Source organism: Trachemys scripta, chromosome 1 (genome assembly GCF_013100865.1).
Source record: "Trachemys scripta elegans isolate TJP31775 chromosome 1, CAS_Tse_1.0, whole genome shotgun sequence".
NCBI classification, from domain to species: Eukaryota; Metazoa; Chordata; order Testudines; family Emydidae; genus Trachemys; species Trachemys scripta.
This window is the reverse complement of record NC_048298.1, coordinates 29,499,879-29,571,967: the sequence shown is the minus strand read 5'-3', so window position 1 is coordinate 29,571,967 and position 72,089 is coordinate 29,499,879. Positions and strand designations below refer to the sequence as shown.

Genomic DNA, 72,089 nt, shown 5'->3' with positions numbered 1-72,089 from the left:
GCTGGCTCGGGCAGCTTGGCTCTTAAACAGAGCCAAAGTCTGAGAGGGGAGGACTCGCAGAGCAGCCGCGGGAGGGGAAGTGCCCGGACAGTATTTTTCCCGGACATGTTCGGCTTTTTGGCAATTCCCCCCGGTCGGGGGTTTGATTGCCGAAAAGCCGGACGTGTCTGGGAAAAACCGGACGTATGGTAACCCTAGCTTTAGGTGTTGATGCGCCCCTGTGCTCATAGCTGGAGACTTAAGGTAGCAGTGCCTGGTTGGGCCGCACATGCGCAGACCCCGTCTCGCGCTGCCTCAGGCGGTTAACTGATGCTTTGCAGCCAACCCTCCCCCCCCACTTCCTTCTCTATCGCCTTTGGCTCGAGTCAGAGCATTCAGCAGCACCTCACAGTTACTATTAAGTCCCTCTTCTGTTCCCTTTTTACCTGTAGTTAGTAGTCCTCATTGAAATACTATCTCCCTTTTCTCTTTCCCTCTCTCAAAAAAAAATGTATTTTCCTCATAGGACCCTAAGTTTCATTTACCCAGCGACTGCAGCAGCTCTACAGCAGTAACTCTCTCCATACAACTGAGAGACTACGCTCCTTCTGGGGCATGCCTGCCCCCTCAGGGTTTAAACGCTGTGCTACCTGCCGGCTGTCAATACCCCTCTCAGTTGGCCACTCACGGTGTGAATGGTGTCTCAGTGAGGGACTCATACAACAAAACTGCCCGCACTGCCACAACCTCAAAGCACACAAAAGAAAGGCAAGAGATTTACAGCTGAAGCTTCCCTCATGGAGAAATTTCTTCGCCCAGCATCTGAGCCGGAGCTACAAACCCCTCTTGGCCAGAAACCACCTCCGGCCACGTTGAACAAAGGCCCCTCTTCAAGGGCAAAGTGGCCCAACCAAACTGCCAAGAAGGCAGCAAAGAGACGGGAGACCATATCCCCAACCTCGGAGACATCTAAGAAAAGGAGCTCTGACAGCAACCAAGCACTCCCAGTACTGGCAGCATCGGCTATATCCGCGGACGACACACCAGGGCCCTCCGGTACCGACGATGCCAAAAAGCAGAGAGCTCCTAAACACTCAAGCTCTTCCACAAGCACTAAGGGGAAAGTTAAACCCCACGTCTTGGCACCTACAACAACCAGTAAACCCTCAGTACCGAGCATTTCAGCGCTCATGCTGCCACCTACTGTTGGCACTATGAATTTTAGCCAGACACCTGTGAATACAATGCAGCATACTGTCCCGTGTTCCCCTATCACACCGGTACTGACCCTGGCCTCATTCTGGCAAGTCCTGCACCACAGAGACTTATCTGTCTCGTTGGTACCTCAGTCCCCCCTCCTCAGTACTGATGGCACCTTGATACACAGGGCTCTTTCCCAGCCCAGCTCTCCACAGTCGAACACACTGCTATAGTGGGGAGGACGAGGGAGAAAAGGATGTGATAGGCTCACCTCAACATTCCTCTCATAGAATCATAGAATCATAGAATATCAGAGTTGGAAGGGACCTCAAGAGGTCATCTAGTCCAACCCCCTGCTCAAAGCAGGACCAATTCCCAGCTAAATCATCCCAGCCAGGGCTTTGTCAAGCCGGGCCTTAAAAACCTCCAAGGAAGGAGACTCCACCACCTCCCTAGGTAACGCATTCCAGTGTTTCACCACCCTCCTAGTGAAATAGTTTTTCCTGATATCCAACCTGGACCTCCCCCACTGCAACTTGAGACCATTGCTCCTTGTTCTGTCATCTGCCACCACTGAGAACAGCCGAGCTCCATCCTCTTTGGAACCCCCCTTCAGGTAGTTGAAGGCTGCTATCAAATCCCCCCTCATTCTTCTCTTCTGGAGACTAAACAATCCCAGTTCTCTCAGCCTCTCCTCATAAGTCATGTGCTCCAGACCCCTAATCATTTTTGTTGCCCTCCGCTGGACTCTTTCCAATTTTTCCACATCCTTCTTGTAGTGTGGGGCCCAAAACTGGACACAGTATTCCAGATGAGGCCTCACCAATGTCGAATAAAGGGGAACGATCACGTTCCTCGATCTGCTGGCAATGCCCCTACTTATACAGCCCAAAATGCCGTTAGCCTTCTTGGCAACAAGAGCACACTGTTGACTCATATCCAGCTTCTCGTCCACTGTGACCCCTAGGTCCTTTTCAGCAGAACTGCTACCTAGCCATTCGGTCCCTAGTCTGTAGCAGTGCATGGGATTCTTCCGTCCTAAGTGCAGGACTCTGCACTTGTCCTTGTTGAACCTCATCAGGTTTTTTTTGGCCCAATCCTCTAATTTGTCTAGGTCCCTCTGTATCCGATCCCTACCCTCTAGTGTATCTACCATGCCTCCTAGTTTAGTGTCATCTGCAAACTTGCTGAGAGTGCAGTCCACACCATCCTCCAGATCATTAATAAAGATATTAAACAAAACCGGCCCCAGGACCGACCCTTGGGGCACTCCACTTGAAACCGGCTGCCAACTAGACATGGAGCCATTGATCACTACCCGTTGAGCCCGACGATCTAGCCAGCTTTCTATCCACCTTACAGTCCATTCATCCAGCCCATACTTCTTTAACTTGGTGGCAAGAATACTGTGGGAGACCGTATCAAAAGCTTTGCTAAAGTCAAGGAATAACACATCCACTGCTTTCCCCTCATCCACAGAGCCAGTTATCTCATCATAGAAGGCAATTAGGTTAGTCAGGCACGACTTCCCCTTCGTGAATCCATGCTGACTGTTCCTGATCACTTTCCTCTCCTCTAAATGTTTCATAATTGATTCCTTGAGGACCTGCTCCATGATTTTTCCAGGGACTGAGGTGAGGCTCTCCTGTCATTAGTCCTGCCACACAGGCACCACCAGCCACTGGCTTCTCTGCAAACTTTGCAAAGTAACCCTTGTTCGGCCAGCCTTGGATGCCTCCTATGCCATTCCAACTACAATGGCCATTCTGGCAACCGTGGGCACCAAACTCACAACAGCAACAACAGGGAATACCCAACACTCTGCCCGCAACTGGCGCACACCAACCACCTGTGCTGCCCTTCCACACACCACCTAATGTCCCAAACAGGGGGCTGAAGAACAGGAGGAATTTTCAGACCCAGATGACATAGCTGACACTCATTTTTCCCCCCCCCCCCCCCCCCCCCCCGTGTGACACAATTATGCCTCCACCTCCCACCACAAGGGAGGATTTCAGGCAGCTTCAAGATCTCTACAAGAGTGGCAGCTTCTCTTGAGATCTCTCTGGAAGAGATCCAGGAATCACACCATAAGTTAGTGGACATACTATATACTACATATGTCCACTTCATCCAAAATGGCCCTCCCTGTCAAATTACTCTGGCAAACCCCAGCAATGATTCCACCTACCTGTAAAAGATCTGATAAGAAATATTACGTACCAGCCAAAGGCACTGAATTTCTCTTCTCACATCCAACGCCAAATTCGCTGGTTATCGACGCAGTAAATGAAAGGGGCAAGCAACCACACTATAGGAATACGATAAAGGCTGGAAATGACTTGATCTGTTCAGGCGCAAAGCATACTCGGCTGTGACATTACAATTGAGAATTGCCAATTATGAGGCCCTACTGGCAAAATACGATCACAATAACTACGCCAACCTTTCTGAATTTACAAACTTTATTCCTGAAGGCAAAAGAGAGCAGTACAAAGCCATCATTACAGAGGGTCACCTCATCACTAGAACAGTGCTTCAAGCCACCCTTGCCTCTGCTGGTTCCTCAGCGAGATCCATAGTCACAGCGGTCGTTATGAGGAGAGCTTCCTGGCTTCACCTGTCTGGCTTTCCAAAGCCAGTCCAGTCCAAAGGACTTATCGTTCGAAGGTGCCAAGCTCTTCACAGACAAGACCTCCACTCCCTCGAAGCAACTGCTTCCCTTCCAATAAAATGCTTTCAGTCTCTAGCCACCTTAGTCTCAACAGCACGGAACAGCCCACAGGTTTTTACCATGATGTGCCTACAGCTTCTAGGCCAAATGACCACTACGACCTGTGTCATCCAACACACAAGGTTACACATGCGCTATCTTCAAGCCTGGCTACAGATACAGTACATTCCTCACAGGCCCAGCATGCACAAGCTCCTCACCATGCCCAACGCTGTCAAGGATTCCCTGTTATGGTGGATCAACCGAGACAGCGTCTTCACCCGAGTGCCCTTCATACAGAATCCACCTACCCTTACCATTACTACGGATGCGTCCCTCCTAGGCTGGGGGCATACCTTCAGATGCATTCTGTACAGGCCTGCTGATCTACAGTGGAGTCCCAACTTCATATCAATCTGCTGGAACGTCACACGGTTCGTAATACCAGCTCACACTTCCTACCATTGATCCAAAACAAAACGATACAGATTCTCACAGACAATGTCACCAGTATGTTCTACATAAACAGACAAGGGGGAGCACAATCACATTCCCTATGCATGGAAACCATGCACCTCTGGCAATGGTGCAACAAACACAATGTCCATGTGATAGCATCGTACTTACCTGGCTGCCAAAACAACATGGCAGATGCTCTGAGCAGGAAGTTTTATCAAGACCATGAATGGGAGCTGAACACGCGGGTCATCCAAGATATCTTCCAATTTGGGAGCTCCCAATGATAGACCTCTTTGCAACCTCACAAAACTCCAAATGCCCCCGATTCTGCTCCCGGGCAGGACTCGGCCGTCACTTTCTGGGTGATGCCTTCCTCATCAAGTGGAACACCCCGCACCCCATGTCTTCCTCCCCCATACCCCTCATACCCCGAGTACTCTACAAGATAAAACAGGATGGGACCAGAGTGATCCTAGTAGCCCCTACATGAACAAGACAAATGTATCCATACCTTCTCCACATGGCAGTCTGTCCACCATGCAAGCTCCACCCTCTGCCTCGACTCCTATCACAGGACCCAGGACGCATCATCCATCCGGATCCCCACAAACTTCAACTCAAAGCCTGGTTACTCCATGGCTCTTGGGATCTGAAATGGCATGTTCCACAGAAGTACAGAGCATATTGTTAAACAGACGTAGGAAAACTACCCGGCACACATACACACGTAAGTGGAAACATTTCGAATCATGGTGCCAATGTAAACAGACCATACCTGTGTTGGCCTCTTTACCCCTTATTCTACTGGAACTCAAACTAACTGGACTTTCTACACCCTCAATCCGCAGCCACCTGTCAGCCATTACAGCTTTTCATCATAAAAATTAACGGATTCTCTATTTTTACACATCCCATCACCAAATGCTTCTTAAAGGGCCTCTTGAACTCCTATCTAGACGTGAGAAAACCTGCCCCATCATGGGACCTCAGTCTGGTCCTCCACACCCTCACCGGATCCCCTTTCAAGCCCTTAGCTACAAGCTCCTTATTACATCTTTCTATGAAGGTTGCGTTTCTAGTGGCCATTACATCGGCCAGATGGGTGGGAGAACTAGCGGCTCTCATGGTTGACCTACCCTATACCATCTTTTTTAAAGATAAAGTGTGTCTCAGACCACATCCTAAATTTTTCCCTAAAGTGGTATCATCCTTTCACCTCAACCAAACGATATACTTACCCACATTCTTCCCAAAGCCACATACAGACAGTAGGCAAGCCAGACTACACACTTTGGACATCCGCAGGGCTCTCGCCATTTTTATCAACAGAACAAAATCATTTCACAAGTCTCCAAAATTATTTCTTTCCATCACTGATCGATCCAAAGGACAGGGCATTTCTAAACAATGCCTGTTCAGACTGTATCAAACTTTGTTATCTCCAGTCCGAGCGACAACCCCTTACGGGGATCTGCACACATTCTATTAGGAGTCTCTCAACATCAATAGCATGCTTTTTACAGATCCAGACTAACACGGCTACCCCTCTAATACTCAACATCAATAGCCTTTCTCAACAACAGCCCTATTGCGGAAATCTGCAGAACCACAACCTGGACTTCACCGCACACTTTTACACAACACTATGCGTTGCTACAACACGCATCTTCTGATACCCTATTTGCTCACACGGTGCTATCATCCACTACGACTTCAACTCCAAAGCCCCCCTCCTTCCTCCGGAGGGCATTGCTCTGAAGTCACCTACAGTGGAGCATCCACAGGGACATCACTCAAAGAAGAAGAGGAAGTTACTCACCTTGTGCAGTAACAGAGGTTCTTCAAGATGTGTCCCTGTGGGTGCTCCACTACCCTCCCTCCTCCCCTCTGCTTTGGAGTTCTAGCCTATACGGACTCTGCAGAAGAGAAGGAAGTGGGGTGGGGCTTAGCCCCACAGCATCAGTTAATCACCTGAGGCAGCACCAGACGGGGTCTGCACATGTGTGGCCCAACTAGGCACTGCTATTTAAATCTCCGGCTACGAGCACAGGGGTATATCAACTCCTAAAGTGGAGCACCCACAGGGACACACATCTCAAAGAACCTCTGTAACTGCACAAAGTGAGTAACTTCCTCGTCTCCGGCTTCACCACCCTCATCACAGCACAATCTGGGCAGAGTTGCCTCAGCTCCCGCTACCCCACCCCTGGAAGGAAGGGAAGTAGGGAGGACTGGAGAGGCCATGGCCCATGGCAAGCGGCTCCCTTCCCTATCTCTGTAAGGGGAATGACAACTGAAGGGCTACTCGGCAGAGCACACCTAAGTTCCTCAGACCTGCACTGACAGCCCTGCCTCTCACTGACAACTCAGCTGCCTCCTCCCCTCCCCTCAGGTTGCACAGCATGGACATTGGAGCAGGGGTCAGCAACATGTCCGTACGTGGACACAAGTTTCCGTGGTAAAAATGTTGAGGTCTGTGGTAATATTTTAAAAAATTGAATGACTGAATGACATCACCACCACTACCCCCATCCCCAAATGTCCATCACTAAATAAGGTAATTTTGTCAAGTGTCTGTCGTACAACATGGTAGTGCTGACCCCTGCATTGGAAAGTGTGATAAGAAGCCTCCAAGCCCAGATCCCTCCCCTTGCTCCACTCCTGTAGCAGGCCTTCCAGGTGTTCCCTACCATTAGCCCAAGTTTAGGGAAAATGCAGGCCCATCTGACCCATGGGGACCCATGCAATAGAGAAGTAGGGCCACGAGACCCACCATCCTGGGTAAGCTGATCCAAGGCCATCCATCTTCTTGGGGAGCCATTCCCAAGACCCATCCCTCTCCTCAAGAGATCATGAAGTGGGTCCCAGAGGAGGAGGAGAGCAAAAAGCTCAGCTTCTTTCAGGGCAGAGAGAGAGCTCGGATCACCCAAAATATCTTGGAGTGATCCCTGAGCCCAATTTCAGCCCCTCCCTTTGAACCAGGAGCACAGGACCAAAGAGCAAAGAAATTGAAGGGGATATGGGGAAAGAAGTTTTACCTCTGGACAGGAAGGCCAGCTGCCCCAGTCAGAGTTGGCAGCAACTCTTCCAGTAAGAGTACTGTGAAACTGAGGCTGCCTAAAGCTATAGCTGTTCTCCCTCCTTAAGCTCCCTGGGAAGATATCACACAAGAGGCATGGCAATTTCCAGCCATTTGTAAAAGACTAGGAAAGTACTGGGCAACTCACCCCAGCTGCCTCTGTGGGGCACCGTGGCCATCCATCCAGGCAAACATCCCCAGCTGCTGCTGCAGGTCACCATGCCCAGCACTCTCTCATTCTCCCAAAGTCAGCGGTGAGAGAAGAACAGCCCAGATGTGAAAGAATAAGCAGGTAATAAGGGGCCTCTTGGCCCACCATCTACTTCTTTCCAGCCCCACTCCCTGATGTTGAGATTGAAAAAGGGGATAAAGCTGCACCTGTGATTCACAGACACAGCGCCATAAAATGCCCCCTCTGGACACAGCCTGGAAACCCTACTTTAACAAAAGATGTGAATAGCCCTTTCCTCCCAAGCTGAAAAAGCCCCGCATTCCTGACTACATTTTGTGCTAATAGTCACAAAAGGCAAGGAAAGGCCAAAGAAAGAGGCCACAGCTCAACATTGACACACATCCAGCCACTGCCAGCACCCTATCCAATTGGCATAGAGAAGTGAGTGGTAGCAGTAGGATGGTTGCATAGCAGCCCCACACCCAACCGTGGGGGAGGGAGAGTGTGTGAATCTCACATACACACACGGGCTGCCAAGTAGTTAAGAATTTGGCAAATAAGTCTCTTCTCGAGTGAGAAAGCTTCTCCATAGAAAAGCACATCCTAGATTCTCAAATCCATCTGTTCAGTGATAGTTTCCATTCCCCCATTATAATTATTCAGGCAACTCATACCAAATGTTATAAAATGTCATAAAAGCCAATGAGATGTTGAATTATTCCCTTTGTTCAAAAAAGGCAGATAACACAAATCACTGATCCACTATTTCAAAACAATATACTGCAATTCAGTCCCCAAACCCACCATTCACACTCCACATGTGAGACCTTTTCTATGGAGTTACAGCTCCTCACCACTAAACTGAAAGTAAATAGAGTTTCTATGGAGATTGTAGGTGCTAAATAGAAGTTGGAAAGGAGTTATAAGGCATGATACAGGAACAGGTTTCTGCTCACATGGCTGAGCACAGGCAGCCAGAATTTATCTAGCCCTTAAATCTTAAATTCATTTTCCCAAGCTTTACTGTGTGAACCTTCTTTCGAGTACAAGCATTGAGGAGCAGGGAATATACTCTGGATACAATCCCTGTGTCATCTGTAGGGTTATGAAAACCTCTGTTTCAGAGAATAGCCTAATAGCATCATCTCTGCTTTGTGAAAGTTGTTATTTCTAATCCCGTTTGTGGAAAGCATTTATACCAGTGATACTTAGATCTCAATGGTGCAAGAGCCAAATTAGTGATCAACATTACCCAAAAGAACCACAATAGTGTGAATTCATTGTTTCATTTATTATAGTACTAGTCATATTTAAACAGTATGATTGGAAAAATATATATTCTCACAGAAAATAAGTTGATGCAAGTTGATAACTTCATTGTTTAATAACATAGTGAAAGCATCTGGATTGGTTAATAATTAAAATCACACAGTGTTTTAATATCGTGCTGCAAAGAGCCACAGGAGACACTTAAAGAGCCACTTGCCATTCGCAAGCCACAGGGTACGTCTTCACTTACCGGAGGGTCCGGCGGCAAGCAATCGATGTTCTGGGATCGATCCCGGAAGTGCTCGCCGTCAACGCCAGTACTCCAGCTCGCCGAGAGGAGTACACGGCATCAACGGGGGAGCCTTCCTGCCGCATCTGGACCCGCGGTAAGTTTGGACTAAGGTACTTCGAATTCAACTACGTTATTAACGTAGCTGAATTTGCGTACCTTAGTCCGAAGTGGGGGCTTAGTGGGGACCAGGCGCCTCAGTATCACTGATTTATATGCTTGTTTTGAAAGTGCCTTAATTGTACTGAACAAGGTTTAAGGCCTGTTTTGATTTGTTAGCAAGACTGACGTAGCAAAAATTTGGAAGAGGATTTTAGAGTCAAGAAAAAAACCTGGAGATTTGAAAAGGAATGAAATCCTGCAACTTAAATAGCATTGATTTTGGGGGTAAAAAAACTGACAGATGGATGTTGTGTTTAACAAAGTCACTTCTGTTTACTCTTTAAAAAAATAAAGATAACAAAAAGCCAGCTATTAGACCATGTGCAAGTGCTGTAAGGTCCATGGATGTAGTGACTAAAGATACAGGCCCATATCCTACAGTCTTTGACAGGAAAAATACTCATTTAGGGCCCAGTCTTCTGCAACCCTTACTGATGAGGAGTAATACTGCCTTATCCAAGTAGTCCTATTTAAATTGATAAAATCAACAGAGTGGACCCGTGGTCAGCATAGTACTTGTGGAAGTACTGGTCAGTGTGAGGAAGGGTTGCAAAATCAGGCCCTTACGCTCTAAGGGCAAATCCCCAGCTACTTAGGCCCTGGAGAGTTACACACTTTCTGAAAAATCTTATTAGGCAGCTAGTTATATCGTTAGGCCCCTAAATACTTTTAAAAATCTGGCCCTTACTCTATTTTTTTTCTTGATTTTCACTTCCACTGATTTCAGTGGGAATTGACTGCTTAAGTCGGGAGTGGGGAACCTTTTTTCTATCAGGGACCATTGATCCACAGAAAAATTCAGTCGGGAGCCCACACACATCCCCGCTGGGGGGAGACGGAGGCTCAGGGCTTCCCCTCGCAGTGGGGCGAGCAGGCGCTTGTGGCTCCAGCCCCTCAGGGGCGTGTGGAGGCTCAGGGCTTCCCCTAGGCTCTGTGGTGAGGCCAGAAATGAAGGGCTTGGGAGGTTGGAGGGGGCTTTGGGCAGGGGGTTGGAGTGAGGGCTCTGGCTGAAGGTGCAGGCTCTGGGGTGGGGCTTGGGGTGCAGGAGGGGGCTACGGGCTGGGGCCAAGGGGTTTGAAGTGCAGGAGCAGGCTCAGGGCTGTGGCAGGGGGTTGGGGTGCAGGAGGGGATGCGGGCTCTGGCAGGGAGTTAGGGTGCGGGAGCGGGTTCTGACCTGGTACTGGGGGCTGGGGGGGGCAGGATGCGGTTCGGGGGGGAGAGGTGGGCTCTGGCCAAGCGACACTTATCTCAGGCGGCTCCCCGTTGGTGGCATAGCGGGGATAAGGCAGCCTCATGGAAGCGGCCAGCTTGTCTGGCTCCTAGGCAGAGGGACCAGGTGGCTCTGCATGGTGTGCGCTGCCCATGCCCACAGGCATTGCCCCAGCAAATGGGAGCTGCAGAGCCAGTGCTGAGGGCGGGGGCAGCACACACCTGTGGCTGCAGGGACATGCCGGTGAGCTGGCGCTCGCAACTCCAGCCTGGCGAGAGGGCACCGATGCTCAGGGCTTGCAGCCTGCGGTGCAGAGACTTGCCGCAGGCTGGATGAATGAACCAGTGGGCCGGATCCAGCCCACGGGCCGGAGGTTGCCCACCCCTGGATTAAGGGCTGACTCAAACCAAAATAAGGGCCTGAGGATTTGGTTACCAGTGAATGATTTTCAGCACGAGTGACCTGCACTGTTCTTTCTTAAGTTAAAAAGGCATATTCCCGACACTGTAAATAAATGATGAAATTGTATCTACCAACAACCTTCTTGTCCTGGGCTGCTTCTGAGCAAACTTCCAGTCCAGCCAAACTGTACCATATTTTGTAGCCATTTATATTTAAGGGGGAAAGATCTGTTTCCAAAATACCTAAGTGTAGCAAACTTAACGTGGCTGGCATTAGTGAACCGATGGGTGAGAGGGAGGGTTATTATAATAAATATTACTTTCCATTCCTTAGACGTAAATAAAATTAAGATGGGAAATTTTTTAGTACACTGGTGCACGTATTTTGGTTCATGTATTTTATGCGGCACAGCACTGACATGTGAGAATGTGCCAGCATTTTTTAATTGAATTACTTCTAAATACCTGGCCAGTTTTTCAATAAATTAATCTGAAACTCATGAAATAAACTGGCAGGGTGTGGGGTCGGTGAAAGAAACAATATTTATTATAATGACTCAGGATTGAAATTAAGGGGCTGTTGCAAGTTTTAAAACCTAAGGCTGCCAAAAATCAGCACTAAACAAACCAAAAGGCTTGAGCCCAGAGGAACACCTTATTCATTTTTTAAAAATTTATTGTATTGTTTATTTTTAAGTGGAAAGTAACATTTTGGGGGTGAGTCTTGTTTATAATGCTAGACTACAAATGAGAATCGGGCCCTTCAAACTTTGGTCTAAGCAAATTTTCTGCTTTCATGTGTTATTTACAGAAGCCAGACAGCAGACAAACCTCCCCGCTGTGTTTGCTTGAGCTAACAGATTTAGCTGTTTAGATCAAGTTTGGCCATGGATGAGCAAAAAAAATACCCAAACCCAAACAGTTCTTCAACTAGGATAATAGTAAAGATTTCAGGGGAGGAGGGGCTCTGAAACATTACAAATTCTGAGCACCAATTCATTTATTTGAATTGATACCAAAATAAAATCTGTGCAACCGCATTTTGCAAAGGCAGCACAAGGAGCTGTTTAACCCCTTGCCTTTAAACTGGCACGTGCATGTCAAACAATGAACTTAAAGACAAGTTACATAAGAATGGCCATACTGGGTAAGACCAAAGGTCCAGCTAGCCCAGTATCCTGTCTTCCAACAATGGCCAATGCCAGGTGCCCCAGAGGGAATGAACAGAACAGGTAATCACCAAATGATCCATCCCGTCACCCATTCCCAGCTTCTGGCAAACAGAGGCTAGGTACATCCCTGCCCATCCTGGTTAACAGTCATTGATGGACCTGCCCTACAGTAATTTATCTAGTTCCTTTTTGAACCTTGATATAGGCTTGGCCTTCACAACCTCCTCTGGCAAAGAGTTCTACAGGTTGACTGTGAACTTTGTGAAGAAATACTTTTGTTTGTTTTAAACCTACTGCCTATTAATTGCATTTTGTGACCCCTAGTCCTTGTGTTATGAGAAGGAGTAAATAACACTTCATCATTTACTTTCTCCACACCAGCCCTAGTTATAGACCTCTATCATATTCCCCCTTAGTTATCTCGTTTCCAAGCTGAAACATCCCAATGTTATTAATCTCTCCTCACATGGAAACTGTTCCATATCCCTAATCATTTCACTTGCCCTTTTCTGAACCTTTTCCAATTCCAATACAGTCAGTTGCTGACTATTTTATCCGTTGAACAGAAATCAGTTTGGGCAAATGCTTGAGAGGTTGACGTTCTCACTGCACCAGCCTTAGTGATTCACTCTGCAATATCCAGCCAGAGCTATGAGTTTAATTGTTTTTAAAAGTGTTTAATAAAAACTGTATATCAAATCCTGAAAGAGGCTGGTCATGCTGAAAAGTGTTCCATGGCAGTTTTTGATTCTTCATGCAAGTCAATGCATGCTTAGTACCGCTGAGGATTTGGCCTGTTACTATGACATTTGGCCATGCATACTGGGGACTACAATCCATCTTTAGACTATATTCCCCCATGTACAAAATCTACAACAAGCCAAAGGCTTGTACCCAGATCAGTGGTGGCTGGATATGCCTGTTAGTCTGTTTGTTGACAATCAAGTCAACTAATCACATGAAGAAAGAACACTAAGTTAAGCAGAACTAATTTCTAGATGCTGGCACTCTCTTTAACTGTACAGTTGTAAAATATTAGATGAGTAACTAATACAGGTAGTGTTTTTCCTACAAATGTAACAGACTGAAGGATATGATCATTTTCAGCTAACATTTACCAAAACATGTTGCTTTTTGTCATTCCAGAGTGCCTCTTCATAGGTCTTTGTTTAACGATCTTGTTAGTATTTCAATGTTGTTGTATTTTGGAAATAAAGACACTGAAATGTTTTTTACCATTATATTTGTGAGCTTGTTTATGCACTGGCAGAACCAGTGATAGCATGAAGAGCTGTGCGTTTACGACAACAATTTAAGCAGTGTAGTAGTTTTGTATTTTTAATGTTAACAGTTATTAATGATGTGAACACCTCCAGTATGATTCAGTCCTGCATAAACCAGGGGGAAAAACATGGTTCCTGCTCCAAGGAGCTATGAGTAGTTGCCTGTCAAACCACTGACTAGCTCTGAACATTGTTTATTTTACCGATGGCTGTTTATTTCTTGTGTATGGGTCAGGGTGTAATATACTATAACATCATCAGCTGATCAAGAAGAACACTTAGAAAAGTGCATCGCTGAATATTGAGAATAGGAGTAGGCTCAGATTTCTTTATAGCTGATGGGGGGAAATATGGCTTTTTGTTCAAGCCGGGACAGCTTAGGTCACTGGTGCTGAAATGCACTCATGCGGGTCATTCGTGAATAAAACAGAAGTGGCCAATAGTCCTATTGTTCACAGTGGCAGCCACATAAAGGCAGCACAGAACATTTAAAAAAAAAAAAAAAAAAGTGCCATGAAAGCATTTTAGCAACCCAAGTATACCCAGGAGGACTGCCAGCTGGATAAGAAACTGAATACTGTCCTCTTCTTAGGAAAAATTGAAGTAAATGTTGGAATCATAGCTGAGTACATTAACAAAAGCCTTCAGTTCGTGAGCAGGAACAAAGACAATGGTATATTATATATAGTACTTTCTATATTAATAAACATTTAATATAAAATCTAAAAACATTTAAAATGTGGTACAAAAGGGAAATGACACACATATCTCATTCAAATGTCTTTAGAGTCTTCAGTTTCACACGTCCACCCAAAGTCATGAATCTCCTTTCCTCCAGTTAGTCAAACAAAATTCAAAATAGAAGAAAATTAAAATCAAATTGGCATGGTGAATAAAAATGTAAAACTGAGCAATATTTAATGCATGTAGCTGCCTCTCCAAGTTGTACTTACAGCAGCGTGTGTATAAGTTTTATCTTCCTCTGAAGTGGAGGGAGTGGCTACCTCTCTATCTGGGCCAAGGGTCCATTGTTCACTGCAACTGTGCACTCCCTGAGAAAAGTCTATTTTGAAAGAAAAAGTCTGAATATATTTCATGTTTGAAATCAAGATGGCCAGTAGTTACGGGCAAGTTTTGCCACTCTTAAGTTTGATAAGTACCGTCTTCACTGAATAGCATATACTAGCAATTGGAGTTTGTTGCTGCCGTGTAAATGAAGGTGACCTTGCTACATTTTAGCATTGAGTTCTCACTGTCAGGCACTGAGGTAGATAAATCCCCAGTATAAAACTTTAAAAAGTTTCTCTAAAGTTAGAAGAATACTAAACAAGTTGAATTTTCAAAAGTGCCTGATTGATTTAGGAGCACAAAGGCCACTGACTTTCACAAGTTTCAATAAGCTTCTTTCACAGACTAGACTGCTTCCTAGTCTGGGCCCAATCCTTTCCCCGGTACAGACCTTGTTAGTTCCAGCAGCCATCTTAGGTGAAAAGCAGGGGATTCCACATGACTGGGACCCTCTTTGTTCTGTTCCACCCTCTTTTATATCTTTGGCACAAGGTGGGAATCCTTTGTCTCTCTCTGGGTTCCCACCCCTCCTTCTAAATGGAAAAGCACCAGGTTAAAGATGGATTCCAGTATCATGTGACATGTTCACATGTCCTGTGAGACTCCCTTCATTCTTCCAGGACTGGCCCACAAAGAGGCTTGCAGATAAACAGAGCCATCTACAGTCAATTGTCCTAGTCAATGGGAGCCATCAAGATTCCAAGCCACCATTAATGGCCCACATGCATAATTACAATAGGACTTCAGCGTAATACTTCATATTTCTAATTTTAGATACAAAAATACATACATACAAATAGGATGAACACACACAGTAGATTATAAGCTTTGTAATGATACCTTACAAGAGACCTTTCACATAAAGCATATTCCAGTTAACTATATTCACACTCATAAGCATTTTTCCATAAACATATGGAGTGCAACATCACAAGGGTAAAATCTTAAAATATAACTACTTATCGTTTAAGATTCAAACAAGTGTAAGTATAACTACTTTGTAAAATAAAAACTGTTGCTCACAGTTCCTGCATAACACAGAACCTGAATGAGACATAACACATCCTTCTCCCAGAACCATATGCACTAGACACCAATTTAACAGGAATCATGTATACATTTAATCTATAGATAGATATTGTGTTTTAAAATAAATAGTTTCAGTTGTGCATAAAACAGAGGTTTAGAATTTCAGGCATGATTTTTTAAAAATAATTAAAAATAATATTATATGTTGCTGCTACTACAGAATAGGTTTAGGAAATTAACAGTCTTATTACATAATGCAAATTCACTAACAATGTTTTCTCTGCCATGGGACAGGTAGTCACAGCACAAGGATGGAAAGCAACTTATTCACGTTGTGCACACTTACATATCTAGAACAGAGTAGTACATAAAAAGATTATTTATAATAGAAAGACTCATTAAATACTTTGTTTACAATAAACACCACTTTCAAAACATGAAAGTGCTGAGTTTGAAACGGTCATGATTTCGAATATCCAAACATGCCAACCTTTTTGAATACTATCATTTTTGATGCTTGTTTGATGTTTCTTATTAGCATAAATCACCATTTTGTTTAATGAAACCCTGTCAAAACTGTTTGTTGTTAAAAACCCTCTTAGGTACCATCAGTCAAATCCTGTGACTTGGATATCTTAAAAGTTACAGATCATCAGAGAAAATGTGTGTGCATGCTCTCATTATTATGAGGCTCCAATTTCCCAAATATCTTTCAATCAATCAAGAAAAATGCATCAGTCTCGATCTTCTCTTCTAACACATCCCTTGAATCCTTCACTCTGCTTTTGCCCTGTTTTTAGGTGTACACTGATGGGCCCTGCCTCATGACTTTTTCCACTGCCAAGGCACTCATCATCCTTGTAGAACACAGCAAGTAAGAAGACAAATACAGTGACAATCTTTAACACACCCACAAAGTGCAGACTGGGAAGCTGATGCTGATGAGATGGGACATCTCTCTGAGTATTGAGGGTAACAGAGGTATGCGCTTGTGTTTGCTCTGACCACATTACATAAAATTGGAGAGTGAAAAGAGAGAACAAATGGATAGATTTTGGCTTGTGTGTTTAACTAAAGATAAAATGTAATGGAAATGCCATCATGAACATTTACAACATTACATGAGAAATGTAAGCCAATTATTTTAATTATTTTTCTTGATGACAAAAATCTCTCCTTAGTTACTAAGGTAACTCCTTAAAAAAAAAGGCAGCTTTCCAATAAGGGGCTGATACATCCCCTTTCTATGTGAATAATGTTTTCACAGGAGCTTCCTCAAAAGACTAGTTTTGCAGTCTACAGTGTGGTACTGAACTCTTAATATTTGTGGGTGGGAAAGGCACCATACCAATATTTAATCCTTGTTTTCACCACTATGTTAGGAGGTGGAAATCAGAAGCACTCAATCATCTGGACACACACAGGTCAATATTTCCTCAGGCAAACATTAAATATGAAAAAGTCATAGTGTCACAATGTTTCTAAACAGTGAATTATCAAACTCCTGTATTTGTCATTCTAAAGACACACTCATTTTCTTCATATAGGGCCTGATCCAAAGACTCCATGGAGTTTTTTCATACATTTAAATGGGTGCGAGATCAGACCCAAATCCAGTTTCAAGCACTTTAGTTGTGAAGGAGACCTTCTATAGTGTGTGCTGATTTTGATGGCCTGCAATAACTTTGTGACATTGTGTGGGATTAACAATCTATTAACATTTCTCATTCTTAAGTTCTTTTAGCTGATGTTATACAGTTAATAAAACACAGTATAGTTGTAAAGAGAAATTAGAGGAGAAGCAATTCCAGATGTTCAAAAAGCTTTGTATAAGCCAAACCTCTTCACACTAAAGTTAAATCTATTTAAACTGCGTGGTCCCATTTTTGAAGTATCGAATTACATTTATCTAGCTCATCCTTATATTCACAAAAAATTATCTACTTTCTTATTGGCATAAACAAGTTTAATGAGTCAAGATGGCTCCAAAAATAACTACCTTTTAAGTCTACAAATATGGGAAAACATCGCTATCACAAACATTTTTCTCCAACTTATGAGGAGAAACTGAATAGATTTAAAAGATCAAAGTTTGATCACTTATTGCCATCTGGTGCTGAAACCTGAAATTACATGCAATCATTTTGCACCTCATTATGCTTACAGTACATTATTTCTGTGTAATACAGTGCTTCATGCCAGACTATTACATAACCTTTTTTGAACTAAAGCATAGACATACAGAAAAAAATACCAAGGCATATGAAAATATATTCAGATATAATAGTAAAGCAAGTAGACTTATACTTGAATCGGCTTGTATCTAATAAAAAATATGCCATAGCAAGTTTGGATTTCTATTTGTGATCCCTCCACCCCACAATTAAGCTCATTTGTTTGCTTTTCCCACAATCATCTTTGTGTTGCCCATATGCACGTATTGACCGCTTAGCCTGGTCCACCTAGTCCCTCATTCAAATTCCTCTGTAAGGTTCACTTCTTCCATAAGACTCATTAAAAATAAGTCAATATTTTTTATAAAAATGAGTGCTGTCGATTAATCACAGTTAGCTCATGCAATTAATTCAAAAAAATTAATCACAGTTTTAATCGCACTGTTAAACAATAGAATACCAATTTAAATTTATTAAATATTTTTGGATTTTTTCTACATTTTCAAATATATTGATTAAATTACAACACAGAATACAAAATGTACAGTGCTCACTTTATATTATTTTTATTACAAATATTTGCACTGTAAAAATGATCCTATTTTTCAGTTCACCTCATACAAGTACTGTAGTGCAATCTCTATCATGAAAGTGCAATGACCAAATGTAGGTTTTTTTGTGTTACATGTCTGAACTCAAAAACCAAAACAATGTAAAACTTTAGAGCCTACAAATCCACTCAGTCCCTCCTTCTTATTCAGCCAATCGCCCAAACAAGTTGTTTACATTTACGGGAAATAATGCTGTCCGCTTCTTATGTCACCTGAAAGTGAGAACAGGTGTCCCCATGGCACTTTTGTAGTTGGCCTTGCAAGGTGTTTATGTGCCAGATAGGCCAAAGCATGATGCCACTATCCCCTATTTTACATCCTCAGTCCATGTGCCTGGAAGACACTAGCCCTGGCATGTCTCGTGGGCCTTGCTGAATCACAGGGTTGAGCAATCCCCATGGTGTGGGCTTGTGCAACTGAGTCACAGAGTTGAGCAGTCCCCATTGTGTGGTGCTTGCGCAACTGTCACTGAATTGTAAATCCCTTGCTTACTATTCCCCTGCTGGTCAATGGCTGGTGATGATCATTCAATGCCCACCTGAGTGTTGGTCATCTCCTTTGTCGTCACTGGAGAACTAGCACTGGGTGACTTCCAAACTCACAACATATTTCACTAACAACCATACAGGAAAACCTTGTAACGTAATAAACACTAATGATATACATATTTTGACAGAATAATGGGTTTCAGCAGATCATGACCTTTCATACAATATCCTACATGGCATGTTTTGTATAAACTATATTATAATTCTATGACGGGGTGAATATGGAAGTTCCAGAGTGCTGTTTTGAGGTACAGGGTGCCACATATAGCTTCAGGAGAAGGCCACATACAGGACAAGTGCCCAGCAGGTAAGGTAGAACTCCAGCAGCCAATGCCAAGGCTGCCATGCCTACCAAGTGATGTATCCACTCACAGAGTGCATTTGGGCTGCATGCACCAGTCTTGGGTTAAAAGTAGGCGGTATCTTCACAGCTCCTGCACAAGAGTGGGCCTAGGACTGATAAACTCAGGACCCCCATAGCTGAATGGAGTTTCTTCTGCTGTTCTTGCACCTCTACCGGGCAGGGCCCAGCTCAGTACTTTCCTGCTGGGGGTGGCATTTGGAGGTCTATCAAGGGACTCTCTACCTCTTGCTACCCACCCCCATCAGAGCTCCATTCTGAATCAAGATAGTTCCTAATTTGCACAGTCTCTACAATTTGAAGTCATTAGTCTCTGAACTGTTTTTTTACGTCAATGCCACTCCCCTATATTTGCCCATGGTGAGTAAATGTGCCTTTACAGATGCCTGCATAGAACCATACAGTATTATCTTCAGACTTCAAAAGAGGGTTCAGGTTTGTACACTGGAATTGACTCTCAATACAAATGTACAATTAAAAATATACTCAAGAGGGTTTCCTGTAATGTGTCCTTTGAAGCGGAGAAGTGGTCTATAAATGATTTATTTTCTTTTGTGGAATTCAGTTGCAAAACTTGCCACTCGAAACCAAAATATGGTATTGAAAAATATACTTACCATATATACTCATAAGCCGAATATTTTTGGTAAAAATGTGATGCATTAAAGAGCGGGAGGGGCTTATGAACAGGTCTACACCAAAAACTTGATGATTTTAAACTCTATGGAATCATTGAATTGACTGTCTAATACACTGTCATTTTGTTTACCTGGAGCGTCTGCAGGCATGGAGCCCCTCAGCTCCCTGAAGCCGCGGTTCGCTGTTCCCAGCCAATGGGAGCTGTGGGAAGTGGTGCAAAGGCTTTGTTTAGTGGACTAGATTGGCTTGAAATAGACCTCATAAGTCTCGAGCCAATATGAAAATATAATGTGCAGAATCAATGGAATCTCTAATAAAATTGAAATAGCCTGTTATCCCTACAGACATGCCAATCTACAGGGCTGCTTTGAAATAAACAAAGAACAATAATAATTTGACAGTGATAAAGCAGGTGACATTCCTATATAAAGTCCTACAAAATCTATAACTATAATAATAATAATCTATTTTTATACTAGTATTTAAAATGAACAGTGAAATCAAAAGAAAAAGGTCTTATCATGCAGCGTTCAAACAAAGTTGTTGAATATGCAGAAGCAAACAATAATTGCACCGCTGCTCGTGAATTCTGTACCAATTAGAAGCAAGTAAGAGAATGGCAAAAAAATAAAACAACAACACTAAAAGACATGCCAAGAAGCACGAAAAAATGTCCAACGAGGTGTGCTTCATTTCCTGAGGTAGAGAAAGATCTCAATAATTGGGTTGTTGAATGTCAACAAAATTGGTACATTGTCACTAGAACTGGAATTCGTCTGCGTGCTCTGCAAATGTTGAAAGATGATACAAGTCAGTAAAGCTGTCAATGTTTGTTGCATCAGCGGGTTGGTGTACTCGCTTCATGAACCATCATGGTCTCTGTCTTTGTCAGCAAACAAAGATAGCACAAAAGCTGCCTAGAGATCTGGAAGAAAAAAAATCGAATCTTTCCAAAGGTTTATTATATAATATCAAAAGGAATATGCATTTGAACTGTCACAAATAGGAAATATGGACGAAACACCAATGACATTCGATCTCCCGAGCAACAGAACGGTAACCGGTGTTGGTGAAAAAACAGTTTTAATTAAAACCACTGGCCATGAAAAAATCCATTTTACGGTGGTTTTATCATGTTTGGCAAATGGATCAAAGCTCCCTCCTGTTATTTTTAAAAGAAAAACTTTGCCTAAAAACATGACATTTCCTGCTGGTGTCATCGTACGTGCACACGAAAAGGGATGGATGGATGAAAGTGGGACTATTGAATGGCTGGAAAAAGTGTGGAATAAGAGACCAGAAGCACTTTTCAAGAAGCCTGCTATGCTCATTTGGGACATGTTCAGGGCACACAAGACGGATGAGGTGAAAAATGTGGCCAAAAATATGAAAATTACTTTGGCTGTAATACCTGGAGGCTTATCTTCAGATCTACAACAGCTTGATGTCTGCCTGAACAAACCCTTTAAAGACAGGCTACGCAAAATGTGGTCTGAATGGATGTGCTCAAGCATGGCGAAGTTGACAAAAGGCAGAAATCTTATGAAGCCCGAAATCAATCTGGTCGCCCAGTGGATCAAAGACGCGTGGGTGTCCATTCCCTTGGAAATGGTAGAAAAATAATTTAGGAAATGCTGTATCAGCAATGCACTCGATGGGTCAGAAGATGATACCATATTTGATGATGACACAACAGAGGCTGATGATGAGAGGGAATCTGACTCTGAAGACGATGCTGCCGACATCTACAATGACAATGCAGGTACAGCTATGATTGAAGCCAAGTTTAATGAACTGTTTTGTGAATCAGAGACTGATTCAGACTTTGAAGGATTTTAAGACTTTTTAATGAATGATGGTGGAATGGGCCTTTGGATGTTTAAAAGCTCACTGGCATAGTCTGCTTACTAAGTTAGACCTCAGTGAAAAGCAATATCCTCATTGTTGTTACTTTATGCTGTGTGCTCCATAATATCTGTGAAACAAAGGGAGAAAAGTTTCTGGCAGGGTGGGGGTGGGGGCAGATTGTCTGGCAGCCAATTTTGAGCAGCCAGACCCCAGGGCAATAAGAGGTACGCTGCATCTCCTTAAGGCTCTGAAAACTAGTTTAATCAATGACCCACAGTAATGTGACGTGTGTTATTCCTTACCTAGCTGTCCCCTTCATTGCACATACTCCGCTGTGAACTACACCCCTGCTAACCGCTGTGTGCTGAATGAATAAAGAGCCTTTTCTCCCCAAACCATTAATTTTTTATTATGCTCGGTGATGAGTGCTTTGTACTGATCCTTTCTGTTGTCTGGAATAAAATTTATAAATTCTGAGAGACTCATGTAATTATTGTGATCATACTTGGCCAGTTGGGCCTCACAGTTGACAATTCTCAATTGTAAGGTCGCTGCCAAGTATGCTTTACGGCTGAATAGGTTGGGTCATTTCCAGTCTTTATCATACAGGGTGTTCCTATAGTATTGTTGCTTACCCAGTTCGTTCACTGTGTCGATAACCAGTGAACGTGGTGGTGTGTGTGAGAAAAGGAATTCAGTGCCTTTGGCTGGCATGTAATATTTCTTATCTGACCTTTTACATGTGGGTGCAATCCCTGCTGGGGTTTGCCAAAGCAACTTCAGAGAGTCCATAATTGTCTCATTCATGGGGAGGGGGATTTTGGATGAAGCGGACGTGTATAGTATGTCCACCAGTTTGTGGTGAGATTCCTGGACCTCTTCCAGAGAGATGTCTAGGGAAGTGGCCACTCTCTTGTAAAGTTCCTGAAACTGCTTGAAATCGTCTGCAGTGGTGGGAGGTTGAGGCATAATCAATTGAATGTCAGGTGGTTCGTCTAGGTCCAAGAATTGCTCCTGTTCTTCAGCTCCATGTTGAGAGACAGCAGAAGGTGCCTTGGATGGCAATATGGGTGGCTGAGGTGTCCCACTTAGGGGGAAGAGTGGTGGGTACTGCCTGTTTCTGTGGTGGATATGGAGCCCATGGCTGCCAGAATGGCCATTGCGTTTGGAAGGGCATTGTGGACATCCAGGGTTGGCTGTACCAGGTTTAATTTGTAAATTTTACAGGGAAACCCATGCTTGGTGGGGCCTGTGTAGTGGGTGTAGCCACAGGAGAGGAAAGCTGGAGCAAGTACCCTATATTCTCCTCCCCACTAGAAAATTGTGTGAAGACTGTAGAGAACTGGGTTGGCTAAGTACCGAGTGTACCGTGGTACTGTTGGTACCAGGGAGAGGAGACTGTGGTACTGATGAGATAGATAAGTCTGTATGAGAGAGGAACTGCTGTGACGTGCCCAGTCCTGGTGGAATGAGGGAACTCAGTACTGTGTGTTGGTGTGAGCTTATGGGCACAGGTGTGTGGCTGGAATGCATAGTGCCAGCAGTAGGTGGCGATATTAGAACAGGGATGCTTGGTACCGATGTTTGTTTGTTGTTGTGGGTGCCGCAGCATGGGGTTTCACTTTCCCTTTGCTGCCTGTGTCAGGGCTCGACTACTTAGGAACTCTGGGTTTCTTGTTACCGTCGGTACCGGAGGGACCTGGTCTGTGGGTTGTTGGTACGGCCAGTGCAGTTGGTACCAGGAGTCTTTTGCCGCTATCGGAGCGCCTTTTCTTGGCCAACTCCAGAGTTGCGGATATGGAGCCCCCTTTCCTTGCCTTCTTGGTAAGTTGTTCAGGCTCTTTGCCTCTGAAAAAAGAGGTTTTATCTGAGGTGGCAGGTGGCGATTTCTGGCAGAGAGGAGTTCGTACCTCAGGCTCAGATGCCGGGCAAAGACTTCTCCATGAGGAGAAGCTTTATCTGTAAATCCCTGCCTTTTCTAGTGCGGGCTTTCAAGTTGTGGCAGTGTGAGCACTTTTGTGGTATGTGTCCCTCACGAGGTAAAGGACACACAGAGTGTCCGTCTGAGAGAGGTATTGAAAGCCGGTAAGTCGGGCTTTAAACACTGCACTAAGAACCGTATCTGGAGGGAGCGTATCTCTCAGTGATGTGGAGAGATAGATGCCACTGTGATTGGGGATAATGGAAACAAGGTCCCGTGAGTAAAAAAAAATATATTTTTTATATATTATATATATATATATATATATTTTTTTTTTTTTTTGAAGGGATGGGGATAAAGTAGGAAGGAAAAAGGCTATAATATTTGAACTAAGAACTGAGAACTACTGCTAAAGTAAAAAGGGCTTATTTCTAGCTGTGAGGCACTGCTGAGTACTCCAACTCAAACCAACGGCAGTAGAGAAGGAAGTTGGGTGTGTGGGGGTCACACAGCATTAGTTAACTGCCTGAAGCAGCGTGAGATGGGAACTGCACATGTGCGACCCAACCGGGCACTGCTACCTTAAATCTCCAGTTATGAGAGTAGGGGAGCAATGATACAAAGTGGATCACCCACAGGGACACTACTCAACAAAGAAAGTGTGGGTTGTGTAACCCAGAATTCACAAAAACGGGGGCAGATTACTTATCTAATTGCTTGCGATTTAAGGGCTAGCATTTAAAACTTCCCCCCATTTCTCCTAGGTGACCATATGCGATATCACTCTCCTGAGGGTAACAGAGGCAGAAAGAGAGCAGATGCTGCAAGCATCTGGGTACAGACCTGGTCCTTATGCTGCGTGCTGCAACGATGCCAGAAGAGTGAATACTGGAATGGCGTGGGAAAGTGTCCTATCGTGGTGGACGAAATAAGGCAGCCCTTCCCAGAAGCCTTCTGCAAAGGATTGCAGAGTCCCTCCATGAAAGTTTCCTAGAGATCTCAAGGGAGGATTCCCAGGCCATTCCCGGGCACATAAACGGTCTTTTTTGGAGAGCACCCTCTGTGTAGCTGGAGTGGTTGCTAATAATTTCTAAATTCAGATTCAACATTAAAAACCAACAACAAAGAGTCCTGTGGCACCTTAAAGACTAACAGATGTATTGCAGCATTAGCTTTCATGGGTGAATGCCCACTTCGTCAGACGCATACCACAAAAGCTTATGCTGCAATACATCTCTTAGTCTTTAAGGTGCCACAGGACTCTTTGTTGCTTTTTACAGATCCAGACTAACACAACTACCCCTCTAATATTAAAAATAATATTATAGGACCCCTACAGTTTGATTGAAAAGCTTTACTCACCATAGGTGCCTTCCCCAGCATCACGCTCCACCAACAATTGGTCTTGTGAGGGGATGGCCTCCAGAGTTAAAAAAAGTTCTTGGCTGTCAGAGATAATGGATCTTCTGCTTGCTTGCCACGCATTCACCTCCTCCTTCTCTTCAACAATGTCCTCCTCGTTGTTGCCCGGGGTTCCTGGGAGGTATCCATGGAGTGTTTTGAGGTAGTGGTGGGGTTGCCACCTAGAATCACATTCAGCTCCTCGTAGAAGGGGCATGTCTGTGGCTCAGAACCAGAGCAACTGTTCACCTCCCTGGTCTTCTTGTACGCTTGCTGAAGCTCCTTTATTTTCACGCAGCACTGCTGTCTCTCCCTGGTGTAGCCCTTCTCCCCCAGACCTTGTGCAGTTTTGGCATAGATGTTAACCTTTCTTCTGCTGGATCAGAGCTCTGCCTGCACAGACTCTTCTTTCCATACAACAATAAGATCCACTACATCCTGTGTGCTCCATGCTGGAGCGCGTTTGCAGCCTTGAGCATCCATTGTCAGCTGTAGACGAGCTTTCCACGCTGATCAAACAAGAAATGAAAATTCAAAAGCTCCCGGGGCTGTAACATCGGGGCAGCTGTCCCCTGTGTACCTGGCTGAAGTGCAGTGGAGTTGAAAGTGCTCTCCAGAGCAGTTACTGCAGAGCACTGTGGAACATTGCCTGTAGGCCAATTCATTAGAATTACACAGCACAGTGTTTACACTATCCCCATGTTGATACATGGATGTCGACTGAAGCGCAACGCCTCTTGTGGAGGTGAAGTACAGAAGTCGACTTTACAAGCCCTTTAGGTCAGCAGAAGGGACTCAGTAGTGTAGACATGTACATTATTAACTCGACCTAGTGTGGCATGTCGACCTAACTTTGTAATGTAGACCTCCCTTGTTCTCCTGTGAGGAAATAGGTTAGGAATTGACTTTTATTGGAGAAAGGAGCAAAGACACAGTTGGCATACAGTTCTCACTCTTTAAAAGTTCAGTATCAGGGGTGGGGGTGTTAAAAAGGAGCTTCCCTGGACAGAAACATTCTGGTGTTTAAAAACAGCACAACAGAAATTCAGTAATATTGTTCTCTCTTTCAAGGAGCCCAATTCCTCACAACTGGTCTTCTTTATTCCATTTATGTCCCTTAAAGCAACATGAATGGCTGGGAATTAATTTTTTTATACTTGATTAGTAGAAAGTATTTGTCCTCTTCAGGTTAAGTGGAAAGAATTCAGACTGAAGGGGAACGTTCGTTTCCATTTAAAAAATTACATTTATTTAAAAATAACTATTCTTTAGTCCAGATGAAAGGCAGACAAGGGTAATTACATTCAAGGGGGGGGACAAAAAGTGACTGTGGCACATTAGATGGATATAGTTTCCTAAAGAACTGATGCAAGACATACTTTGACAACTTTATGATATAAGTAACATCTAATTAAACCATGTTTGGCAGAATTGTTTCACTGTCATTGACACTATTACTTGTAAAAACTAAGGGTTGGGTCCAGAAAGATACTTAGGTGCCTAAACCTCACACTTGGGCACCTAAGTCCCAGTTTTAGCTCCACTATGTCCACAAAACTCCTGCTGAATCCTGTAGGTGTCTAAATTCATCCAGTGCCTAAGTTTTTAGAGTAAGAAGTTCCCACCATGCCTACATTCCTGCCTATGAGCAGGCACACTGCTGCCTCAGTCTAGGCATCCAGGTGCCTATATTCCGCCTAAGCCCCAGAGCAATTCATGAACCAGGGAGAGACAGATGTTTGGCTATCTAAGTCACATGCAGGGCTCAATCTGATAGGCATGCTCAGAGGCTGCCTACTGGATCTGTCCCACTCAAAATCTGGCCAGAGGAAGAGGTGGTACTGTCACTACCCATCTGATAAATTTTAGGTCAGTGTTTAAAGCACGCATCAGCGATGTGGAAGACCCAGGTTCAATTCACCCCTCTCTGCCTCAGGGCCAGGAACGATTTCAATAGGGGTCTCTCAGGTGTAGGCTCTCATCACACCCCCTTTGTCCCCAATGGGACAACTGATATTTCTGACAAGTGGTGGGTGCAGATTTCTTACAGGAAGGGCAGTTTGTTTGCTTCACACAGTTCACCTGAGTACAAGTGTCCTCAGCAAATCCACAGACTGGCAAGTAGCAGTTAGCAAGGAGAGTTTTCTGTTCATTTATCTCCCCTCTTTGGAGAAAAAGACAGAACTTTATTTTCCTTTGTTACTCTGAGCAGAGAACAGCAGCTCTTAAGCTGGCAATCAGGATATAGAAAGGGAAGTGTGTGTGGGAGGGGGGAAACAACCTGGTTACATATAATTTACTTTTACATTTGATGAAATAATCTATTTGTGATACAGCTTTCTAGATTTTCTCCTTAACTGGATAAAGAAAGAATTCTATACCCATCAGACTTCTACAGCCATTTGAAAAGTCTTACTTCGGTGCAGCTGTGTGTTAATGATAGTTAATTTATATGGTAATGTTAACTACAGGACTTGGCTTTTGTTAAGACTCACAATAAAGGAGCTATATAGCCATCTGAGGAGGTCTTCAGGATACAGTGGCTTGCTCCAATTCACTGTATCAAAAGTCTTGGGAGTTTTTGTTTTAAATAATAAACACATTTCATAATACCCTCCCATATAGTATGGCACCACGTTGATTTAGTATCTGGTCTATTTCCATGAATGCCAGCCCTCCCTCCCCAAAAGTTACTTGTATAACAAGATTTAATATAACAATCAAGTAAACATGAATTTGGTTTTAGTTACACACTGACAATGTACTCTCAGTGCTCCAAGGACACAGAATCCACAGTCCTTGCCTTGATTAGTTTATAAAATTATTTAAACTACAGTAAAATGGCATACCATTACTCAGTTTTATAAGAGATTGTTAGATGTATCAACACATTTACTTTCAAATCACTAGATTTCAAAACCTGAATTATGGTAAAAACTTAAACCATAACAACTAGCAGCATAAGATTCAAACAAGTGTAAAATACATATTGTAAAATTTATTGCAAGTGAAAAATAAATACCTATTGCTCACAGTTCATGCAAACTGCTGAACTTGAATGTAAGAGACAACACATCCTTCTCCGAAAGTCCACATGCACACAAACAAATTTAACATAAATCATGTATGCATTTTAACTATAGACAGCTAAAGTATTTTTAAAAATACTTTCAGTTGTACCTAAAAGAGAGGTTTAGGGTTTTGGGCATTTTTTAAATTAAAATAATTTTATATGCTGCTGCTACAGAGCAATTTTAGGAAATTAACGGTTTTATTACATATTGAAAATTCATTAATAAGGAGTTCTCTACCACAAGGCTGATATCACAGCATAAGAAACAGAGGGGAAAGCAGCTTTTTCAAGCTGTAGAAACTTTCATAAATTTCTAGAACAGAGTAGTACATAAACAGTGTATTTATATTAGAATGACTCTAACATTAAATACTTGGTTTACAGTTAACCCCATTCTGAAAACATGAAAATGCTGATCTTGAAACTGCCAGGATGTCTCTCATCCAGTCATGCCCATCTTTTTGTATACTATGTTTCTGTTACTTATTTGAAGTATCTGACTGACCTCTTTTAATGAAACCATATCAAAACTGTTTTTTGTCCAAAAACCCTCTCAGGTATCATCAGTCAAATACTATGACAGGACTGTCATAATTCAACCTTTAAAAGTTATAGTTTGTCAGAGAAAATGTGTTTGTGCATGTGTTGTTGTTCTCCTTATTTTAAGGCTCCAGTTTCCCAAAAGTCTATCAATCAAGAAAAATGCATGAATTACGTTGCTGGTTCTAACTTCTTGATCTCCTCTGCTAACAAATGCCTTGAATCCTGCTCTCTGCTTTTGCCCTGTTGTAAGGTGTACACTGATGGGCCCAGCCTCATGATTTTTCCACTGCCAAGGCACTCGTCACCCTTGTAGAACACAGCAAACTAGAAGACAAACACAGCAACAGTCTTTAGAGCACTGGCAAGGTGGCATGCTGAGAGACTGACCAATAAGAAGGGAGATCTCCCTGAATAGTCACGATCATATTAAATTTATTCCCTTGTATTTGCTCTGACCACATTACATAAAATGGGAGTATAAAGAGAATGAACAAATGGATAGAATTGTTGACTCACAGGAGTATAAATATAAAAGTTGATGGAAATTCCATCATGAAATTTTACAATATTACATGAAAAATCAATGGTAAGATAGTTATTTTAATTCTTTTTCTTGATGATGGAATCTCTTTTTAGTTATTATGTAATACTTTTTGTTTGAAAAGCTTTTCAATAAGGGGCTGTAGTCACATAAGTAGAGTATATCATTTTCACAGGAGCCTCTTCAAAAGGCCGTGTTATACAGTCTATAGTGTGGTACTGAACTCTTAACTCTTTGTGTGATGTGAAAGGCTGTTATGTTACCTACCAATGTTTAATTTTTCTTTTCACTTTTATGCTGGGACATATGAATCTGTCAGAAGCAGATAACCTCTGGACATACAAAAATCAATAGTACTCCCCCAATCAAACATTAAATATGAAAGTCAGTATCACAAAGTTTCTAATGAGCAAATTACTAACCAAACTCCTGATTCAATTTGTGTATGTATTTAGACCCATAACAGATTCAGTTTCTGCTTACAGGGTCTGATCCAAAGTCCACTAACATCCAAGGGAATATTTACATGTATTGCAATGGGCTTTAGAGAGGCCAAAAGTTTCTAAATCAAGTTTCTTGCATTTTAGTTTTTGGAGAAAACTTTCTGAATGTTAATAAAATAACTGAGTGATGATTTAGATAGCCTGAAACAACAGTTCTGCAAAACTGGGTGGATGAACATTCTGAAATTCTTCTAACTGATGTTATGCAGTTAATAAAACACAGGATACTAGTAAATAGAAATTAAAAGAGAACCAATTCTGGCAACACTTACTTGCCCTGGTGTAAGAGCTCTTATTGGCTTGACGAGTGTCACCCACACTGTCCCATCTTGGTTTAGAGTTAACATGGAAGGCACTAAAAAGAGAAAGTTGTTAAACAGCCAGCTAGCTCACCCTTATATTCACAAATAAATAACTAGTTTTTCACTGGCTTAAACAAGTCTAATGAGTGAAGATGTCTCCAAAAATAATGCTTTTTAAGTCTTTAAAAAATGGAAAAGTATCATTAGCACAAACATTTTTATCTACTTGTGAGAAATTATATTAGACCCTATTTCAATCTATCACCCAAATCAGAATTTGAATAGATTTAAATGTACAAAGTTTAATCACCTAGTGCCATCTGATGCTGAAACCTGAAAGTACACTCCATCATTTTGTCCCTAATTAGCTCAGCAGGAGGTTCCTCTGCAATCCAGTGCACACGGTTTGTCCGCAGTAGGTCTCTATACAGTGCAGGGTGATCTGTAGATGGTGCCTTAAAGTACAACATTTTTGTTTAATACCAATGTTTATGCCAGATATTACATAACTGTTGTGAATGAAAGCATAGATTTCAGAAAAACATCAAGGCATATCACAATAAAATCTAATCCACTAGTAAAGCAAGTAGATGTTAGATTCTAACCAGCTTCCTTAAATCTTTCATGAAAAAAATATGCCATAGCAAATCTGAATTACTATTCAGCGTCATGCTCCCTTCACCCCCCAGTCATGTCAGCTCATTTGTGCACTTCTCCCACACAATCCTCACCAGCCCTTTCTCCATGCTGACCCTTATGCAGTATTATCCTCGTTATCTTTTCTTCATCCAAATCCCTTTCTAAGATTCACTTCTTCCTTGATATCCATTAAAAAACAAATTGATATTAAAAAAAAAAAAAAAAAAGAAATTGAGAAATCAAGATGTGCACATGCTTATAATGAGGAAATGTGATTTGTTGTTGTGCCCTTGTCCTTATTCACCCATTCCCCACTCTACTGATTTACCCTCACTTGTCACATCATATTTAACAGACTGTAAGCCTTCTAGGGGTGTGGACCACGTCTTATTTACCATTTGTTCTAAAAAAGTGACCCTCATATTTTTGAGTGCTGTAATGTAACAAGCTCCCAACTATCACAACCATCATTACCAATCATAAGACACCAAAGATGTTCAGACTTTAAATCTATGCTATTCTATTGATTAATTAGCATTGGGTGATAGAAGACAAATGCCAATTCATATGACACACTACCTCTGGAAGGAATTTTTGAGAAGTAGGTAAAGCATAATGAGTTAAAAAAAACATGTCACTGGAGGTGCTCCTCAAGCTATTATTTTGTCCTTCTGCCAGTGACATAAGGGAGAACACCACAAATCTGAGTAGTCAGGAATCCAAGCTGCAACCAAGAGGAGGTTCTTACATCAGTGTCTCTAAGGCATGAAATAATTCTCTTATGCTCATTTCTCTCCTTCTCATCCCCTTTTTAGTTTACAGTGCTGTCTTAAGAAAGCACATCTGCTATAATGAAACACTCCAGAGAAAGAAAAACAACATCACTAGCCAATTAGAGAACCAAACATTGCACAAAACATTAGTGATGTTAGGGTGCTTCAGAATGCTGGAGAATACTACATGTTGACTGGTCAGTAAGGCAGAAATTATTTATGGAGCTATATCTTGTCTGTTTTTACAGAGAGGTGAAACTGTACTACCGTTTAATACTTCATTTTCTAGCAACTTGCTATGCCAATATAATAAATTAAATGTTTTAGATAAAGTATTATGTATTGTGCCACAGTGGCTGTATGAAAAACCACCAGCATTTTGGAGTAGTACATTGGAGGATGATTGCCAATAGTTTGGAACATACTTCAAGCTAAAATCTCTAACAACTTTCTACTAATCAGAAGCCAAATTTTTGGACAGGATGTATAAAACCTGTTAATGCTATATCAGTTGGTAGCTTTTGTTTCTCTTTTAAATGGGAAAGAGAAGACTTCTACATAGATTAGAATCAGGGCTGGCCTTACCATGAGGTGAACTGAGGCGGACGCCTTAGGTGCCAGTCTGTGGGGGCAGCACCACTAGGACCCAGAATGTAGCAAATTGTGTTTGCTGCTGGTGCATACGTATTCTCTCTGCTCTAGATGCACAGAGATGGTGGAGTGCTGTGCTTGAGGAAGGAGGGCACAAGAGACGTAACAGTCAGGCAGGAGAAAAGGTGAGAGGGAATAACAGAAAGCAGCAGGAGCTGCAGAGAGAAAGAGGAGGAGGAGCCTCTTATGTACTTCTCTAGAACCCCCAGGAGCCTGGACTGATTAACACCAGCTTCTCAGGGAGCTTCCTGTTTCCTGCAGTTTCCCTGAACCCACTTGAGGAGAAAAGGCAGTCAATTGAAGTAGTAGGAGCCAGTTAGGCCCTTAAGACACCGATATCTTCCCTCACTCAGGCCTTGCTACCAGCCTGCTTATTTGTCCCCTTCAACTGAGTGTTGAAAGCCACTATAGCTGGCACAGAACAGCAGTCATGACTGAAAGAAGAAAATGCCCCTCTGGGGCAGCATTCAGAAAAAGAAAGCAAGCAAAGGAAGCTTTTCTATCTAAGCAGGAAGGAGCTCTCCTGAGATACATTGACACAAATGTTCACGGTGAGCCTTCCGGCCCCAGTGAGGATGTGAGTGGTGAGGAGATGCCTGATCTTCCAGTTAGTCAGAGTGCAGGTGACCTGGTAGCTACTGCAGCATCCATACCTCCATCTCAATGTGGATGAAACCATGCACATTCCTGAAGAGAAGTGTAAATCAGACAAGAGTGTGGTGGAGGCGCAAGAAATAGCTGCTGCCTTAAGTCTAGATGACCCAGGACTGTGGACCCATTTGAGCAGTAGCCTGAGGGACTTCCTTGGGCCACAGCACGTGAAAAACTTCATGTTCCCAAAAACAATGAAAATAGAAGTTTCCATCCAACATATTACTGGTGTAAAATCCCCAATGGTGACAAAGTGGAGAGGCCATGGCTTATGTACTCAAAAACCCAGAATGCTGCATACTGTTTTTGCTGCAAATTCTTCCAGTCTAACGTTCCAGCCACATTGGGTTCTACAGGAACACAGGACTGGAAAAATCTGGCATGCCATGAGAAGGCAGCAAATCACCAGAGAGCATTCCATAGGTGGAAAGAACTTGAGCTGAGACTAAGGTTAAAGGCCACCATAGATGATCAGCATCAAGAGAAGATTGCATCAGTCTCTCTTTACTGGCAAAATGTTCTGAAAAGGCTCATTGCCATTGTGAGAATGCTTGCTACCCAAAACCTAGCACTGCGTGGCACTTCAGATCAGCTGTATGTGCCAAACAATGAACACTCCCTTAAAATTGTGGAGCTGATGGCGGAGTTTGATGCTGTACTACAGGAGCATCCAAGAAGAGTCACCACCCAAGAAATGTACACACACCACTACCTTGGAAAAACAATTCAAAATGAGATCATACAGTTACTGGCAACAAAAGTCAAATAGAAGATTGTGGCAGATCTGAAGTCAGCAAGATATGACTCTGTTATTCCAGACTGCACACCTGACACCAGCCATATGGAACAAATGACTTTAATGGTGTGTTTTGTAACAACAACAGAACCTAGTGAAAATGTCCCAGCAATGGTGACTGTCAGAGAGCATTTTCTAGAATTTACTCACATTGATGATACTACAGGAGCTGGTATGACAATGTGCTTCTTAAAAGCTGGAAGATACAGGTAATTGTGATAGCTGACATGAGAGGTCAGGTCTACGATAATGGTGCCAACATGAGAGGAAAGAACAGAGGAGTGCAGACACTGATCCGAGAGTTAAACTCTTGAGCTTTTTTTGTCCCATGCAGTTCTCATTCACTGAACATGATGGTCAGTGATGCAGCAGCAGCAGCTTCTAGTGAGGCTGCTGAATTTTTTAATGTAATTCAAAGCATCTATGTATTTTTCTCTGCATCAGCTCATCAATGGCAAATTTTGAAGCAACATCTGGGAACATCCTCTCTGACACTGAAACCACTGAGTGCCACACAACGGGAAAGTCGAGTGGAGGCGATAAAGCCTATCAAACACCAAATTGGGAAGATAGATGATGCCATAGTTGCCATTACGGAGGATAATGCTATGACAGGAACTGTTCGTGGGAGAACAGTGGAAGAGGGAAATGGAATCACCAGAAACATACATAACTTCAAATTTCTGTGTGGCTTAGTGCTGTGGAATGACATACTGTTTGAAATAAATGTTGTAAGCAAGAGACTCCAAGGTGTCAACCTTGATATATCTGGAGCAATGGAACAACTGGACAAAGCAAAGTCAGAACTACAGTCTTACCGGTCAGATGAGGGATTTCAGAATGTTCTTAAGAGCACGCAGAAGTTGGTAGAGGAACTTCACACTGAAGCTATTTTCCCACCCATTCAACACTACAAGAGTCACCGAAGAAGACGACATTTTGATTACGAGTCATGGGATAATCCCATAAGAGACTCCAAACAACAATTCAAAGTTGAATTCTTTAACCAGGTGCTAGATTGTGCAATACAGTCAGTTGAAGAACATTTCATGCGGCTCAAGGAACACAGCAGTATATTTGGGATGTTGTATGATATTCCAAAACTCCTCAGGATACCTGAAGGCCTACACCAGCAATGCAGGGCACTAGAGACAGTGTTGACACATGATGACATGTGCGATATTGATGCGAGTGATTTAGGTGATGAACTGAAAGCCCTTTCCAAATGCTTTTGTTGCTCTGTGCATACTTCTAAAACGTCCTGTCACAGATGCCAGTGGAGAATGCAGCTTCTCCAAGCTGAAGTTAATAAAAACACATCTACACTCCACAATGACACAGGAGAGGCTGGTCGGTCTTGCAACCATCTCAATAGAGCATGAGCTGGCCCTGACTGTGGACCTTCAGGAAGCAGTTCAAATCTTTGCAACCAAGACGACACAGAAAGCACCACTTTGATTATTCAAACAGATAAAAATGCCAGTATTTACTATACAGACAAGTATCAGAGGGGTAGCCATGTTAGTCTGAATCTGTAAAAAGCAACAGAGGTCCTGTGGCACCAGAAGTATTGGGAGCATAAGCTTTCGTGGGAAAGAACCTCACTTCTTCAGATGCAAGAAGTGAGGTTCTTAGAAATATTGGGAGCATAAGCTTTCGTGGGTAAGACCCTCACTTCTTGCATCTGAAGAAGTGAGGTTCTTTCCCACGAAAGCTTATGCTCCCAATACTTCTGTTAGTCTTAAAGATGCCACAGGACCCTCTGTTGCTTTATACAGACAAGAAAAGTTAACTTTCAAATGCCTGAACAGCAAATGTAAGTGTTACTTAAAATTTTTGAACAAGGCATTTTGAGTTGCTAGTTCTCCTTTATTGGGGTAGGCAGCAGAGCAGTACCATGAGAGGAGTAGAACAGGAAGAAGGCAGAATTGAGACCTTTCAAATTTTTGGCTCAAGTGAGGGGGCATGGGAGTGTCATTTGAGCTCCTCGCCTCAGGTGCCAAAATGTTGTGGGCCGGCTCTGATTAGAATCATATTCTTTTCAGTAGGAATCATGCAATGCCTGCATTAATCTCACACAGTATCAGTGTAAATAAAACTTACCACAAAGATATTTCCTGAGGTTACATCTTTGTCAACAACAAACCACGCTTTACTGAGGCCACTTTGCTTGGCCCTCTGGCCTATTGTATACAGGAAACAACCTAAAGAAATATGAAAATTTAACACTGGTAACACCCCCCTAACTCTTTAGTTTCATCAATCAAAATATTTCAAATGCATAAATCCTTCTCTTCAAAAGTTTAAGTATACCACTGAGCAAAAAGTGTCTAATTTTCTTATATTTTGAAAGTTAAAGAGACTCCATAAACTTGAAAAAGTTTTTATCTTAAAAGTCTATATCTGCTGTTGTGACCAATACCCCAAAGACCACTATAATTGAAATAAATTAAGAGAAAAACCATCAGTATTTCAGCTTGTTTAGTTTGTGAATTTGATAAATGTGTCTTGTCAGTTTCATGGTTTTAATGAGTCGGTTTCACTTCCTATTACATTCACTAACTTGACATCAGATTTTCATGCACTGGCTTGTGGGATCTTAGGTGTAGGCTCTTTTGCAGGCCTTGGAAGAGTGTTTACCAGTAACAGAATCTGAAACTGAAGAGGCAACAAGCAGATGTTCACAGAGAGGAAGGGAGGGGAAAAGGAGAGGTGAATTTGGGCATATTTGGTGCTGGTGTTCTGTAACTGCCCAAAAAAACCTTTTGTGCATCACAACCTGCATTAATTTATTTTTAAAAGAATTTAAATTTTCTGGATGTTTAAAAGGGTGCTCTATCAGAAAATGGAATTGAAACTCAGTGATTTAAAAAAAATCAAGTTGACAGTATTCCTTTAGCATAAAATTAATGAGGACCTAGTGACAACAAAGTAATCCAAAGTATCAGTGGTGCTAGGCAATAATTATGTTTTTTCTTTTTATTGCAATATAAAACTAATATAAAAACTAGAGACAGGCCAAAGCCCGTTACAGGGTTAATGGATCTTCTATGATTCATTAGGCATACCAAAACAGAACAGGATTATAGACCTTTAGAATTTTACAGAACTAGTCTTTCCAAATAAAATAGCATTGTTATATATTACACAAATGGTTTATTTATAATATATGGAGATATACTATCTCATAGAACTGGAAGGAACCCTGAAAGGTCATCGAGTCCAGCCCCCTGCCTTCACTAGCAGGACCAAGTACTGATTTTGCCCAGATCCCTAAGTTGCCCCCTGGGTTTAGCAGGCCTATGCTGAAACCACTGAGCTACCCCTTCCCCCTAAAATCAATTAGCTAGGAAAGGCAGCTGCTTACCTTTGTGTGTTCCTATCACCTTGTTATCTTCAATGGAAATAAAGTTACCTGGACGAGGTTCTAAATACTACAAGAAAGAAAAATATCTGTGTAAAAGATCTTTCCCCAGGCCACATTACAAATTACTAGGGAAATCAGAACAGAAGTTTATGAATTCCCCAGATCTAATGTTACTTGCCTCAAGAATGAAGTTTTCAAAATTTCTTTCACCAATGAAACAGATTCCCATACTCTAAAAAATAAAATGAATGCACACTATAAAAAAGCAGAATGAATCATTTGAAAATCCTAATGTCAGAACATTCATTATCAGTACAGCAAGGATTTACCCTCCCATGCACCTAGAAACATGCTAGGTGCCTCACAGAATGATTACAAAAATTGCTGCCCCAAAGAGCGCACAAACTAAATTCCATATAAGTGAAAATCATAAGTGCAGGAAAGAGGAGAAAGACACGGGTGACAATAAGCTCACGTGGTTACTCAGTAAGACATGAACACATCTTGATGACTGTGTTGCATGCATATTTAAAAAAAGTGACCTGTCCTTTACCTTATGATACAATACTAAACATAGACTCATAGACTCATAGACTCATAGACTTTAAGGTCAGAAGGGACCATTATGATCATCTGGTCTGACCCCCTGCATGTTGCAGGCCATAAAACCGTCCCTACCCCTTCCCTGGACTCTGATGTTGAAGTCCCCAATCCTGTTTTAGGTGACTTCAATTGGCAGAAACCCTCCTGCTAGAGATCCCTGCCCCATGCTGCGGAGGAAGGCGAAAAACCTCCAGAGGCTCAGCCAATCTGCCCTGGAGGAAAATTCCTTCCCGACCCCAAATATGGCGATCAGTAAGACCCCGAGCATATAGGCAAGAGTCTCCAGCCTGACCCCTGTCAGCCATTATACAATTTACCTACCATTTCTTGGTTTTCCTTGACTACTATGTTTTACCATTAAACCATTCCCTCCATAAATTTATCTAACTTAATCTTAAAACCAGACAGGTCCGTCGCCCCCACCGTTTCCCTCGGAAGGCCGTTCCAATATTTCACCCCTCTGACGGTCAGAAACCTGCGTCTAATTTCAAGCCTGAACCTCCCCACGGCCAGTTTATATCCATTCGTTCTCGTATCCACATTAGTACTAAGCTGGAATAATTCTTCTCCCTCCCTCGTATTAATCCCTCTAATATAGTTAAAGATAGCAATCATATCCCCCCTCAGCCTTCGCTTTGTCAGACTAAACAACCCAAGCTCCTCTAGTCTCTTTTCATACGACAGGTTTTCCATTCCTCTGATCATCCTAGTGGCCCTTCTCTGCACCCGTTCCAGTTTAAGTTCATCTTTTTTAAACATGGGAGACCAGAACTGCACACAGTACTCCAAATGAGGTCTCACCAGCGCCTTGTACAACGGAAGCAGGACCTCCTTATCCCTACTAGATATACCTCGCCTAATGCATCCCAAGACAGCATTGGCTTTTTTCACCGCCACGTCGCATTGTCGACTCATAGTCATCCTGCAGTCTACAAGGACCCCTAGGTCCTTCTCCTCTTCCGTTACTTCTAACCAATGCGTCCCCATCTTGTAACTAAAATTTTTATTAGTCATCCCCAAATGCATCACCTTACACTTTTTACTATTAAATTTCATCCTATTCCTGATACTCCAATTCACAAGCTCATTCAAGTCTCCCTGCAGGATATCCCTATCCTCCTCCGAATTTACAACGCCTCCCACCTTCGTATCATCCGCAAACTTTATCAGCCCACTCCTGCAATCGGTCCCGAGGTCAGTTATAAATAAATTAAATAAAATGGGTCCCAAAACCGAACCTTGAGGCACTCCACTAGTAACCTCCCTCCAACCCGACAGTTCACCCTTTAATACGACCCGCTGCATTCTCCCCATTAACCAATTCCTTATCCACCTCTGGATTTTCATATCGATCCCCATGTTTTTCAGTTTAACCAATAATTCCTCATGGGGTACAGTATCAAACGCTTTACTGAAATCCAGTCACTGAAGCCTAGATACACAATGGTTCTTAAAAAGAACAGGAGTACTTGTCCACGAAAGCTTATGCTCTAATAAATTTGTTAGTCTCTAAGGTGCCACAAGTACTCCTGTTCTTTTTGCGGATACAGACTAACACGGCTGCTACTCTGAAACCTGTCAAATGGTTCTTAAGCACCTGAACCTCAGATTTAGGTACTTAAGTACCATATTTAGACTCAACTCTGATCCACAAAACTCTTGCTCAGCTGCTGTCTAATCCTGTAATCCAGGAGAAGCCCTAGCTGTTTTGTTGGCCAGGGTGGAAAATTACTTCCGCACTTTTCACTGCAATGCTTAAGCATCTCTGCAGATTTGTTCTTCTTTCTTTCTAAAACGACATCACCTAAAAATCCTATATTACAATCCTCAGACAACTGCATAGTAAAAAACTGCTTGCTATGAAGATAAGTACAAGTACTAAAAACAAGAAGGAACATAATCAGGAACATACCAGCTGCTTACATTCATACTCCAAAAGATCACACCATAAAATATTAGTTCCTTAGCTATGGAAACAGAACTACCCTTGTGAAAAAAGTGACCTAGGGAAAAAAAAAATCTGACACCAATCTATACCAATGCATCCTGCAACACAACTATAATAAATTGGAGATACAGAGAACCATGGTGAAATAAATCATTAGCTATCTCTGTGACTTGTGCTGGTTGGAAACAGGCCACATCCATCTCCTCAGTCCTCAGAGCTACAATGGTAGAGGAGCTTTTTAAAACCAACCAACAAAAAAAAAAAAAAAATTAAAATATCCAGGCTAAGTACATTGGGACAGCTAGACAACTGCGTAAACAATGCAAAACTCAATTTACAGCCCAAATATTTTTGTTTGTTTGTTTTTAATTAATGGAGATATCCTATCTCCTAGAACTGGAAGAGACCTTGAAGGTCATCGAGTCCAGCCCCCTGCCTTCACTAGCAGGACCAATATATTCTATTATGTTACTCAAATAATTTGACTGAATTTGATGCAATGTAATTAAAAAGAAACTATGACTATATTTAAAGTTTACCTAATAAGTATTAATGTTTATAACATATAAATCAGAAAAAGAATGGTTTAGAGATAAATATAAATCAAAAGTTTAATAAGTGTTACCATGCCTCTTTTCTCTTTAGCACATGATGAAATTCGTGTTCTGCTGCTATCTTCTTTACAAAATCTTTTGTCAATCCTCCTAAAGGAAAAATGGTTCTCCTCAAAGCATCTTGTGAAATCTGACTGAGGAAGAAGGTCTGGTCTTTCAAGTGGTCAGCTCCTTTAAGAAGTTTTACAGCTGCAAGGTACCAAATACACAAGATATTTCAATGTTACATAGCTTAACTCCTACTATTTACATAGAAGTTTAGTTAAAATTCGGCCTAAAACAAGAACTTCTACTATAAACACATCTTAGCAAGTTTTCTCATTGCACTCAACAGAAAACATCTGGAGCACTTTTTACAATCTAGATATTGCTCCATTTCCCAATATTGCATCTCTTCTTCAATTTTACAAGAAGAAATGGGGATTAAAACTGATTACTCAAACTAACAGGAACACCTGTCCAAAACCTCATAATGTTTGACTTATGACACCCAACATTCCAAATATTTGGTTTTGCCTGTTTATTATGGTCTTAAACATTTTAATAAAATGATAAAATTTTCCAAGAATTTTCAACAATTTAGAATATTTTTATAATATTTTTCTTGAAAACTACTTCCTACCAAAAAGAGCTACACAGATTTTGATTTTGTATTTTGCTGAACCTCTGTTTCTTTTACATCACGGTGAATTTTCCTGGTAAGAAAAGCAATAATATAAATTAATATTTGGAAAAAAATCACTGTTTGTAAATGTAGAAAGAAGTAATATTAGCTAACAGTGTTGTATCTTGTTTTTCAAAAAAAATGTTAGGCCAAATTTGCTCAAAGTCACACTGATGTAAATCCACATTAATGTCACTGGAGGCATTCCAGCCCTACAGCAGTACCACAAAACAGAATTGGACTTTTTTATACAAATGATCTACAGATTGCCTCCCAACAGCACAAATGACTTGATCCTGTGTTATATATGTAATAATTATGATCTATGAGGTCAGCCTTCATCACATAGTTATACTGTAATTTTCAGTCATATTCTATCCATTTGGATAAGAACTAGTCTCCATCATAGCTCTGGAATTTCATGGCTAACACATCGATGTGCCTTTTGTTTCAAATGACTGAGAAACAGTTTTGAGATACTGGTCAGTCACATCTAATAATAGAGAGTCTCCACAATAGGTCTGGAAACACACTTAGAATACCACATTCATGGTGATAGACAGTTAAGAGATGTCACAAAACATGTGTTGGAAAGTGGGGTTTCTCCCTGTCCTGGAAAATTCTGACTTTCCAGGAAAAAAAAAAAAAATTAAACCCCCAAAACTTTCAGCTGAAAACTTTCAATTTGGAAATGCTAGCACAGTGCCTCATGGGAGCTGTAGTTTGGGATCCTTGTGCCCCCATTTACTTTTATGGGACAGACACCATGAACTGGACTGCATCTCCCAGCTTACATCCTTTGAACTCCACTGAAACTACTTGTGCCAAAGTCTCTACTGACCTCTTCCTAGACAAATCTCAGAACTAGTACTCCAACCTCAGGGTCCTCGACCTGTCAGCTGCCTTTGATACTGTTGACCATGTTGTTCTTCTTGAAATCTTGTCCCCCCTGGGCTTCTGTGACTCAGTCCTCTCCTAGTTCTCCTACATCTCTAATCTCTCCTTCAGAGCATCCTGCAGAAGATCCTTCTTAGCCTTCCTCCAACTGTCTCTGGGGATTCCACAGGACTTGGTCTCCTCCTCTTCTCCCTCTACACTTACCTCCGAGTAATCTAATCTGAAGACACAAATAAAACCACCATCTATATGCTGATAACACATTTATCTTTCAGGTCTATTCTAGAAGTGCCTTCTTCTGGTCTATAAGTACCTATATGGGACACAAATATTTGATAATAGGCTCTTCAATCTAGCAGAGAAAGCTATAACATGATCCAATTGCTGCAACTTGAAGCTAGACAAATTCAGACTGGAAACAAGGGATACATTTTTAACAGTGAGTAATTAACCATTTAGGACAATTTCCCAAGAGTTGTCATGGATTCTCCATGACTGGCAGTTTTTAAATCAAGATTGGATGTTTTTCTAAAAGATATGATCTAGGTCTAGGAATTATTTTGGGGAAGTTCTATGGCCTGTGTCATACAGGTGGTCAGACTAGATGATCACAATTGTACCTTCTAGCCTTGGAATCTATGAATCCATCCACACAGCTAAAACTCTCATCCAGACTCTTCTGATGTCATGTTTCAATTACTGTAACATCCTTTTCTCTGGCCTTGACAAATGTAATTATGTCCCATTCCTAGCCATTTAGAATGCTGCTGCAAACATAATTTTCTTATCTAGTCACTTGGACCATATCACCCGTCTCTCTGGATCCCTCCACTGGCTCACGCTTCTCCATGGTATTCAATATAAGCTACTTTCTTCACTTTGAAGGCCTTTCATGGCTCTGCTTATTTCTACCCTACCTATCGTCTCTCATTTTACTCCAGTGGCAATTCTGCGCCAATGCTCCTGCACAGAATTCGCAGATTTCTTTGCTTCCCACACCCAGATTGCCCCCCACAGAACCCTCTCGCCCCACACCTGGATCCTGCTGGGCTGAGCCTGCCTGCCCACACCTGGTGCTCTGGGCGCAGAGGGTCAGGGCTCCGGGGTGTTTCTGGGGAAGGCCCAGCAATTATGCTGTATCAGGTGCAGCCTCATCACTGAGTCTATGTCCCGGGGGCAGGGCGTGGGGACAAGAGTGCGGCTGCAGGGTGATCTCCCAACTCTGTGCAGCCAGTAGCCTGTGCATCCCACTGCCATGCTGGAGCCTCCACATTTATTTATTGACAAATAACATTTGCAGAATTTTAAACTATTGTATGCAGAATTTTTATTTTTTTGGCACTGAATTTTTATTTTTTGGTGCAGAATTCCCTCAGGTGTATCATTTGCTATTGAAATGTTGACTCCCATGTCCAACTGGCCTATGATGTCAGCCTCCATTACCCACTTGTTAAAATTTGTAAAAAACATCTTCACACTTTCTCCTATCCTGCATCTCATGCTTGGGAGCAGCTCTCCCATCAACATCTGCAAACTCTCTCATTATCCTTCTTAAAATTTGCTGTGATGGCTATAAAAAACTTGACAATAGTTAGGCTGCTGGTGTGTTGAGACCACTGCCTGTCATATTGACCACTGTTGTCCTGTTGTTTCCTTGTACTCCCCCATCTGTCTGTATCCATCTGTTGTTTCTTGTCTTTGACTTAAGATTTTAAGCTCTTTAGGACAGAGACCATCTTTTTGTTCTGTTTTTGTACAGTCCTTCCCAAAATGGGTTCCTAGTCCATGACTAGGGTTCCTAGGTGCTATAGTAATACTATTATTTATTATTATTTGTAATAAACATTATGCAACACTACCTCCTTTCTTGCCAAGATGCCACAGTGCATCAGGGAGTCACCATGGCTGCGGTGCATCAGGGGAGCTTTAATCTGTCTGAATAGCCAGGCCTACAGAGGAGAATGGGGGCTTGAAACACTACAGCAGCATTTCTGAATCAAAATTTTCAGCAAAAAACAAAAAAAAACAAAAGCAAAAAACCCACCTCTTTTGGCCAAAAATTTCATTTTTTTGATATTCATTTTCTTAATGAAAAGTTTAGATTTTCCACAGGAAACAGACAGCTTTGTTAAATATTTTTTTAGTTGGAAACCCAATTTTCCATTGAAAAATCAGATTTTAGACCAAACATAATCAGGTTATACGATATTAGAAATGATTTACTATCATTGCAGGGAGGGCAATTTGATAACCATAATTTATTACCGAGACACTGGGGTTCTGAACTCTAAAGTAGCAAGCTACAGCACTCACATTTGCAGTCTTATGTGACTTACAGTGGATTAAATATCCTGATCTAGAACTATCAAACAGTTTATTTACAGAATCGCTTATCTTAACTTCAGTTGAGAGAAGACTATTCCAAATCCATTCACAAGTAAATGTACAGTATAGCACAAGCCTTGGTCACCCCATCTCAAAAAAAAAAAAAAAAAAGAGACGGTTCAAAGAAGAGCAGCAAGAATAAAGAAGGGCATAGGAAAAACTCTCATATAAAGAAAGAGTGTATACCTTAGATGAATAAGGAGTCAAATAAGAGGGAACAAAGTATATAAAACAATTAACCCCATAGAGAAGTTAGATCAGGAACTTTTCTATCTCTCATTATATAAGAACAAGAATCCTTAATGGCCTATATCAGGGGTGGCCAATCTGAGCCTGAGAAGGAGCCAGAATTTACCAATGAACATTGCCAAAGAGCCACAGTAATATGTTTGCAGTCCCCCATCCGCTAACCCCCTCCAGCCCCGAGTGCCTCCCACCCAGGTGCCAATCAGCACCTCCCCCTCTGTCGCCCTCCCCCCCCCCCCCGCTGCAATCAGCTGTATTGCAGTGCGCAGGAGACTCTGGAGGGGATGGGGAGGAGCGAGGGCATGGCAGGCTCAGGGGAAGAGGCAGGGGCCTTGGGGGCAGGAACTGGGGCAGAGCAGGGGGTTGAGCAGTGAGCACCCCAGAGCAAATTGGCAAGTTAGCATCTGTAGCTCCAGCCTCGGAGTCATCACCTATGCAAGGAGCCGCATATTAACCTCTGAAGAACCACATGTGGCTCCGGAGCCACAGGTTGGCCACCCCTGGCCTATATTGATAGCAAGGACTACTCTTTTCTTGGAATTCTACAAATCCCATAATTTGTAATAGCTGGAGAGAACAAGACCTATATTTAACAGAATTACTTAAAATATTCTGGGCCAGATAGTCAGATGGTGTAAATCAATCTAATTCCACTGAAGGCAAGGGAGCAACACTATTTTTCACACACTGATGATCTGGCCTTCTGTTCTTAAAAGCCTTTATTGTTTGTTTTTATCTTATAAAATAGCATTACAACAAGAAGTTTGACTACTGAAGTTTAATAATGTTGAGATGTCACCTTGATATGTATTTACTATTGTAACCAACTGTCACAGGCTAGCTGGCCCTTTAAGGGGAGTCAGGATCAGCCTCACCAATGATGTTGCAGCTATCCCCCTGCTGATCCTGACCTGATGGCTTGATTACCATTAGTGACCCCAGCTGTGAAAGGATTAGGGAAGACTACACAGAGAAAGGAGAACACCTTCAAAAAAAGGAGGCCCAGGAAAGAAGAGGTAGGGAGATACTTCTCTCTTAAGTAAGGACAGGGCCATCCTTGGGATTTATGGGGCCCTTTGCAGTATCATTAAACTGGTGTCCTTATGCCCGATGGCAGCCCGAGCTTGCATATGTATTTTAGATAAGAGTGGTCTTTTGAAGGATTTATTTAAAAAAACTATATGTCTGAAGATCCAAGCATTTAAGGCTAAAGATGAAAACTCCGATTGTGATTTAAAAACTATGCAAGGATTTTTTAGAGATGTGATTTTATAATCTTCTGTAACACACTAATGAAATATTTTTAAAGCAAATTTTAAACTAAGGTCCTGTAGACTAACATGTTCTGAGTAAAGTGAATGTTTACAATTAAATAGACACAAGTTAAGAGGGAAGGTACTGTACATCTGCAGTCAGGGTTCGGTGAAGGGGGGGGGATGGGACAGGTATCGTTTGCAAGGATGAAAAGAAACACACATATCGCATAACCTGCATAGACCCAGATTAGGGTGCAAGAGTTTTTAAAGTGTCAGTGGATAAGTGGGCTCGGGTACGCCACCCATGGAATGAATAAGGAGTCCAAGTCAGTATCGGTGTAGCAGATAAGTACATAGATGGGGTGCGTCCCTTGGTCCATCAGGGAAGGAAGTGGGTTATTTCCCTGGTCGGCGGTCTCAGTTACTCAGTGTGGTATTGGCGGTGTCCTGTGATGTGTTCCATAAAAATGTCTCTGGACCACCTGATGGTGTCGGACACAGTAATGCACAACTGTTTGTGTCAGTAAATTCAGAAACTGACAGTATATATCTGGGGGTTGGCAAATGCCTGTTATTTGGCAAATGCTTCATTACCACTTGAATGGCTCTTTAACAGTTTCAATGTTGTGCTAATAGGTCTGGCAGGCTGGAGGCTTTTTCACTTTTAAGTACTAGATCCCCTCTACAGGAAGACTCACCAGGTTGCAGCAGCCAGGTGTGGTGGCAGCCTGCAGGAAGAGTCAGAACAGAGATAGGAAGAGGCAGAAGGGTGGACACTAAGACACAGGGGTACCCCAAATTTTTGTGTGCCCTACACTATGCTGAGTATGCCTAAGGATGGCCCTGGGTAAAGGCCTGGCAAAGACATGCTGAAAAAGGCCACAGGGATGGATTTAGTCCCTGTGATAGGCCTTTGAAAAGGAGCAAGACCCAGGGAGGCAATCCTGGGGTCAGCATTCCAAGGGAGAAGCAAGGAGCTGAGATGAACTAGAAAGAAGCCCCAGAGATCTGGAAACCCCAGAGATGCTGTAATAACAATAGCCTGCTGAGAAACAGCAAAAGAGACTTGGAGGCAGGAAGTAGCCCAGAAAAACAGCAGCATGTCTAAAGGCACAGGCCTAGCTGCTTAACAAAGGGCCGGAACTCAAAGCAGAAGGTGGGTCTGCCCCAAAGAAGGTGCACAGAAGCTCCAACACAAGGACCATTAAACCCAGGGTGGGGCTGAGAAGTGAACCCAGATGGGTTGAGGTGTAGCCCAAGAGGGGTTGTTCGGGATGTTTGGATTTCTGTTATCCTGAAAGGGATCCAGATCAGATGCGATTTATCTGGAGGGCTAAGTCGTGGACAGAAACGGGTTATTATAGGGACAAGTAGTAGGCAACAGGGAACACTGGAGGCAAAAACCCCTGCAACACCATGACCTAATGCCAAGGGGGCTAGGAAATACTGTGTAAGAAAATATTAAGCTTAAAGCCAAATATATATCTTGTTTCTTTAACGTTTATAAATATAACTGCGATTAAGGAAAGTTCTTAAGAAGATAAGTGCTTTGAGAGACCTAAACTGAGGAAGTCATGTTGCTTTTAATATGACTGTGTAAGAGCCTGTGACAAAGTGGGGAATTTTCTTAATGTTTTATATGAATATTGAGTGTGCCTCAGTTTACCCTATGTGCTGCATGTTTAACCAGGGGTGTGACCTAGCAGCCTGGACCCCAGACAATGGCCGGGACACTTTGTAACTGGTGACCCAAAGACCCTCCCCAACTTGGAAGCCATCCGGCTTTGGTCAGTTGGAAAACAAAGGACTGAAGAAACAGAGCCCAGGTGATCGGTTTGCCCAAGAAAGAAGACAAAGGATGAAGGAGGAGCTTTTAGAAAGGTGATATAGTGTGATTGGCTGGAAGGAGGAACACTTCTGGATTGGGGACAAAGAGGGGTCTGGACCCACTTGAACTCAGGAAGACCCAAATGAACTATGCTGTAACTTTCTATTCTAAAGGGTACCCAAGAACTTTCTATGCTGTGTTCCAGACTTCCAATAAATTCTTTTGTTTTACAACGCTAGCTGAGAGTCATTACAATCTAAAGCTTTTGTTGCTCCCTCTCTGCTAGTCTTCCCCCAAGGATCAAGTTCGAGTGGACTCATTGAGGAGAGCTCACTGAATCTGACCAGTGTGGCAAGGCACCTCCTTCATCTCGCCAGACTTACCACTACCCTCTCTGGCGATGGCGGGCTTGAAGTAAATCACCCCTGCTCTGGGCAGCTTGTGCCTTCCCCCTTCTGCGCTGCTTTGGCCATTTTCAGGGTCGGCCTAAGGGGTGATCCTTCACCAAACAGAAAGGAAAGTCTCAAACACAAAACCAAAGGGGGATATCTTTCCCTGCCTCCTTGCTGGGGCAGGGTGTCGGTCCTTCCCTTAGCAGACACTCAGGTTTGGCTGTTCCCCCTATGGGAGGGAGCACAGCCTCTCAGCCTGGAGAAGCTCATTTCCCTGCTGTCGCTAGCCTGGCAGCAGCTTGTCATTCTCAACCCCCTTTTCTCTCCCCAGAGAAGGGGTTTTTAAAGGCCTCAGGCAGTCCTTAATTGGATTCAGGTGTCCCTATTTGACCTGAGGTAACCCTTTCTCAGCTTGTAGGGAAAAGGGCCTTTAACATTCTAGGGCTAACAAATCGGCCTTCAAGGACAGTCTTGCAGCCATCTGGTCTGACTTTGTCACACCAGGCATGGGGAAAACTTAGAGGTGTGGTCCAGGAGGCAATGGAGTCAAATGGCTTAACCTGAGAGAGAGAGAGATCCTCGAGGAGGGCTGACACTGAAAGGTGTTCCTCCCAGGGACCATACGGAGCCAAGAGAGAGCACTGGCCCTATGAATCTGTGACAAAACCATATTAACTGCTTACCATTTCTAACTTCAAATCGGTTTCTGAAAAGCCCTTGTGGTCTTTTAATATGTTTCTGTTGGAAAATTTCTTCATCTTCCAGTGAAGTCCTTGCATAATGCCCAGTTGCAACTGCATCCGCTCCTATGCCAAGTTTAAAAAAAATATATATCGCACTTGAACTTCACAATATTCAGAGTATTAAAGGTTATAGAAATATTTGGAAACACAAATGATTATAGGAATAAAAATTAAAGATAAATGACATCTGAGAAGCTTTCCATAGCTAGCCAGTGCTGTCCTAATCTTAATACAGCCCCAATATTTAATGGAAAAATATTTCTTGATATACACTACTTCCATTTTTTGTACTTCAAGGAGCATCTTCAAATGCAAAATTTAAACTTCTCTTCACAAGAGATAGTTCCCTGAAATAAACTTACTTACATCTCTGAAAACACTTTAAAAGAAATACTTTACAAATACTGATATAAGGCTACAAAGATGTTTAAACTGTGTTTGCACATGAGATCAGGCTTCTTGCCAACATTTTAAAAAGAGTTTGCTCCTCTTTAGCATTTTTGCAGTATACGGTATATACAAACAAACCTGAAGACAACTTACCAAGGTTATCCAGAGCATAACGGAGAAAATAATTGAATTTGATATGCTTGTTGCACATTATGTCAGGATTAGGAGTTCTTCCCAATTCATACTCATTTACAAGGTAACTGTAAAACAAATGTACAACTATAAACATTTTTTTATGTCTGATAATTCTATTCAAGTATGGAGAAGTACTTCTCTCTCGAGAGCTTAAGACATATCAATAATACTAAACGTATATTGTGCAAGAAGCAAAACATGTGAGTGATTCATGAATATTTTATTTTACCTACAAGACAGCACTCATTTAAGATTTTCCATGACTGGACTAAACTACAGTTTTTCATATTTAAACTCATACTAGCGTTTCTCAAATTAAGTTTCAACATCTTTGTACTTTAAAATAAAAAGAGTGCTTAGCATTTATATTTTTAGCTAGGGGACAAACATGGCCTCATCACCACAGTATCTGATTGTCTTTTGTATGATGCTTTATTATACATTCAAAATGCTTAAACAAGTGCCAATTAACAACAGCACCTAAATACTATGGTGATGGGCATGTGTACTGAAATACCTTAGGGCCTGATTCTTCAAAATGTTTCTTGTCCTCAATTCCCATTCAAATAAATAGAAAGTGACAGCACGGGATTCTGCCCTCAAACACTACATGCTAATTAAAAGGTACTTTACACTTTAAAAAAACAAAAACAAAAAAAACCAGGTGTTTATTTTTACTCTTTATAAACTGAAACAACCTCTCAGACTTGTCCCTTACATTTGACAGACTATTTTAAAAACACAAAGCAAAATGGTTTTTCCTTTGTTTACTACCTTTTCCCATACATTTAACAGATGATACCAGCAACTAAGTCAGCTGGGTTACCCACACCTGCACGGCTCTTGTTTTTCCTCTTTGACATTCAAGGGCAAGACCAAATAGGCAATTTATTCATAAGAGTGTACTGTGGCCTGTAAGAAAGACTACAACCCAGTGGAAATTTTGAAGGATATAGTTCCCAGAGGGAGCCTGTGAAAGTAGGCAACATCAAAGCTTGCTGGATCGGTACAGCTGCACCACTGCAGCATGTGTGGTGAAGATGCTCTCCGCCAATGGGAGAGAGCTCTCCCATTGCCATAAAAACCCACCTCTGCAAGCAGCATATGCTATGTCGGCAGAAGAAGCTCGCTGTGCACACCAACGCTTATGTCAGTGTAACTTATGTCACTCAGGGGGTAGAAGATTTGCACCCCAGAGCAACATAAGTTTTGCCAACATAGGCTGTAGTGTAGACATAGGCTAAGAACCCTTCATGTCAGTCAGAGGGAGTTCTAAAAAAAAAAAAAAAAAAAGAGTAGCCAAGTAGCAGTAAGTGGCTGCTGAATCTCTCCAACATTGGTTAGAGACTACAGAAAAGGCAAACCCAGAGCGATTCTCTTGGTTAAAAAGGTCTAGGAAGAGGAGGCCTGAAGAGGTAGGAACTATGGGAAGGGTTAAGTTCACAGTCTGAAGAGGCAGAAGAAAAAGTCCTAGCAAAGGGCAAGCTGCTTGCTAGAGTAAAAGACTGCATCTGAGCCCTGCACTGAAGGGGGAAGATGTAGGGAAAACAGAAGGAAATGGCTGAAGAAAGCAGTAGTGTGGGCTTAAGACCTCGAGTTGCACTTGGAGATTCCAGGCTAGCACTCCCAAAGAGGGTAGAATACGCCCCTCTTCACTCTCCTGTATCAACAGGGAAAACGGGGTGGGGACACCCTGTGCTTCCTTGCTGAGCAAAGTGAGGTCCTATGCTTAATGTCATTGTATTTCTCTGCTGAGAGGACTGGGAGAAGCAAGGAAGTGGATCTGATGATGTGTGGAATTGAGAAGAGGCAGGGAGTCACAAGGGAATGGAGGAGCGTAGAGTGGTGGCGAGGAAGGAAGCAGGGACACATAGTCAGGGGAAGTGGAGGTGGGTAGGGTTGTTGTAATTAATTTAGATGGAATAAATGGGCTAAAGTTGTTAACCCTATCACTGTCCAACATTAAACAGTGTTAAACAATGTCCAAGACTTGGTATACAGCAGAGGTTCTCGCAGAGTCATGAGCCCTCAGGGGGTCGTGAGGTTGTTACATGGGGGGGTCGCAAGCTGTCAGCCTCCACCCCAAATCCTGGTTTGCCTCCAGCATTTATAATGGTGTTAAATATATTTAAAAAGTGTTTTTAATTTATAAGGGGGCGTCACACACTCAGAGGCTTGCTATGTGAAAGGGGTCACCAAACTCAAAAGTCTGAGAACTACTGCTATAGAGTGCTTAGTACCTGAACAAACATACCATTAAAAATCCTTTTAACCTTTTATTAAAGACACAGAAAAGAAGAAAAAATAGTTAAAACATTTGAAATATTAAGTATTAACTAAGGCTTTCATTTTAACTGTACTCCCTTATTCCCCCATTTTCTTTTCAAGCTGTAGTGTAAAGAATTTTTAGAAGGAAAATCCCCATTGTTTGGCAGTCTCTTAGATCAGCAGTTCTCAACAGGGGGTCCGCTGCCCCCTGGGGATTTGCGAACCCTTTCAGGGACACTGCGGGACCCTGCAGCTAAAACCCAGAGCCCGAGCACCTCCCACGGGGCTGAAGCCAGGAGCCGCAGGGTTGAAGGCTCAATTCCCAATGCCCCCTGCAAGGCTGAAGCCAGGAGCAAAGGAGGCTGAAAGAAGCAAAGCTATTTTTTATGACAACTTTGGGTTTGGAGTAAAAGTAATCTAATATGCAGGGTTTTTTTGCTCCAATTTGATGTAAATGAAAGTAACTGAAGTTCCTGTTAAATATTTTCTTCCTCAAACTGCAGCTAGTTAGTATGGATGGAAAGAGAAAGAGGGAGGTATCGGAACTGGATGACATACTGCACCCAAATTAACCTAATTCCAGAGAAATCCCATCTATCAATTCAAAGAGTAAATGTAAGTAAGTATGCCAACAGACCCATACCTATCTTAGTTGGTGTGATCCTAAACTTGTAAGACAAGGAATGAATAACAATTTCTACCACATTAAGATATTTCTGTACTGTCTTATGACTCCACAGACACTAAGTTGTCCTTGTCAGTCTTTTGCCATTCTCTACCCCCTCACTGTTCACATACTAACACTTTATCAGAAATTATATTTTTGAAGACAATGTCTCTAAAACAATCCTACCTGAAAACTTCATTCCAGTACTCCTTGACATAGGAAACTTGATGAAAAGGGATATCCAGTTTCTGACAAACTCTATAAGCATCTTCACAATCTTTGTCAGCAGAACAAACTCCTTGTTCATCCAGAGTGTCCCAGTTCTTCATAAATACCCCTGTCACTTGGTAGCCTAAGGAAGGAGGAAAGGAATTATTCATATACTGAAAACATTCTTAGGGATCAGACCCAAACTCTGGATCTTCCAAGTCCCAACTGGGCAACAGTATTCTGAGTGTTCTTATAGTAGTCAAGAAGTCATTCCATCAGTGCCTCACACTGCACTTTCTTGCTACAGATAGCGCAACACTCAGACAAGCCATTAAGGCAGATTGATGTGTGCTTGGTGAAAAATCAAGAGCCTCTTTCACTTCTTCCAAATACCATTATTTCACCCCAGCATTCTGAACACCTGACATCCCCAGAGAACATGCCAAGCCCCCGGGGTTGTTTTACACTGCATATATTAATAATTCCTGTTCATGTACAGATTCTGAAAAGAATTTTTAAAAGCCAGTCAAATCAAGGATTTGATTTTTTGTCCGTGGCTAGTTTTTCCAGAGTATTCTACATCCAGATACCTTTCCCCCCACCCACTCATTGTCCAATATGAATTTGCAGATTTAAAAACACCTGGTTCTAGAACTCCTAAGGGGACACTAAGGTTCAATTCTGGATCATTACACATTTAAGATTTTTTTTTTTCAGGGAAGAAAAAATTGTGTAGTATAGTAACCTTTAGGATCCCATCTGGAAACAGGGCCCTATTGTGGCATGTTCAGAAAACACAAAACAATAAACATACCAGCAAAGTGAAGAAGAATAATCAGCTGCAGGTCATGTTAGTTTTATAATTTTTTTATGGTGTTGAGTTTTGCTGGGATGGAATAAGATAACAGAGGGGCAAAGCGTGTGTGAGTAGGTAAGGGATAGGGGAAGGAGAAGGGAGAGAAAGAAGTGTGCATGGACTCTGAGGCTGAAGTGAAGAGATGGTGAAGGAGTGGGCAGGAGGGAGTTGGAGCAAACAGCCAATTAGCAGAAAGGAAGAATGTCCAGAGTAAAAACTGTAAAAAGCAGTTGCACACAGATGGCATAACTATCTAAGGGTCCTGTTGCAGATGCTTCTCTCTGCTCCTGCCAGCTGAGTTTCAGGGTGGCCTATCCCAACAGCCTTTTTCCTCCTTCCCTAAACTCACACGCACCCTGGTGCCCCTCTCTTGAATCATTCCAAGAATGCAGGAGGGCAGGCGTTACCCCAGCAAAACTCTGCATTTGGTACTTAATATTTCTAAACCTATCAAAGAACATAAAGGTTTGTTCTTCCTATAGATCCCCCAGGAGGCATATAATTTCTAATTTTTCAATGTTTGAAAATTCTATGCCAAATAGTAAATGGTGTAAGACTAGCACTTCCCATATAAGGGCCCTTAATGCAGCTGCAATGATAATGGAAAATATTCAACCTATCCTCTTTTCAACAGCTCTTCAGGTTTAAAAATAAGGAATTCCTTCTTACTCAGTAAGTACAAAAGTGAATTTAAAAAGTCTTCAACCTTGGTATCAAAAGAGTTTGCCATAACAAATCATGAGATATAAAATTAATAGAGATTCATATTTCATTCTCTGAAAGCCCACATCTACACTGGGAAAATCATGTGAGAAAACATGCTAATATTTTAAATAGCCTGACGTTTAACAAGACTTTGTGCCTATTGCAAAGAAGAACAATGTTAAACTGTTCAGGTTAACTATTAGAAAGAGAAGGTGGGTTACTGTTGTATGAATTCAAGGGACAGAGGTTGCAGGAAAATCAGCCTGGAATGAATTGGTGCAGCCAGGTATGTGCAAGAGGAGTGTCTGTCATGACAACTATCAGGACAGCATAATACTCTTACAGGCAGCAACTGATGACGGGGCACCCCCAGGCACTCCTAGCCCTTCCCCCACTCCCTCTCACAGGCACTCTAGCCTTCCTCCCCATATCACAGACCCCAGCACCCTAGCCCTCCCCCCAAATGTCACAGGCCCCAGGCACCCCACTCCTTCTACCCTTCCCCTCGTGTCACACGGTCTCAGGGCACAGTGCAAGTGGAGCAGGCCAGGGCCCCTTCTGAGCATGGGCCCGGCTCCATGGCGCCATTGTAAACCCGGCACTGCCCCCGTGTCACCTGCCCCAGGCACCCCAGCCTTCCCCCCCACCCCCCGTCATGGGTCCCGGCCTCCCGTCCTTCTCTCCGGGTCACCGGCCGCAGGACCCCGCGCCCGGCGCCTAACGCTCTGAGCCCCCTCGTAGCTCGGGCCCTTGACGCTCACACTCGCCACCGTCCCACCTCTCCGCCGGAGCAGCAGCGCCGCCACCGCGCTGTCCACTCCCCCGGAGAGCGCGCACACCACGCGCCGCGCCGCCATCTCCGGGCCCGGGCTGCTTACAGGGGCGCCCGCCCCGCTCCCGCTCTCCCCTTCCGGCGCCTGCCTGGCCCGCGGGACTGGTCGCGCCGCCGAGGGCAGCAGGGGGCGGGGCGGACGGGAACGTGCCCTGCAGCCAGCACTAGCCGCCGGCAGGGAGCCGCTCTCCCGAGCACACGGACCCGGGCTCGGACGGAGGCGAACCCGCCCCTCACCTAGAGCCGTCGCCGCCCCCACCGGGGGAGGGGCGCGGAGAAAGGAGGAGACTCGGCAGGGCTCTACCTGCTGGCCCCCACTCGGGGCTCTGCTGGGGGCGGTCAGGGGGTGTTAAGAAGCGTGGGCAGCCTCCCTCCGTGTAGAAACGCGTTCGCTGTGAGTTCCCGCGGTAGGGCTTGCTTGGGGTCTGGTCCCCTGCCGACAGAGCCAGCAGCTGGGGCCTAGCAGCCCTGCGCTCTCCCAGCCGCCTGGACTGGCAGCTTGGTGCTGGGGGAGTAGGGCGAGGAAGCCTGCAGAGAAAAGTAGCAAGAGTTAGGCTCGAGTCGCGTCGCGTCGCGAGGTAGGAAGTGCCCCCAGACAGCCCGAGTGGCAGAGGGCAGCGCAGCCTCAAGCAGAGCTGGTATACGGGAGCCCATCGTGAAAGGCTTTCCTCTAGGGCAGGGTTCTCAAACTTCCCCCCGAGACCCAGCTGTAATAAGCACAGTGGCCCACTTATTAACTCTTCTTAAGACAAATTATTAATTGTAATTATTACATGCACAAACTATAACACTGCAAATAAACAATGTCTGGGGTCCTTTTCATTTTAATGTAAACAATTGTAATGAGAGAAATCCCTAGCAGAGAAATCCTTCGAGATCTTCAAAGCCAAACAGGGTTAGTCCAGTTACATGTTGAGAGTAGTATGTGGTGTTCAAACAGGAAAAACACAATGTATAAAACTGAACAATAAGCAACACAATGTTACTAAAATTGTTAAATTGTTAATTTTAAAACAAAATAGCTGTCCAACTTTGAACTATAGTTTTCAATTTTTTTAGTGTAAAATCTCAATTTCTGTGCTAAGTAAAGACTCAACCCTGCTCTCTACTAATTAGAAAATAAAATATTAAAATATAAAATAAGTTATATAACACACTGAAGTAATGGATACTCATCCAATCCCATAAAGGAGAATCCAAACTTTAAGTATGTGTTGTCATATTTTCTTACCACTTTGTTTTTTGGCTGGCTAATTTTGCATAGCTGTAGGTGGTCCAGGACTTCTCTATCACCCTTCTTGCTTTTGAAAAATCAATCAATCCATGTGAGGTTGAAATACTGCTTACTATTTTTTACAGTTGTAAATGGTGGACTGTATGTATGTTGCTAGGTTACCTGGCCGTGAAACACAGTTGTACTCAGGTTGACATAAAGTTGACATGTTGCAGCTTGTTTTTTTTAACTAAAGATTTCTAAATTCTGTCAGATATATACATTTCAAAACATTACATTTATATAGCTTTACTTGGGTTACATGAGTCACATGGAATTAGAGATTTACTAAGAGCTTGACTGGAGAATGGAGTTGTGCTGGCAGACCACCCGGGACTGTGTCACAGCCCATCTTTGGGAACCCCCGCTCTAGGGAGTGGATTTCCAAAAGGTCTCACACTACATAGAAATTGGGAGTTATGCAGCCTCAAGCCACATGGAGCAAGTCAGACATGATGGTGTGGAGAAAGCTAGGGGATTGTGTTGACATTTGACAAAGTAGTGGTCAAGGTGAGTGATGGATCTGTTTCATATACTGTTCGATGGTAAAGACGGAAGATTGAGCTTTGTGAAATTCTATAGCAAGGGGCACAACCAGAATTTTCCTAAGGAGGGGACCCAGGTTTCCTGCCCTCTTGGCCCCCGACCTGAGGGAGTTGGAGAGCCAGGACCCAAGTCTCACATGCCAGGCAGTGCTCAGGATTTAGTCAAAGCTGGTAGTAATGCTATTGGTTCCCTCTCTGGCTAGTCTGATCAGGATGTAGGCCTAAGCCAGGAACAGTCAATTTTTTTTGTCAAGGTCCAGACTCCAGAGAAAATAATAATAAACCCAGCAACAATAATAGATTAGAATAACTAAGAATAACAATAAGAATAACTAAATAAAAAAAATTCAGGATCCATTCAAAAGCATCTAGTAGTCCGGATTTGCCCCCTGATCCAGATACACCATATCGAAGAGAAGGTGGCCTCAACCCATAACATCAACTGAAACATTTTAGTGATTTCAAAAGTGTCTTCCTACTTCTAGAATCTTTCAGCTAGTCATATGAACCTATGGATTTACCAGGAGCCTTAAAGAACCTTTATCAGGAGTTTTAAATCTAAACAATTCAGCTATAGCAGGCTTTGTCTTCAACTTTTGCTTTTATAGTTTAGACAGGCTGAGTTGCAGTTGTTACCATAGACATCAGAATACAGGTCTGTTGATAGCTGAAGGGTTAAAAAGCTTCCAGTTCATTTCTGGGTCCTCCAAACAAGACCGCTAGCAAAAAGTAGGGCAGATCAGACTTTACATTTGATGTGTCAGATTAAAATACCTTGCTCTTCCCATTTTATGTCCTATTCTTGACTTCATATCATTTCTTACATCTAGAATTACATCTCTCATACAGTGGACCAGATAGCTGTCAAATCCCATCCTTTACTTTGCTTTCTACAGCTGACCTCATTATTGTTTTATCTGTTCCTGCCATATTCCCCTACCTCAAAGTTATCAGAATTTAAAAATTAGTCTAATGCAGTTTTCACTCTGATCCCATTTTTTCCATTTTCTAAATCTGTTATAGAAAAAGCCTTCAGTGCAGGCAGTTCAATTTATATAAACTTTGCAAAGTTCTGACATTACCGCCTTTAACAGTAACCTGATTATGTGTAAGTGCACCATTAGATCCAGCTTCTTTTATTGAATGTAGCTATTTTAGCTTCCTGAAATATTCCATGGCACAACTAGCATGCAACACATTTGTTGGCCCAAAAACATTTTATTTCCAGATGTCCTATAGTTTCATATGTATACAGGCCATTAAAATGCCTTAGATACAAAGATAACTACCACATTAGCTTTAATTTTCAGTTTAATTTTAGTACTTTAGATCATTTTATTTACTAGCAAACCTTTAGAAAAAGGTTACTCTTATGTATAATTAGTCTTAAAATAATTTTACTAAAGCAGACATACAGCACTTTTTTTTTTAAAAAACTACATGGATCTGCAACAATGCATGAAGACAGTCATGTTAATCAAGTGCTCCCAATTTGGATTTGCTGAACAGATTATTCTAGTTCCATTTTGTCAACACAAATTACATTCAAGTAGTACACTAAAGGGATTTTATTGCATGATATTCACTCCACACAGTCCTATTCAGATGGCTAATATATCAAAATTGCAGATGCTAGTCCCAAGATAAATTTTGGATTTAGCTAAGGTTTAGTTTAGAACTTCAGCAAAGGGGAATCCAGATTCTCTTTGTTCACTTCAGGACTCAGGGTGATAAGAGGAGAACTCAAATCTATTAGCTGAAAGACAGAAATGAAGTGACATAAGATTTAGCTAGTATCTTGGCCTGATAGTTACTCTACACATAGGACTATCAGGAACACAGGTAACTTCAGCTAGTTACCCTAATGCAGGGGTGGGCAAACTTTTTGTCCCGAGGGCTGCATTGGGTTTCAGAAAGTGTCTCCCCAAACAGCCAGGAGTGGCCCGGCCCCACCCCCTATCCAACCTCCCCTGCTTCTTGCTCCTGCCCCATCCAACCCCCTCTGTCCCCTGACCGCTCCTGACCCCCGCCCCTAACTGCCTCCCGACGCCCCATCCAACCCCCCACCCTTCTTCCTGACTGCCGCCCCTGGGACCTCTGCCCCATCCAACCACCCCTTCTACCTGACCGCTCCCAGAATCCCTGCCTCCATTCAACCCCTCCATTCCCTGCCCTCTGACCACTCCTGCCCCCAACCACCACCCCAAACCCCCCTGCCCTCTATCCAACCTCCCCACCTCCGCTCCCTGCCCCCTTACCATGCTGCCTGAAGCACCAGTGGCTGGCGGCGCAGCTGCACCAGGACAGGCAGCTGTGCCGCCTGGTAGGAGCCAGCTATGCACCCGCAGCACAGAACACCGGGTCAGGCCAGGCTCTGCAGCTGTACTGCCCCAGGAGCTCACAGCCCCACCACCCAGAGAGGGCACAGTGAGCTGAGGCTGCAGGGGAGGGGCCAGGGGCTAGCCTCCGGGGCCAGGAACTCAGGGGCTGGGGAGAACGGTTCTGCAGGCCGGATGTGGCCCGCAGGCTGTAGTTTGCCCACCTCTGCCCTAATGGTAGTGCAGTTAACTTCTAGAACATCAGCAGTACTATTAAGTCAAAGATCTTTTCTTCAAGTGCCTGAAGACAAATACCTACACCATACTTAATGTTCAATTTAGAGCCTCTCTACCCAACTGTAAAAGTTTATTAGCAGAACCCACATGCACCAGAGCCCCTTGTGCTATATAAAAGGAGACCTAGTCTCTGCCCCAAAGACTTAGACTAGCATTCCTTGGATCAATCAGGACTGAATTAGCTCCTAAAGGTTAAAAAAAAAAAAATCAAAAGCAAGTAAAATAGGTATGATGTCTAGTTTTCTTGCTACACTAAGGATTTATGCAAAATACCTGGGGACTGAGTCTTAGGGCTAAAATCCATTTGTGAATCAGTTGTTGTGACACTGAGCCGTGCAACACCCAGCATTTACGTGCTTAGAAGATTAAAAAAAAAAAATCACTGGGATTCAAAGCCAGAGTTAGGTACTCAGATTTCCTGTACAACAGAGGGAAAGGGGTGCCTAAAAATGGGATTCACAAAAGCCAGAATGGTAGGTCACCCCCCACCTCCACTAGCTGTTGGGAGATGCCAAAGAGAGACATGTGTTCTACCTGCCCCTCTTCCCTCCTCCTTCCCCCCATGATAGTTTGTATCCCAATGTTAACTCTTTTTACAAAACTATAATGGATTTTGTACAAAGTATGCCTTGTGAGGTATCATCTGAAAATTCATCATGTGTTGATCATTATTGTCCTGGTAAAATGTGTGGCAACACTGTATAGCGTTACTGAGACATATTCCAAGTTTAGACCAATTCCTCAAATACAAAAGGCAAACTGATGCCTGAGCCAGGTGTTAAAATAAAATGGACTAACATCTGATTAAGCGCCCATTCTTTGACAGGAAAAAGGATGTGAGCAAGAAATTTACATCTTGTCAAAAAAACAGCTGGAAGTTTCTGACTCCACAGACTTTCAGTCTCCTGAACCCCAGCTGGAGATGATTCTCAAAAGGAGGAAAAAGATAAAAATGGGGAACAAAACCCAAAGGATCTTTCTCCCTTCATCTCTACTCACAGCATCGACAACACTTGAAAAAGGTCAAAGGAAGCATCATTAGACTGTGAAGGGATCGTGGCTGAAAGATTTAGCTAGTAAGACTGCTAGAACATGTGGTGAGAAACCTTTTGCTTTGAATTCACTTAACAAGTTAAGTGTTATGTTTTAGTCATGTTTTACCTTCTATTTCTTTGTAACGAATTCTTTTATGCCTCATTACTTGTAATCACTTAAAATCTAGGTTTCCATAGTTAATAAACTTGTTTTATTGTTTTATCTAAACCAGTGTGTTTGGACTGAAGTGTTTGGCAAATTCCATTTGAGAGAACAAGATTTGTGCAAATGATCTTCTATTAATGAAATGACAGACTATATATGAGTTTGTATTGTCCAGAAGGGGCTGGGCAGTACAAGATGCACCTTTTGGGGGGAAATGCACATTTTGGGACTACGAGCTTTCTAGTGTTGCCCTGTAATGTAATTCCAGGGTGGCTGACTGTAGCACTCACACAGTATAGCTGGTAGTGATTTAATGATAACACGCTTTATGTGAGCAGACCAGGAGTGGTTGCTCTCACAGCAGAGCTGTGTAAAAGGCACTCCATGTTGGAGAACTGAGGGGGGACACAGCTATCCATTAGTCCAGATTGGACCATGGGGAATGTCACACACCCTGTTACATTTATTTTCTACAGTAGTTCCACTCTTAAAGAGTAATTGGGCCAGAGAGAGAGCACACATGCATGAGAAGGGCCCTATAGCTGGGTGGTTAGAGCAGTCACTGACGATATGCGAGACCCAAGTTCCAATCCCCCTGCTTCAATGATTGTTTATCCAAAATGACAGGTTTCAGAGTAGCAGCCACGTTAGTCTGTAAGGTGCCACAAGTACTCCTGTTCTTTTATCCAAAGTGAAACAGCTTCAACAGGAGAGACTGACATCAGAATATCTCACAGCCCAAAGGTTAGAGCATTCACCTGAGAAGTGGGAGACTCCTGTTTAGATGTACGGATTAAATGGATATAAAATCCCCTCATCCAGGCAGAAGGGGATACTTAAACTGGTAGGCTCCCACATCCTAGACGAGTACCCTAACCACTAGTCCTACTCTTAACTCAGGCTTTGCAGATCACAGTATTCCTGTGATTTTTCTAGACACTCATGTCTCTTTGTGGTTCTGGGCCTTACTTATTAGTAAAAATAAAAGCACCAGCACTTTCACTAGATATTTTTATCAAGTTGTTATTCCCTAAAAAGCACCATTTGTTTCAGGGAGTCACAGTAACAGATTTTGGTAATAGCTTACTCCCCTTACCTTTTAAAGTCATGGAATGACTACTTATTTAAGTCCTACACTCAATATGTGCAAATGTGCCTCGAAAACACTAGGAATATTGTCAGTGTGCACTACTACCATATCTGCTTTTCTATATTGGCTCCAGTGGAGGGAAAGCCAAGAGTCTCCACTGGCCTGCACATTAGTGACCAAGATACTTTTAAAGCCAAAGTCAAGCGTCAGCTGCTTTGACTTTTGAAGAGTGGTGACCACATCAGGAGTGATGGGCCATTTTACACAAACCTCCACATACCAAACTGGTCTGAATTGGTGCAGTTCTGAAAACCAGTGCTGAGGTTAGGGGTTTTGACAGACATGGTCTCACACCAGAGAAGAGTAGCAGGAACATACTCTAGCCTTATTGGGGTTCATGGCTAGTAAGCAGTGGTGTGCCTCAGAATTAATTTCTACAATATGAAAGCTCTGTATATGACTTCCTGACTGGCTGTGTCCATGGGCTGATTCTATCCAGTCCCTTGTACAACCTCATAAAATGTACTAAAAAAGTGTCATGACATGCCACTGCTACTAAGAGAAGTGTAGTGAGCCTGCACAGAGCTGTGTTTCCACAACAATAATTGATGCAGCTAGTTTTTTGACTTCCAAAAAACAGCACAGCAAGAATGGGCCATGCAAAGCTGAATAATTAAGATCCTTGATTCATGAACTGATGCTCATTCATAGCTGTGTTTTACAATAAAATGATCACTCACCTTAGAGATTGAAAGGGAAGAGACTGCAAGAAGAATCCATAAATTGGATTCATCTTAAATAAGAGTGTTGGATTAAATATGAGGTACTAGTGCTAAGCATATTTCATATACAATACATTGTTACAGGGGAGAAATAACTATTTCTACATACAAATTCATACAACCAAACAATTGTTTTTTGCACTATTTTTATGCATTTATGGAAACAAATGATTGAGATAAGATTGAGATACCTTACCTGTCCTACCACACTAGGTTTTAATGGAATAACTTTATTCACTTCCGGAGTATTAGAAAGGTCAATGAGAGGTCTGCTTTCACATTCCAAAGCAGCAATGGGAGTTTTATCTATTCCAATATCTACCAGCAAGACCTAGAAATAGTAAATAGTTTATTTTCCTCTGTTTATTGTGCTTCCTTCAGAAGAATGTAGGTAAGTCAGTTATTGACTTACAGGGAAAAGCCACAAAAAGCAACAAGCAATTCTTAGGTTTGTAGGTTATATGTAGACTATCCTAAAGGCAGCATAGCTTGGTGGATGAGGGGAGGATTAGTGTGCAGAGCAGAGGTGGTAAAGTATTATGTAAGTGCTAGAGAATATTTTTCAAATAGGATTGTTTCATATTTCAGTTTTTCAATTCAGTTTTAACCTTGTACCTACAACTGTGATCTGACGACATTTTAGCAAAGAAACAATTCTATAAGATGACAAGCTTTAGTCACACCTCTATCCAATTTGATTGTTATCCAGTATTTACATACATCAAACAAAATCCACAGCAAGCTTCCAGCATTCAGTAAACAGAATACCAGAGAAAATAACTACAGTTGAACTAACAATGAATAATTGTTAGTTTGGTCTATGACTGATATCTGCAAGCAAGTTGCTATTCCAGCAAATATGAGTTTAGACTTTTTTTTCTTATGGTTTGAACAGTTCTCTATAGACATTCAATACTGTCCAAAACCAGATATATTGCATAATTATTATTAGAATTACCCCACATTGTATTGTGTTTCATGATTGGATTCATAAATACACAAGGACTTTCCAGTGCAGATAACTGGGAGAGCAAATTTAAATTTGACCTGCAATTATTTGTGCAGGTGACGGAAATTAGTTTTCCAGGAACATTTATCCCAATGAAGAAATGTTGTTCAGTGGTATGATAAACAAACACTAGAGGGCACATATATGCCTAATCTAGATCACTTCAAAATTTGAGCAAGTTTTTAGTTAGTAGACAGCTCACATTTTCATGCAGTTCACTCAACGGCAGCTTTTACAAGAGGGAAAAATAGATTCAGTTTACCTACCTCATTAGTTTGTGCTCCTTCAGCTGGCTGTTTTTGTATTTCAGTCTCTTTTTGTATTTCATTCTGTGCTATTTCAGTAGTCTTTTCTGGTGAAAAGACAAGTGTAAGAGGTATCATAGGTGGAGGAGATAAGTCATCATCTTCAAATGATGACACTTGTGTTTTGGTGTCCTTTGCCTGTTTAGAACTGGGGGAAAGTAAAGTTGGCAAGTATTTAATATAATGCTTAATGAACATCTCTTAAAGGTTCATGTCATTTAGCTGCCCAACAAAAGCTAGAGTGCCATTTGATAGCTTTATTTTTCTCCATTTTGTGAATATAACGTCTTATTTATTCATTATCTAAAAGCATGCTAGGCATCTCACAGAACATAAAGACACTGTTCCTGCCCTGAGGAATTACAATTTAAATAGATTAAGTCAAAGTTGTCTACAGTGTAGAAGAAAAATGGGCAATCCATATTTGGTGAATAATTTTAGGATACCACATTTGAAAATTTTAGCTTAAGCTTATGCAAGACTGCTATATCAGAGAAGTGCCGGTACTGCATGTCACTGCACTGGTTCAGTCCAATCGCTGGTGAAGGGAAAAGTACAAAATTGGACAAATTGGAGGATTCCAAAGTTGCAAGCTTAACAATCTGTGGGATAGTGGAGTTGGGAAAGGGGAGGGTTTTGGGAAGAAAGAGCATTTTGCATTTGTAGTTTGAGGAAATAACTGAACATTTGAGACAGGCATGATGATGCTTGGCTTACACTGGAACAAGGTTTTATTTGGGCACAATGTGAAATATAAGGTTAGTTAAATTTTATTCTGGGGAACCAGCACCATGAAGCTGCCTTAAATACTAGTTTAAGCTGTGTATATATTTAGAGCTTGTGAAAAGATTTTGGGTTGACAGCTATGGAAGAGACTGCATCCCCTCCACAGAACAGGTACAGAATTGTGGTGGTGCTGCCCAGATTCCCCTTGGTACCTAGCCAGTCTCAACTATGGCATGGAAGACCACCTCATGGAGCAAGAATAGTTCAGTGTTAATTCAATCCTTGGCCTCTTTTAGGATGCCAGATTTTATAATGGTGACAGCATAAGATTGTTCAATACCTTAAAGTGAAAGTGCAACTTAAACAGAACTTAAAAATAATTCATTTGACTTAACTGCCTGTTTGCTTTCCTCATCTAGAAAGTATTGCCATGTTTAGATCCTGCATTATCTTTCATATAGCTGGAAGTATCATTGTGTGGGAACACAAAGTTACTTCTGCAGTCACTTTCTATTCAGTACATCAAGTAAGCTGGCTGAAAACAGCAGAATTCCTCAAATACAAGTTCTATGATGCACATAATTCAAGTTGATTCATAGGTGGTTTGAAGATGTGGTCAAGTGACAGATTAAGATGTGCTTATCGTCACTATTTTTACAAGAGTCTAACATTATCCCTTGGTTTAAGGATTCAGGCAAACCAAACCATGTTAGAGATTTATGCTGGAAAGAACTAACGAGTATAGCTGTGTTATTTTGCAAGTTACTTGGGCATGCGTCTACTCAACAGTAGATGAAATCTCTTACATGCTAGCATACGGCGTCTGAACATCTGGACAAAATCCTTCTCCCACTGAAGTCAACAGGAGTTTTAATAGACTTCAATAGGGCCATGTTACACCTGCGGTTTCTTACCCAGCTGCAAGAGTCTTTCTGGCGGACACACTGGAGATTTGACGAACAGACGTAAAATGTGGAGAGGAGACAGATCTTGGCAAAGTTTTAGGAGTCATTGCGGGAATTCCTGAGATACGACGACCGGCGGGAGTAGGCAGAGCAGAACGTTTTATACTGGCTGGAGTAATTAAAATGGACCTGGAACTAAGACAAGAGTTCTGCGAGGCCCCATCTTTGGAAGGTCTGACAGGAGTGCAAACAGCCACACCACTACAGGAAAACATGCAGCATACATTAACTGAAAGCTTCTAGAAACGTGTTACAACTTCTTTCTGAATACTAGTCAGACAACAGAAATAAACAACATAAGGCAGGCTTAAGAACACAAACAGTTATGCAAATGTTAGGATAACTAAACCTGAACATTAAAAATGGATTGCTGTATTATGTTGGAACTGGTCACATCCTCATAGATAAGGTTCAGTTAACAGATGTTTCAAACCTTCATTTTGTGAAAATTTCAGATTAATTTGAGACAGAAGAGGAAGCAGAGCACTCAGTGTAACAGAATCTTGAAGTGCACTTCTCTAGTGAACAGGTATTGTGTGAAAACAGCCCTCAATAGATTTGCTTCCTGAATATATTCAGACCTGACTTAAAAAAAAACAAAAAAAACAAAAAAAACCAACCCACCTCATTAGCACCGCAGAAATATCACTGCTATGTGAAAGCCGATTCTGTTCCCTTACACATCAGAATTGTCAATGAATTCCAGTTAGGTATTTATGTTACCCAATCCCAAGAAAGCCAAACTGACTTTCATATCCCAGGGTGAGTTTTAACATTTTTACTTGTGGAAGGGCAGAGTAATCTGGAAGTCACTATGAGAGTACAGAAATCTCACAATGTTATTTTCAAAGTAATTAGAACTGCACTTAGATTACATAGTTGCTTGATACAACACTCTTAAATGTAGGTATAGTTAAGAAAAACATGCAAGTGACCTGTTAAGTTCTAATTACAATGTTACCTTCCAAATGTGCCACAAGACAGTAATTGGATTGGCTCCATTATTTTTGATGCTGTATTTTCTGGTGATGAACCTAAGGGAAAAGAAAAATATTACTCTATGTTATTCCCTATTTGTTATAGTTGAAAACTAAACTAATATAGATAACACCTCAACTACAAGTCACATGATTCATTCCATCCCAACAGCTTTGGAACAATATACAAATAAAGACATATTTCACTCTCAATTAGCACATACTGTGAGGAGCATTCAAAGAAATGTTAAAATTAAAAGCCAAGTTAACACAAAAAACAGCCTTCCAAAATGTGTGCTTACCTCCACATCTCTTAGGGACCTTAATCTGATTTGAAGGTGTGATTATAACGTTAGCCTTGTCTTTTGGGCATGTATTTCCTTTTGCTGCACTTCCATCTTTGTTCTGCTGAAATATCTTCTGCAGATTAGGAACTGAGCTCAGTCTCTGAATTCCACTGGCTAGAGTTTGGGATTCTGTCACTGAAGCTGAAGACTTGGCTAAATTCCCAGCAGTAGATATTCTGGGAGTACTAACTGATCTCGTTTGCTTGCAGGACACATCAGAATGGACTGCCTGCACAGATGACATTCTGATAGGTCTAACCATAGCCAGTCTTTTTGTGCTAGATGAGGGTTTGGAGCTGCTCACAGAAATTTTTGAAGAGACGTTTGATTTAGCTGAAAGATAGAAATCTCATATTTATACTTCTGAATTGCTAGTTGTTTTTCCCTCAACTGGTTACAAGGTACATCTAACTATTTACAAGAGAGTCTAAGTTTACTCAAGTGCAGCTGAAGATATGAAAACATTATGCAATGATTTGTGATAGGTGTTCAAGCATCTGAACTATGCAGTTGTTACAATGTAAAGGTTTCAGATTTTTCCACTTTTTAGCCACTAGTTTTGAAATCCTAGAAGAGCAAAAACCGTAGGAAACGTCTACGAAGTGGTTATTTGTCTTTGATGCTGCAGAAAAGCCTCCTTGACATGATTCAGTCTATCAGCTTCCAGGTCAAATGAAACAAGAGTAAGGTATTTTGAGACGCACTTAAATATGCCTTCTTTATAGATATATTTAAGCATAACTTGTATTTTCAATATAGTTGCCCCAGCTACCTGAAATACATATGTTAAGGGACATTCAATGAAGTCTCCTTACCTGTGCTAGTTAAGAGTATTTAAAAGTTGTCATTTAAAAAAAAAAAAAAAAAAAAAAGTTTCAATATTCTACTTACTCACTTAAAATCTTAGTTTTTCAATTAGACTAATTGGATTTGCTAGACAGTTTCTAGTCATTTGCATTAAGTATTTCCAAGACATGTGCTACTAAACTTTTTCCCCTTGAATTGAAGTTTTATTAAACTTATTAAGCTGTGTCCTCCAATAGCAGTCTTGCATTATACTTCCTGATAGTGACTTCCTTATTATCTATACCTGAGGTTCCCAAACTTGGTTCGCTGCTTGTTCAGGGTAAGCCCCTGGCAGGCCACGAGACGCTTTGTTTACCTGAGCGTCCGCAGGTACGGCTGCTTGCAGCTCCCAGTGGGCATTCCCAGATTTTAGAATCAAAGTGCTAGAAGTCAAGAACTTGAACTAACTACCACACTGTCAGCCTACATGAAGTTTTATTCACCTGTTCTCAACACCAAAGAGACAAGGGGCTGAGATAATATCTTTTATTGGACCAACTTCTGTTGGTAGAAGGTACGCAGAGCTCTATGTACCTTGAAAAGCTACCGAAAGCTTGTACCTTCTTGGTCCAATGAAAGATATTACCTCACCTACCTTGCCTTTCATATCCTGGGAACAATACAGCAACAACACTCCAAACTCCACCCCAAAGACAGCCTAGTGTTCTGAATCGGCAAGAAATACAGATTGCCCCAAACACATTTTGGAACCTGCAAGTCAAAAACACCCCATTAGTTATTTTAAGTTTAAAGTGATTTGCATGCTGCATCTCTATGCTAATTATTACCATTTCCCCCTATGGGAGAGACAGACAAACTTGAATTCAAACTGGAGTTCATGCTGGAAATGGATGACGACGATGAAGATGAGGTGTTCTTTCTTAGAGGACCATTAGCAGCACTAGGAGGTTTTAACTGCGTCTTCCTTAACCCAAACTGTGAATAAAGAAGTCTAATTTATTTAACTGTCCAAAAGACATTAAACAAGCACAAAAACATTTTCATTTGTTAGATTTCTACATCATTATGCATCACTGTTCTCTGGGTTCGTTTGTCCCAGGGACAAATTCTATAATCCTGTTTTAAAATGTTTAAGTTAAGTAAAAAGCAGACTGCTGGGAAGCAAAAAAAATATATATATATATATAATAAAAATGTAATTATACATTTGTTTGGTACCTAAGTTCTTATGTAGAACTGGAATAGGATACGTCTCAGAAATTGATTGTTAGCCCGATGGTGTTCCCTCCCCGCCCCCAGCTCAAGTATATCTTTAAGATGGATTCTAAGTATATAGAAATGAAGATTAATGGGACAGTACATTGGAGTGCTATTTTTGAAGTGATAAGCATCTTTCCCTGCCTCACATCCAATATCCCATGTTATTTCAATTCTTTTCTTAGGGAAAGTGATTGAGCAAGTTTGACTGTTATAACTAAGACTATTCTATTAGGGTCAGATCTGGTGATTTGACTATATCCACTGCCAAGAGATCAAGCCCCTCGGGGCAGGAGGGGCAAGGGGAAGAGGAAACAGTATAGGCAATATTAAGTGGCTTGCAACGTTGTACAAGTTTTAACAAAATTGAGACAGAAACTATATTCCACAGGTTAGACACATTCTTGGTAGACATGAGTACTTAAATTGTAGTGCTATGGTTCCTAGAATTTGGCTTCTGATGTAACTAGAGTCACTGCTATTCTGCTTCCATGCTAGAAAAATGACAATCTTTCCAAGTAACACAATAGGTGACCATGAAGAGTAAAGGCTTTAATCCACAAGCCTCCTATGAGGTCTATTATCTGCATTTCCCTGCCCCTTAATATTACATACTACATTTCATATTAACACAATATCTAACTATCTGTTGATGCACTAAGAACAATTCTCTGTTACAAATGTAGGAAAAATACTTCATGTATAACTTAGCCACCCAAGAATTGCAATTGTAGAATAGAAACTTTACCTTGAATTCATTATAAGACAAGACTATGACATTAAATCTAAGTCAGAAAGTTTGTCGTCTCCATTTTTATATAAGTAAGAGGACCAACACTCTAAGAACATATTCACTCTGCAGCCGTATTAACACTTGCCATTACCTTGCTTTGAGAAGGAAGAACTCGCTTGTCTTGTAATGATGAGCTCCCACTGAATGACGAGTCACATACATCTGAAGCAACACTGGATTTGTCAGAGAGTAGATCTTCAGATGACCCCAGGCTGTTCAAATGTTTTTTCCCTGGTTTTGGCTGCAAGATTAACATTTTAAATTTATTTGAAAGCTATTACAATTTCAGTAGCTCCAAAGATTTTGCATGAGCTGATTTATTCAGTAACCATATTTTTTATACCAGCCAACAGAAAAGCATATTGCATCTACCGAATATGTAGATTGCTAGACATTAAAAATTCCAAGTTCTCAACTTATTTAGACTTTATTAGACTTTAAAGTTGTTAAATCCAGCATAGACTATGTTCGCATTTATTGAAATTGGCTTTAAGTCAGATAAATCAACATAAGGCGATCACCTCTGCAGCAAGTTAGTCTCTATGAGATTCTTTCAGCACATGTTACTCCCTAGACACCGCAGTGGCTGTTACCTATTTTAAGAAAAGGTAGGTCCCACATTTGTAAGCATAAATGTAATGCACACACAGACTCTTCTTTCCAATAGCCCAGAGGAGATTCTTCCCTAGTTGACACCAAAAGCTAGACATGAAAGTTTTAGACTGCACAGCTCACAAGTCTATTCCAGTTAGCATCTGAGAGGGCCACATGACCAGCAACACGATCAAAGCTATGGGATAGGAGACAAAGAGGAAGCGAGCAGATTATAGAAGCTCTCTCGCTCCCTTGCCTATGGCAAAAATTCCTCACCCTCCTGCTCAGGACTAAGGAGCCAACATCCTCCTCCTCAGTAGTGCACATGGAGAGAAGGAGTATCTTGCTAGTTGCATAGACTTAGCTATGAAGGGGAAGGAACAGAAGGACGGGAGAGAAAAAACAACCTGGACAGGGCTTATGTACATGAGAGATGATTAACGCAACTACCACTTCCCCTAGTGTATCTGGGCAGTGTTTCAATGTAGTGCTGCATAGCTGGGTTCTCCTCAATCTTACATAGTTGGCTAATCATGCTCTAGATAGGGTGTGTACCGAGACTAGAAAGTGTTATTACTGCTGTATCTCCAGAGCTGTGCCTATTACTGTCAATTTTGAAGAGAGCTTAATATAAGTAAAGAGCCTGTTGGCATCTAAATCACCAAAAGACAGCAATAATTTTACCAGAGGGATGACAAAGTAAGTATTAAATACTTACATAGAAGTCAGGAACATCAAGCATTAATAAATGTAAAAACTCAAATTCGGTCAATTAAAAAAAACAACATGACTTTTCTGCAGTTCTAGCCACTATTTTAATAACTATTACTTCACTAGCATTGGTATAACAAGTTAAAATATGCCTTCAGTTTACCTTGTGCATTTACCAGCTCTTTGTGTCAAGTCAGTTTCCTATTTGAGATTCTCTCAAACAATGGAGAGATGCATTAAAAGAGAAAGTTGTTAAACAAAAGCTTGCAAATTTAAACAGTCCCTTATCTCAACCATGTTTTTTATTGAGTATTAAGTTATCCAGAAGAAAATTCTTTACCTTTTCTACTGTCAGTTGATGGCTTTTTCCAAGAGCAGATGAAGCCTTTGTGTGCAATTTGCTTATTGCCTTTTTATTTTTTTCATCACTTTGCTGTTCTCGGGCTAGAGGTGAAACAGACATTTTAGGAAATTTATGGATTTTAATTGGACTAGATGTGTTTGGAGGAGTTTTGTCAACTGCAGTCACAGGTAAATCTAAACGCTTCTGAAAGGAAGGTGGCAGTTGACAAATTGGGCTGTCCCACACACAGTACGTCTCCCTTTTAATAGCCCTGGGGCTTTTTTCTATGTTTCCTTTTTGAAAGATTTTTAGTTTTGACTTGGATGCTTGCACAAATTTTTCTATAACCTTGGGTTTTGGTCCTTCTGATTGGGTGACTTTGTTCTGTTCATTTTTGTTGCCACTTTCTAACTGCAGTGCTAACAAGTGAGCTTCTTTAAAAATTTCTACAAATTTCTCTCCAGTAAGAGGACTCCACACAAGCTTATCATCAGGGGTTTGAGAGATCTTTTCTTCAGCATCTTTAGTTGCTTCAATACTGACAGCAACACATTTTTCTTTATGTCCAAGAGGTCCAACAAAAACTTCATCTTCATTTCCACTGTAAGACAGACAAGACAATCAAGATATTGTAAAATCCTTTGCACTTCAAATATGTACTTGCTCTTAAACACTTAGCTTACCTTGCAGGAGACAGTGAAAGGTCAAAATCAAATTTTTCATCAGTTAGAAGGGGAAAGTCTGAAAGTATAACAATCTCATTAATTGTGACTATCGCTGTAGTTACGGGATTTATACAATTTGCATTGCAGTATATTTCTAACAACACTGCCAGTTGGCATTAGCTTTAACAACTTTAACCTTAGTTATTTCTAATTTTATTTTAAGTAGTTACTTGATCTTCATTAAGTTCACACCCCAATTATAGTCATTCCAAACACATTGCCAAGATGTCTTTAAAATTAACTGTGACAATAGTTCAAGTTATTAGGTCAGATAATTAAAAATAACCACACGTCTTTCTGAACATGTTTAATTGTTTCAAGTAACACTTAACATTATTAAAACTGAAAGATTAGAAAAATATCTTAGTTTTAGTATGCATTTGACAGCACTTTGTGCATAGCCAGTGCTCTTATTTCAGTAGAAAGTTTGTTTGTGGAACAGTCACACAGCAACAGGGAAGAGAAACATTTAAAATCAGAAGAAGGTTGTAAAAGCAAA

At 41.9% G+C, this 72,089-nt stretch overlaps 2 protein-coding genes across 5 annotated transcripts in view; both read right to left on the bottom strand.

Moving 5' to 3' along the window:
* Window positions 1-26,211: 26,211 nt before the first annotated feature.
* On the bottom strand, window positions 26,212-54,748 carry TRMU (tRNA 5-methylaminomethyl-2-thiouridylate methyltransferase). Of its 3 annotated transcripts, none has more exons than XM_034767024.1 (11): window positions 54,473-54,748; window positions 52,110-52,275; window positions 48,947-49,053; window positions 48,344-48,466; window positions 40,009-40,181; window positions 37,006-37,059; window positions 36,828-36,894; window positions 35,564-35,664; window positions 30,261-30,405; window positions 29,921-30,003; window positions 26,212-28,928 (listed from the first exon to the last, which is right to left on the bottom strand). In XM_034767024.1, exons 1-11 carry the CDS (start codon window positions 54,549-54,551, stop codon window positions 28,773-28,775), a joined length of 1,254 nt encoding a protein of 417 aa, XP_034622915.1. In that variant the 5' UTR covers window positions 54,552-54,748; the 3' UTR covers window positions 26,212-28,772. The 3 variants fall into 3 exon arrangements, with proteins under 3 accessions (XP_034622915.1, XP_034622916.1, XP_034622917.1); XM_034767025.1 differs by having other exon boundaries at window positions 54,456-54,528; XM_034767026.1 differs by lacking the exons at window positions 48,947-49,053; window positions 52,110-52,275; window positions 54,473-54,748 and having other exon boundaries at window positions 40,009-40,122; window positions 48,344-48,439.
* A 2,794-nt stretch (window positions 54,749-57,542) lies between these two features.
* Window positions 57,543-72,089, bottom strand: part of GTSE1 (G2 and S-phase expressed 1) — a 21,519-nt gene continuing 6,972 nt past the window's right edge. The window contains exons 3-12 of one of the 2 annotated variants that reach the window (XM_034767006.1): window positions 71,549-71,606; window positions 70,863-71,466; window positions 69,309-69,458; window positions 67,995-68,142; window positions 66,316-66,693; window positions 65,998-66,070; window positions 64,986-65,237; window positions 63,307-63,493; window positions 62,228-62,362; window positions 57,543-58,100 (exon numbers count right to left, since the gene is read on the bottom strand). In XM_034767006.1, the coding sequence (XP_034622897.1) occupies window positions 58,017-58,100; window positions 62,228-62,362; window positions 63,307-63,493; window positions 64,986-65,237; window positions 65,998-66,070; window positions 66,316-66,693; window positions 67,995-68,142; window positions 69,309-69,458; window positions 70,863-71,466; window positions 71,549-71,606 (2,069 nt within the window). In that variant the 3' untranslated portion in view covers window positions 57,543-58,016. The remainder of the gene's footprint in view (window positions 58,101-62,227; window positions 62,363-63,306; window positions 63,494-64,985; window positions 65,238-65,997; window positions 66,071-66,315; window positions 66,694-67,994; window positions 68,143-69,308; window positions 69,459-70,862; window positions 71,467-71,548; window positions 71,607-72,089) is intronic. The other variant, XM_034767014.1, reaches the window with a different exon arrangement.

Coding starts and splice junctions, on each gene's coding strand:
- TRMU (XM_034767024.1), bottom strand. CDS start 54,551: ATGGCGGCGCGGCGCGTGGTGTGCGCGCTCTCCGGGGGAGTGGACAGC. Junction 52,276..54,472: donor GCTGCTGCTCCGGCGGAGAG/GTGGGACGGTGG, acceptor CTCCTTCCTTAG/GCTACCAAGTGACAGGGGTA. Junction 49,054..52,109: donor TACTGGAATGAAGTTTTCAG/GTAGGATTGTTT, acceptor TTTGTTTTACAG/TTACCTTGTAAATGAGTATG.